At 45.3% G+C, this 71644-nt stretch overlaps 2 protein-coding genes, 1 long non-coding RNA gene and 1 pseudogene across 4 annotated transcripts; 2 read left to right on the plus strand and 2 right to left on the minus strand.

The window, feature by feature from the left end:
- Positions 1-202: 202 nt before the first annotated feature.
- Positions 203-1110, minus strand: LOC139349670 (uncharacterized). Its single transcript, XR_011603472.1, has 3 exons — positions 1015-1110; positions 490-792; positions 203-417 (listed from the first exon to the last, which is right to left on the minus strand). It is a non-coding gene; the product is annotated as an uncharacterized lncRNA (long non-coding RNA).
- A 15439-nt stretch (positions 1111-16549) lies between these two features.
- LOC139344982 (platelet-derived growth factor subunit A-like) lies at positions 16550-26955 on the plus strand. Its single transcript, XM_070983430.1, has 6 exons — positions 16550-17348; positions 17642-17738; positions 21303-21401; positions 21898-22091; positions 24620-24746; positions 26259-26955. The coding sequence occupies exons 1-6, from the start codon at positions 17286-17288 to the stop codon at positions 26267-26269; spliced, it is 591 nt and encodes a 196-aa protein (XP_070839531.1). The 5' UTR covers positions 16550-17285; the 3' UTR covers positions 26270-26955.
- Positions 26956-36281: 9326 nt separating this feature from the next.
- LOC139349105 (serine/threonine-protein kinase pim-2-like) lies at positions 36282-37528 on the minus strand (annotated as a pseudogene).
- A 13522-nt stretch (positions 37529-51050) lies between these two features.
- Positions 51051-57033, plus strand: LOC139341247 (dnaJ homolog subfamily A member 3, mitochondrial-like). Of its 2 annotated transcripts, none has more exons than XM_070977660.1 (12): positions 51051-51291; positions 52339-52475; positions 52564-52647; positions 53101-53310; positions 53520-53672; positions 53819-53966; positions 54172-54236; positions 54329-54457; positions 54801-54916; positions 55049-55143; positions 55266-55398; positions 55874-57033. In XM_070977660.1, exons 1-11 carry the CDS (start codon positions 51087-51089, stop codon positions 55382-55384), a joined length of 1461 nt encoding a protein of 486 aa, XP_070833761.1. In that variant the 5' UTR covers positions 51051-51086; the 3' UTR covers positions 55385-55398; positions 55874-57033. The 2 variants fall into 2 exon arrangements, with proteins under 2 accessions (XP_070833761.1, XP_070833770.1); XM_070977669.1 differs by having other exon boundaries at positions 51053-51291; positions 55269-55398.
- The last annotated feature ends 14611 nt before the right edge of the window (positions 57034-71644 follow it).

Here is a 71644-nt window from a genome sequence, read left to right on the forward strand (position 1 = left end):
GTGAAGCAGGCTGGTGCGACAGAATCTGGACAAGAAGAAATGTGATATATTACTTTGACTGGTGTTCACAGTCAGAGTGCTTCAAAAGCTTCTGCATTTAAGGCTCCAGTGCCTCATTAATACAATTCCTGAAAGTATGAAGAGGTTTCTTAACATGATAAGAGGCTAAACGTGGTCACTCACCCACTGAGACCTCAGGGGCTCTGAGATCCTCGTAGCCTTTGATAGCACAGGAGTATCTGACTGCTTCCTCACTGCTGACCAGATGTTGGTACCAGGGAGACCAGTCCTGATAGAGAAACTCTCTGTTCTTGTACCAGATGTAGGCTGCAGGGTTTTCAGTCAGAGGACAGCTGGTGCTACACATCAGTGTGACTGTGTGTCCCTCTGTGGAGGGAATCACCTTCACCTGCAGGTCTGAGAGGACCATCATGTGTCAGATAAGACTGATATACTGATGTCAGTATTAATAAATTACGTCCACTGTACCTGCAACATGGAGCTGAGTTCTTGAGTGCCAGCAGGGGTCCCGTTCAGCAGGATTTGTTCTGCAGCAGTAAACATTTTCATCACTCTCTCTCAGATCATTGATTGTTAGAGTTGGGTGATTCTCTTCTGACATGTTGTACGTTACACGATTTCCATCTGCAGAGAGCTCCTTCTGAACAAGTTTAGATCCTTCCCAGTGTTCAGTGAACCATTTTATGCTTGAAGTGGGCTCTTCAGCTGAGCAGGGCAGCTCCACTGACGAACCTTTCAAGGCACAGACGCTGTTTTGTCGTCCCTGAACCTCTTTAACAGAAGCACAGACTCATGAATCAGGCTTTCTATAAATTAAGGCCATCTGAAGAGCTCATTCTTTCACATGAAATAATCATCTTGAGAGCTGACATATAATAATGTCTTTTTTTGCAGCAGCAGTTTTCTACAGTTTCACCTATACTTTTTTCCCTCACAGTTTAAATGTATATAGTGCTTATCTTTATGTATGAAAGCGTTAATAATTATTCATACCTGAGATGTACAGGATAAAACCCATGAACACACATCCAGCTTCTGCCAGCAACATGCTGTCGTAGACTTTAAGTTCCTAATCAGAGGGTTTTCGTATCAGCCTCATTACACCTGCTGCATTCATTAAAATCATCCAGAAAGAAATGAAACATGAAAACTCAAGTATTTAAAATGGGGCCTTCCAACCTAAAGGCTGGAGAGGACTGTTGGTCAGTCTGAGGCTGTGGTTGGGGATTGTGTACAGCTCTGACGTCAGAGTTTCACTTCCTTCCACTTTTAAGTCTAAGAACAGGAAAGCACAAGTGAAAAATTTTTTAACTGCAAGTTTATGGTCTCACTTGCTATTCTTATCACCGTATCATACAGTTAATTATCTTTATAAGAAAGCATAAACAGTCACTGATAGCTGAGACATGCAGGATAAAGCCCATAAACACACTAATAACTAATAAACACAGCAGTACCACGGCTTTCAGTTTCTAATCAGAAAGTATTTATATGGCCGTTATCACAACGGCGGAAGTTATACAAGGGACAGAATGTACTGCTGATTAATGCTTGAGCAACAGGCAGCTCTGAAAATATAAGCAAACGTCCTTCCTGTTTTTACTTTATCAACTCTTCCTCGCCTCTCAGCCCACAGTTTAAACCAGCCAAAATGACTGGCCCTCATCAGGATGTCTCCACCAGCAAAGTGAAGTCTGCAGTTTTCTGTTTGCAGTACAATCAGAGCCTGAACACACACACATACAGAAAAAAGCATGTGTGCATGAGCTCATATAAAGTATGCAGTCGGAGTAGCCGCCTCCTCAGTTTGCCTTGAATCTCAGTTGGGAATCTGCTCTCTAGAGGGCGCCATCATCACAGCACATGATCTCAACAGTCAGCGAGACTAATTCAGAGTCCTGCTGCCGAGGCATTTGGTTATCTTTTCTCAACACCCCAGTGGTCAGCTGATGCTGTTCATGGGAAATGTGGCTGAGGATCTCTCCTCAGAAACCCAGTTGATCCCCCAGCTCCCAGTTTAAGAGGACAGTACACACACCTGTTATGGTGGGTACCCATAGGTGACAGGTACAATGTGTGTGTATGTGCATGTGTGTGTGTGAAAATATGCACGCATGAGCTGGTTGGTTAATCGTTAACAGCTGATCATGGTTACTGCCAGACCTGAACAGTTCCCAGTCACAACATCGTGAAGAAACAGGAAGCCTCTGCTAAGTGAGACAAGGCGGTGTGTGTGTGTGTGTGTGTGTGTGTGTGTGTGTGTGTGTGTGTGTGTGTGTGTGTGTGTGTGTGTGTGTGCGTGTGTGTGTGTGTGTGTGTGTGTGTGTGTGTGTAAAAGACAGACAAGTGTATTAATCACCTTCGTTTTACTGCTGTCATGTCAGTGATGTTTACGTGTAGAAAACAGTGCAGACGGTGTCTGAGAAGAGTACAGAAACAATGAGGCCATGGAAAATAGAGCAAAGCCCTTAATGCAGCCCAGCAGCTGAAAAGCTGAACCGTCATGTAGGACCAACGTGCCACTGCTACTGTTTTGACATGCTGAAGCGTTAGCGCTAGTAAAACCGGTTAGCACACTTAGGTGGGTTTAAGCACCTCATGGTACTCCGTGCTGTTAGCTTCATTTTGGTGTTTGAATCAGAATTTCATAAAAGAAAACATAATGCTTTCTGGATCAGGTGTTGTACCTGTGTTAGCATAATTAAAGCAATCAGAACTTTCATGTAGACTGCTACTTTCACATATTTCTTAACGGTTGCGAACAAAAAGTAGAGTTTATGACAGCAGCATTTGGATTTGATGAAATAATAATAATGCTAATTGTGGCTGTTCTCCGTTGAGGTGGGTCATTGCTGGCCATGTTGACCTCAGAGCCATGAGGCTACCAGCAGGCGAGCGCATTGAATAAGAACATGGAAATAAAGCGGCACACCTGCATCTGTTTATACAGTTTATCAGCAGAAGCTCTTATCGGTATTTCAAGGTGAACTTTTATAGTCAAGAGGCCACATGATAACTTCTCGAGATAAACTGGGGTTTGATAATGTCTCATAATAATTTCTCAGAAGCCTTTCCAGAAAGATCGACATGCATGTGATCGTATTGAAGCTGCCTGTGTTGATACCACATTGAACACAGTATGCAAAAAATGTAGACATCAACCTGATCTGTTCCACGAGTATTCATGGATTTTGTGTCTAGTTGGGAGAAGTGGAACAAGCTGGAAAAACAGCATGTTATCGCCTTATTAAGTTGATATGACCACCTGGTTAGCAAACAGTGGTTTATTTGCACACTGAGCAGACATGGAGCAACATTAGCATTCATGTGGAGCCATGTCAGGTCAGCATTCACTCGTCCTTTAGCCTTGTTTTGCTTTCCACCAACTCTTGAGGCAAATATCTGGCTCTTCGGCTGCTAAATGCTCCAGTATGTCCCCAGCTAGTTGTTAACGTTGTCTGCCGTTTGCTGCTGGGTTGGTGGTTTGCTGTGGGTCTTCAGAGCTTTACTGATGAAAAACAGCCGCCTGCTGTGGTTGAAAAGGACGCTGATGAGAGTGAATAGAGAGAGTGAAGTGGAACAGACGCTAAAGCTATCTGTACAGATCAACTGCAGTCTGGTGATAATTCCAGCCTCCTTCACATCACTCATGCTCATTTGATCTCTTAATATAAAGATATTGATCAGAAGTTCAGTTTCATTGGCTCATGTGTCGAAAAACAAAAGCAAAAACTCTGCTTTTTTTACGATTGCTACAAATGCTCTCAGCACCACCAGACAGATTAATAAGACAAACCAGTGTGTAGTGACTCTACCAAGCCTCATCAGCGTTTATAACTTTCCCTCTGCGGTTCACCCTCCACCCACTCACGTTCAGCCCCTCCAGCTCAGGCTTGTTGAGCACTTGTCTCTGTCTCAGCCAGGACTTTTAATGACTCCTCTGTAAAGATATGGAGGATAATAATGTGGGCTGATGAAAAGGAGAGCGCAGCCAGGCTACTTCATGTCTCAACACAGGTGAGAATCTCTTGTCTTGCCGCCATCACCTGCTGGCGAGTTGGAAAGCAGGTAATAACAACACAGTATAATTAACACATAAACACACAAAAGTATGCTTCAATTTTGTTCACTTCAGTAAGACCGTCCGGGGCACTGCATCCCAGTGTAAACTTTGGCATCAGATTTTTACATTTTGACATACCTGTGAGCTTTCAACTTGATTAAAAGCCATCAGTGGCAGCTCTGATCAGAGAGTTTGTTTGACTATGTATACACATACCTGTCTAACAGGCTGCGTCTCACTGCTGACAGGCCGTTTTCATCTTGCTTCATGTCTGTTTCCCTGTTTACTGAAGTGTATGAGACATGTCTGCGTCTCTCAGTGTTGGAGTCCAGTTACACAGCATGTAATTACCATCAGGAAGGTGCTGTTTTGGTCTGTTTTTATGCCTCTACGGCGGCAGCAGCCATGTGTGGAGGCATTATGTTTTTTCCAGTTGTTCATATGTCCGTCCCATTCTCGTGAATATCTGGATATGTAGGGAACTGGTACAAATGTTCATTTGGACTCGAGGATGAACTTTGATGAACTGAGATTTTGGTGGTCAAAGGTCACTGTGACCACAACACATTTCTGACCATAACTCAAGAATTCATACAATCATTATGACAGAATTTCACACAAATGTCTCACAGGATAAAATGAAGATGTGATTATATGTTGTATCCAAAAGGACAAGGGTCAGCCTCATTGTGACATCATAATGCTCTGCAGCAACACTCTTCTGGCCATTATTCAGCACCAGAACTCAGGACCAGACGGGCAGATGTGACCATACTTCACATTTGGGCTGATGCTGAATTGGTGACTCTAATCTTGGGTGTCCACCTTGAAACTTTGGTGATTGTATAGATCTTCTGTGCTGCTGGGTAGAAGATGTTTGTAAAGCATGAAAGTTTTACAATTTGAGCTTCTTTATGGTAACATCAGTGTCTCAAGCTCAAAAATAGTCTCTGAGTGAAGGCAGCTTGTTTCTCACTGGAAGTTTACTCACTGGAAGCAAACATGTCGATATAGTGATGACTTCTACTTCACAAAAAATACTCTCAATAACTTTTATCAAAGGCTCAAATTTGAGTGATCTTGTAAAATTTGCTGGCATTTGGTCTAAAGGAGGCGCTACAGCAACATGATAACCAGGGTGGGAAGTGAGCGCCAGCCATTTACATTTACATTGCATAGTTACATGGTTCCATGTTGGAGATATGAATGTAATGCAGTGAACAACGCTCTGGTAAAAGGTCATTTACCTTCCGTCCACTTTGCACTTACTCATAGTTTAGAAAACTCTCAGATCACAAATATAAATGTCGGTGACATCTGTGAACACTCACAGCGTCCACAGCTGCAGCAGGTGGACAGGGAAGGAGATAAATCCCATCCTGTTCTGCTGTCAGGAGCCCTGTGACAGATCAGACAGAACACACAGAGCACCTGCAGAACGGGAAACCAGCCTCCTTTCAGGAGCCTTAGTAGATTCTTCTTAGGCAGCAAACCGTTGATGTGAAATCTTACTGAAAACTGCAGGTTTTTTTTGGCCACTCTGTGGCAGCAAAGCAAGATGGAAACAGACACTTAACACATTTATCAGTTAAGGAGCAACATGAGCATTGATCTGGAGTTGTTTTTCTGTCCACCTGATGAATGTCAGTCCAGTAGTCACTCTCCTTTCAGTTCTGTTTTGTTCTCCACCATCTCCTGAGAGAAATATCTGTCTCCTGAGCTGTGAAGTGCCCCACAGCGCTCTCCAGGTATTTGCTAACATTGTCTGCCATTTGGTGCTGATCAGCTCGTGTACAATGGGTTTTCAGAGCTTTTCACTTGACCAGCTGTCTGCTGTGGGAACGCTGAAAAGAGCAGTGACGGTGAAACAAAGCAGCGAAGTCGTGAGCTGTGAAACCAGAACGATGTGTTGACAGATGCTAAAGGATCCATACTGAGGGATCCAGTGGAAGTTCTCTGTTCTCTGTGGGTTCTTATCTTTGAGTGGCATCTTTACACACAAGCAGTCAAGTGATCCATTGCTAATATACAAATATTGATTATAACTGCTTCAGAAATACACCTTCCTTCAAACGGGTTCATTTTTTATATGTATTATTGAACATTTTGTCCAGTAATGTATTTTATTAACATGACAGGCCATAATGGATATTTCAGCCCTGTAGCCTTTAAGGGCTGTGTAATTTAAACTATGATGGTTCAGGGCTAAAGGACACATTCAAATATTACAATTACTGAGCCTCACTATGGAAAATCTCGTTTTAAAAGTGTTTTGTCTCTTATTGTTAAACACATGCAAATCAAGGAAGCATCTTCAACAACCAACATTAGTTCTCTGATGACTCTGCTGTTGTCTGCCTCATCACAGATGGGGACGATAGGTCATACAGAGGACTCATCCAGGACATTGTGGACTGGTGTCAGCAGAACCACCTCCTGATTAATGCTGGAAAAACCAAGGAGCTGGTTGTGGCGCTCCGTCAGCGCCCGCACTCTCCCCCATCACCAGTGAACATCCAGGGAAGGGACATTGAGATGGTGACATCTTATAAGTACCTGGGTGTTCATCTGAACAACAAACTGGACTGGACTCATAACACCACTGCACTTTATAAAAAAGGACAGAGCAGACTCTACCTGCTCAGGAGGCTGAGGTCTTTTGGGGTGTGGGGGACACTCCTGAATACCTTCTATGACTCTGTTGTGGCCTCTGAATTGTTCTATGGTGTAGTCTGCTGGGGGAGCAGCATCACAGCAGCTGACAGGAAGAGGCGGGACTAACTCATCAGGAAGGCCAGCTCTGTCCTGGGATGTCCTCTGGAACAGGTGGAGGAGGTGGGGGAGAGGAGGATGACAGCCAAGCTGTCCTCCATGACAGACAATGACTCCCACCCCCTCCAACACACACTCACTGCACTGAGGAGCTCCATCAGTGACAGGATGCTGCATCCAAAGTGTGTGAAGGAGCGTCGCAGGTCTTTCCTTCCTGCGGCCGTCAGACTGCACAACAGAAACTGCTCCAAGTAATCAGTGCAATAATCTGTGCACAACAGTCTGTAAATACTATCTACAATTTTTAATTTGCATGCACTTGTTACACTACTCTATCTGCTTCATTATGCTGCTGTAAATTTTCCCTCGTGGGACTAATAAAGGAATATTGAATTGAATTGAATTGAATTGAATTGAATTGAATTGAATTGAATTGAATTGAACATGCACAGCATTTAGGCAAACCCAATCAGATACAGAACTGTTGCTGCCATGGTTTGTGACTCATGAAGTTACTGCATTTCTGTATTCGGCTGTGTTTTCTCTATTTGTCGAATTGGTGCTGATATTTTCCTGTGTTTTATCAACTTGCTTGTGTTTTCATTTGTTGCTGTAGCTGAGAGAAACCCCAGAAGTCCTTAATGCAGCGTAGCCTCCAAACAGGTTTCACACTGGATGTGACGTTCCCTTTTCATCATCTTTTCTCAAGGCAACAAAAACATGTCAGCAAAGAAGAAGAAGCAGAACATGGTCATCACAGAATAGCTGGTAGGGTAGACAGAGTATTGAGGGTTCACCTTCACACTGATTTAGACACACTAATGCAGGAACAGCCTCACTCTGTGTGTCCTGCTGCACACAAAGCGTCTGTGTCGCCGTCCTGATTTGGAGTTAATACGACGCTTCCTCCTTCATCTAGCGTGGACTTAAGACTGATGCCATGATGTCACCTCACTGTGTGTGTGTGCGCGCGCGCAGTGTGTATCACATTTGAACACACACACACACACACACACACACACACACACAGGGCAAACACTACCTCCGCTACTTCCCTGCATCACCCCTCTTTAGACAGCGTAGCATTGTTTCCGAGCCAAAATGACCACATCAGCAGCCCTCCAAATACACCCCACATCCTTCGCTCCCAACCAGCGACAATGAGGCAGAAATCCCTCTTTTGGAAGAGGAGTGAAGGGGATTTCTTCTCTCTCCAGTTCCCAGCGTGGTAATAACTGCCGTGAGAGCTTTACTAATTGGCCTCTTAATCTCTTGAAATACAGCGACGGAGAGGGCGAGAGAGGTTGAAAATGAGAACGATAGGAAGAGAGAGAGATTTACACACAGCGCTTATCTGTGTGTTACTGCACATTACAGTGTGTGTGAGCATGCATGCATGTGTACGCGTGGTCTCTGAGTGTGTATGTGTGGTCTACACTCTGTAAGTGAAGGTGTGTGTGTGTGTGTGTGTGTGTGTGTGTGTGTGTGTGTGTGTGTGTGTGTGTGTGTGTGTGTGTGTGTGTGTGTGTGTGTGTGTGTGTGTGTGTGTGTGTGTGTGTGTGTGTGTGCAAGCATTCGTGTGTAAGTGTGGTAGTGTAAAAAAGTGTACATGTATGCATGTTGGTATGTTGGTATGTAGGATGTGCATGTGTTTACAGTTAGTCTGTGTGTATTCCTCCGTGTGTGTGTGCTTGCAGGCATATCTTTGAGTGTGTGTGTGGTCAGCGGGGTTCACCAACGCTTCCTGATGATTCATCAATGGAAAACACAATTAACTCCCTCACTGCCTCCCAATTATTTCCGCGGAGGAGATTAAAGTCTCCCGACTGAAACGATGAACAATTGGGGACGGACGAACGTTTGAATCAGATGTTCCACTGGTCACATGATCCGCCGGCGCCTGTTTCCACACTAACAGCTGTCAGCTGGGCAGACCTTGTCAATCCAAACGAGTGGTTTTTGTTTTCTTTTTGGGTTTTTTTTGTCATTCATTCTGTCCCAGCTGTGTCGATCACAGTGATGTTGATCATCACCTTATCACATAAATCAACTGGCAAACACTGGAGGGAGAGGTGGTAGAATTGGAGGAAGAGGAAAAGGGAAGAGGTGTTAACCTTCTGCTGCAGCTGGCTGGAAGTGTCGGGACACACTGCAAGACAACTCCAATCCAAACAGATTTTACGAATGCTTTGGATGATCACATGCAGCTTCTTTTGTCCTTCAGATCTTCTCCTTAACTGGCTGAACTTTCAGACCTGGAACCTGCTCAGAACCAACTCTCATCCATTTGCTCAAGAGAACCTCAGCATTGATAGCAAGGATGGGGCAAAGGCATGTTTTACCACGTTACCGTCCAAATCCCACAGTGATGGAGTGAGATTTCTTATTTCAGATTCCGATTTCCTTTTCCGTTCTCCGTATCTTGAAGTCGATGTTCCACGTTGACATTGTGTATGACACAGAGACAAACATCCTGAGGAGTCTTGGTCAGGCAGATCTTTTCCTGTGTCTGATCTTGGCATCATGAAGGTCAGATTACAAACATGAGCACCATATAATCTGCTGTCGTCCTCTGCTCTTCACAGACGATCCTCCAGATAAACAGCTTACTTAGAGATCACGGCATGAAGTGACTTGGATCCAAACTAGTAAACACTGAACAGTTAATCAGTGAAAAACAAAGGAAATGTTTGATTGCTTTTGCATGTTAGACTATAGGTTAATTCACATGCACACACACTGTGTGGTGCTTGCTGGTCCGAGGCCATCACGCTGTTGGTGAGCTGAATGACTGACATCCATATGTGTGTAGTCAGTGTGGGAGAGGGCGAGGGACGCCAAGTGTTCCAGCGAGAGCTACCGTGACCAAACGCATTGAAAAACACTTTGAGGAGAAGAAGGATGAGCTCAAAGTCAAGCTAGCCAGAGATTGCTGGAAAGATGAACCGAGAACGTTTTGGTGAGCTTTGTTTTGTTTATGTAGAGTTTGAATGAAGTGTGTTTTACACTGATGATGTTTTACTGTTTCTGTGAATCGAGTCTGGCGGCTTTAACAAGAACAATATGGCTGCTGTTTCTGATTCAACCAAAAGAGATCGTCCTCGGTAACTGAAAGGTCTTTTAGGGATGCCCTCATATCGTTGTCAGACATTTAGAATAAGAACGTGAGCCTGTCAGTGGCAAAACAAACACTTTTAGTGGACGCTCATTGAGAGTGTGCAGACACCTGGAGGGCTTGCATGGCAGCCTGTTATACAGCTGCTGTGCTCAACACATGACCCTTTCCACAGGTTGTCGTCTCCATCAGTCACTTGACTAGATGTAGAGTCCGTAATCACAGATAATATTTGACCAGAATTCCTCCCGTTTGTCTGGGACACTGAAATCTTCCTGGACACATCGAATGGCATCACTTTTTCCACAGACCCTGACTGCAGTCCAGTGTGCAATCCAGAAACATGCCAGTGGGCCGTTCTGCTGCAGCAGGTCTCTTCTTCAATGATGGCGGTAGTTGTCCTTACTAACAAACCAGTTTTTATTTTGTTCATTCCTAAGAACCCAGTGTCACTGCTGCACGAAATGCATCATTTCCCAGCAAACTCCTGCTCAGCTGCATTTTGATCAGCACGGGTCCATTTGGCAACAGTCCTCAGTGGAATTAGACTCCTGAAGCAGCAAAATTCACCTTCACCACCTGAGCTTCACCTTGTTCCTCACCTGGAAGTCAGGAGTCTGGAAAGTTTTGCAGTGTTCCTGTGTCTTAATGGAGGTAAAGGCAGTCTTCTATTGTGCTCACGAATTTGAATCAGCTTTAGTGTTTGTTCACTCCCTCCATAACAATACAGAGGAGCTACAAATCCCTTTCAGTAATAGTTGTGGTTTGGCAGCGGCCTCCCCAGTGAAGTCTGATGTTTTGTTGACCCGTCCATCCACCTCGACCTCCTCCTGATGCTCTGATAACAACGTTTCCTGACTTCTTCCTTTGCTCCCGTCATAACGACCACAGCTGCCAGAGGGCTTTGTCACCTGAATGTAAACATGCCGTTTCAGAGCACTTGCTGAAATGGCTGATTATTCCGTCCTTCATGGGAGGACAGTGAAACATTAGTGGAGCGTTTAATCTGTTGTGGGAGTGTCATCGCTTGCCTTGTTGCCTTGTTGCCTTGTTGCCTTGTTGCCTTGCTGCTTTCACTTCCTTGTCTGCTGAATCAGACACGTGGAAGCAGCTCTTTGTCTTTACCATCTGAACACAGAGATGGACCAGATGTTAACAGCAGTACAGGAAGTACTCAGGCAGGATCAGTGCTGTGATGTTTTGTCTCTCGGTGCAGATAAGAAGGCAGAAACATGTCTGTTCTGAACATTCCTGTTAAGTTCATGTATTGAGGGTTTATTTGAATTTGAACTTTGATCTAATGCACTATGAGCAGCATTACCTGACAAAATAAATGTATTTTACTGTTACGTCTTGGAATGTATTTTCCCACACAGCCCGGCTTCACTTTCACACCTGTGATCAGCCCTGTAAAAGCAGCACCTTGCTCAAGGGCGCCTCAGTGGTTGTTGTTGAAGGCCTGAGTGCCACTGAGTTACTTTTCCCTCTAACGATTTCCAAGCAGGCTGAGAAACTCAAGCTCGTGCTCACGGCCTGGCTCCCTATCCTGGAGGATGAGATGCTGTGTCCAGCAAAGTGTTCAGGGATTCAGCATGCGGTCCAGGTGTGCTTCAGTGGGAGGTATTTACAAAGAGCTGTGCACAGAATAAAGGCCCATTTATACCCTCCGGATCCGGACGAAATCCGTCCGTCCGTCCCACACGTTGCCTCCGTAGGGGGCCTTCATACCTCCGTCTGTTTCCAGCGTTTTGTCAGTGTGTCCTCTAGGGGACAATGTCGAGTCATAAATTACAGAGCCGTTGAAAACTGAGGAGAGACTGAGACTGAGACTGAGGGATGAATCAGCCTCCGGATACGGACGAAAGCGTCCGTATCTGTTATTTACAGAGGGTATAAATGGGCCTTTAGTCAGCCCGCAGCCTCTGTTCGGCTCAGACACGCTGGAACCTAACTGGTCAACCATCCAGTCAGGAGGTGATGTCCTTTGGCCTGTTGCCCTCCCGTCTGTCACTGCAGGACTCAGTGATGTTGCAGAACCTCTTCTGCCTTCAGAGCTAATGGAATAACCTTTGATATCACATGGCAGACTGTGGATGGATGAAAATGTAAATGTGAAAATGTGTACGAAAGCAGTCTTTTGCCCTTTGTGGTAGGGAGACTAATTACCTCCACTAAGGAGGTCATTTGGTCATTTGACCCTGCACATTTTATGCTATGCTGTAAAACTTCAGCCGGTGGCGTATGCAGGATTTTTCAGAGAGTGGAATTAATGGAAACAGGGAACGGAAAATTCATTTCCAAGCTGTAATCCTCTGCTGCTGAGTTAAAAGTGTGCTAACTATGTGACACTTTTATCTTCCTTTAAACCGAAAAAAATGTTTTTGATGACTCATCTTGCACACGGGATTGGTTACATAAATCAAAAGTAATTTGGGATGACTAGCTAACCCCACCCATCACATGAAACCACACTCGACCGTCAGCGGGTGGGTCATTAGCAGAGCAGTGTCATAGAAGGAGGTGTGTGTTTGGATTTCAGATGGCAGAAGCTTTATTTACATGTGTTTGAGGTCTAATTTATTCATTATCTACCTCATCCTGATCTAACGACATACAGTATTTGCAGGAGTGTGTGTAGAAATCAGTGGAAGTATCCAATCACATTGAGGGATCTGATTTAAATCAACTCTAATAACTAAACCCATCCTCTTATTATTACATTTTGCCATTTATAAAACTTTTTCACAAACTGCTGCACTTATTTACATGGAAAACATGATTGTTGAGTCTCTATCACCAAATGTATTTCAGCAAAGATCCAGATATCACATCGAACATTTCTAAATATTTCTCTTTTATTTAGCAAAATTCAAGATTTGTGCAGCGCCTGTCACAGTATGTGCTCTCTGAGTGCTTTCCAGCTCAATCTTTAATGTATAGTAAATCGGATTCATATTGGTGGGAGGTCCAGCACTTACTGTATGCCCGTCCCGTTAAGCTGCCTCTCTGTCTTCATGACTACGAGTTCACACAGTACAAGGGCCCTGTGTTTCCACTTTCCCAAACAAACCTAAATAAAGCTTTCTCTCAGAGCCTTGTGGCCCGTGATGAACAGACGGGTGGGGTGGTTGGTGGTGAGGGTGGGGGGGTAGCATTACATGTAGGTAAATGCCGGCATATTTGAGATGGTAATCCAGGATAAGTCTCCAGTTGGCTGATGACCAAACATTCATGCGTGGCACAATAGGTTTTGGCAGGTGTCCCATGCTGGACTTACTCTGGGTTTAACGGTGAAATCCACTCTGACTTTTTTGGAAAGGCTTTAATAATTAATGTCGGGTGGATTGAAGAGAGAAGGGGAGGAAAATGTGTATAAAGGCTTTTTTTCCACCATGTCCTTGGTTTTGTGAATAAATTTGGGGATAGCCCTTAACCCCCACCCTGCTCATAAAAGTTTTTATCCCCTTCTGGATTAACTTTTACTGCCTCTCTCTCTTAAACACTCCTTTTCTTCTGTTGTTGCTCATATCTCCAACACCCTCCTCCCCAACTGCAGCTTTTATATTTTCATTTTACTCTATTTCCACTGCTGGCATTGTCCTTTCCCACAGGACAGCAGTTTGGGAGGGAGAGCTGTTTGGATTGAGTGTACCAAACACTGCTGACATGCTCCTGAGCAAGGTCAGCAAACCCCACTGTGGTGCATCAGTCTGCCTCTAGAGCAACAACTGGAAAAGTTAGACACAAGATAAAGTTTTCCTTGGTTTGGTATAAATAAACTCTATAAAATATTTACTCTGCTTGGAAGGACATGTGGAAGAAAAAGGAGAAGGGGGAGAATATATCAAGCACTTTGTCAGTTTTACGCGTTCGCTTTCCCCTGTTACATCATTTATTGGCTAAAATCAACAATGTCTGTAATGTCTAATACGTAAGTTAGTATCATGGATCACGTTAGCTGGTGAAATGATTTAGCAAGCTAGCCAGCTAACAGCCAGCTAAATATTTTGCTATTGATAACGTTAGCAAGCAAGCTAAGATTAGCCAGCTAGCTTTAATTTAGCAACGCTCGATGGATCTGACATTGGTTGCTTGGTAATGTTAGCTGATAAAGTCATTTGCAAATGGAAAGCTAGCCAATTTACCAGCCACACCAGGCCTGGAGTCTGTCTTGACTGTAGCTCTCGGCCTTGTTATAACTCCAAAGCAGTCAAACGTGCAGAAATGTACAAAAAGCAAAAGCATGATTTTCCAAGAAAATGTTCAGTGTTGAAATGTGCATTTTTAGAGTTGAACTTAAAGTTATTTCTCCTCTCTGTCCGTAACACTCACGCTTGAGCTTTTGACAGCAGTGAGCTCGACTGGCCCAGAGAAAGACAACAGCGACGGAAGAGACAAGAAAAGAAAGAAAGAAGACAGAACAGAATGAGTGGGATGCATCAGAGCTGCTGCCAGGAGGAAGTGACAGCGTCATGGCATGAGTGTGTCGCCATTCAAGATCCCAATCGGTTCTGACCCATTTCCCCTCCATCATTCCGGTTCTTTGTGTGTGTGTGTGTGTGTGTGTGTGTGTGTGTGTGTGTGTGTGTGTGTGTGTGTGAGAGTGTGTGTGTGTGTGTGTGTGAGTGTGTGTGTGTGTGTGTGTGTGTGTGTGTGTGTGTGTGTGCGTGTGTGTGCGTGTGTGTGTGTGTGTGTTGGGTGCACTGAAGCCATTCAAGGGGAGATGAAGAGAGAGGGACAGAGGTGGATTTCTGTTGTGATGGTATTAGCCTCTGTCAGGCTAAATGGGCTTTAATTGGTGGAGTGTTTGGTCCAACACAGCCTGGATTTTCTACACACACACACACACACACACACACACACACACACACACACACACACACACACACACACACACACACTCATACACACACAGTCACCCCACTGTCATCTTCTTTCATCCAAATAGGCTTCATCTTGGTATCAACAAGCTTCTTATCTCTGCCGTTCTTGCTCTCAACTTCTTCCAGTTTTTCCTCTTTCTTTCTGTACTTTTTTCTCCTCTCTTGGTCTCTTTCCTTTGTCCTCACAGGAACCTTTTAATGACTGTGTGTGTGCACATGGAAACGTGTGTGTGTGTGTGTGTGTGTGTGTGTGTGTGTGCGTGTGTGTGCGCGCGCACACGCAGTGGGATGAAGGATGTTGGGTAAAATGCTATGCATGTGTGTGTATATGTGCATGGGGGAGCGAGGCAGGCGGGAGGGCGAGTAAATGTGTACGTGTGTGTTTGAATGCTTGAGGCTGGATTTTCAGATTCCAGCACTGCTTTATGAAGCTTTAGCTCTGGAAATACTTTTACATTCCCTCAACGATTTCCTCCTCCGACCCAAAGAAATGGAGAAATGCAAATTGCTCGTCATGTCACTCATTAAAAGAAACAGTTAGTGCTATTGCATGTTTATGCTTATGGCACTTATTGCCAGCTGCTGGTCATCTATCCAGTGTGCCGTGCTTCTCGTCCAGTGTGTGCCGTGCTCCAGCCCCCTGCAACCCTGGTGCAGATGATGGATGGAGCAATGATTTGGCATTGCCTTCCTAAAGGAACCCAATTTATTGCATTTATTTATTGGCAGGAACTAAATTATATCATAGCAGTATTCATATTACGATTTTAAGGTTTGGCCACGCTGCTTCCACCTTTGCTTCTGAGAGAATGTAGTCATTATTTGCGTGCCCACCCCAAACGGTCAAATAAATGTCGTAACCTTAATGTTTGGCCAAACGACCCAAACCGTGACATCAGATTTTCAGGAGTCAGAGGGAGGACAAAGTAGAAGACAAAGCAAAGCAAACAGGATCCATCTGCTGACATTCTTGGAAGATAGGCCAGAAGAAGGAAGTGACAGCATCAAGACTGAACCACCTCAGCCTCCCCATCCTTTCTTTCTCTGTGTCCTCCAGAGTCCTGTCAGCACACCCCATGGGAAGCTCTTCCAAGTGTTGTTGACCCCTTGACCTCTCACACAGCTCCACCATCAGGCCAACATGCTCTCTTGTGCACAAAAAGGGATTGGTGCTCTCAGTCTCTGGTCTGGACACTCATTAATGAGCTTTATTACACAGCAATTAAACACCGACACAGTCACTGAGCTCACCAACACACACAGTGAGGTGGGGGGGTGGGGGGGGATCATTTATTGGAATTTATGGGACCACTGACTTTCAGAGCGACTTATTCACAGATGACTTTAGGTTAGATATTAGCCTCCATAAAGACAGTTAATTATCACAGAGCGGCTCAGTCGTTGGTGAGTTTCTCATCAGCGGTGGAACAAAATTTGATTAATCACAGAAAACAAAGTTGAAATGAAAATGGACGCATGCAGCCTGAATGTGTTTGAAGGTCATTCTAACAGGACATTGCTGGAAGAAGCTGTGTGAAGCTCTGATAGTCGTGATAACTGCACAGTTGTCCTCAGACATTTTACAGCCTCAGTGCTCATACACCGCTGAGTGGTCTATTATGCAAAGCGCGCGCGGGGTTCAGCGCCACGGGAACGCGCACGGCTATATCCTGTGACTGAAAGCATCCCGACTTCATTCACCCCGGAGATCACAGGACGGGAGGGAGCTGTCCTCAGACTCCTCTGGCCTGCAGAGTGGAGCGCTTTTTCCTGCTCCGTTGATGCTCCTCTCTCTCCTCCGCGCGCTCAGGACAGAACCGGTTATTTCATCGAGTTTCACTTTCAAAGGTTTGACCTATTTAAATGATTTGTCTCTTTGATGAAGTGCCATGATGCTCAGCCGCTGCAAGACGCACAAATGTGTGTTTCTGAACGGATTCTGCTGAGGATGGACTGATGGATACTGTTGGATGCGTGAATACTGAAGAAAGGTTTTCCCACTGGACACCTGTTCTCCTGACGCCAACACGCGCTGCTGAACATCAGCTTGACCTCAGTGAGGTTTGATTGTTTGATGCCTCTCACTACTGGAGAAAAGGCTGCGCAGCTGTGAGCTTTTCTCCAGCAGTTCGGACTTAAACACGGTTTGTGGTCGCTTTCATATTATTTTGGAAATCAACCACTCCCTCACCTAGAGCGACGTGCAGGAGCGGAACAAGCCCGGCTCCAGACCGCAACCGCGTTTCATTCAGGAGTTTAAACATCAGTTCAAGTATTAGACGCTCTCGGCTCGCTCTTTCATTGAGGTTCAAAGTTGTGGCCGGCTCTCCCGAGGGATGTTTCTGGGCTCCCGAGACCAGGGAGCGACAGCCCGGCTCCTGCAGTGGACCTTCGCCTCGTCCTGGTGCCGATGCAGCGGATCTGAGAGGAGATGAGAGCTGCGGTGTACCACCTCCTCGCCGGCTGCCTCTGCCTGTTACGCACCGCTGCTGAGGTAAGGCGCGTTGACTTCTGATGTGGTTGATATTCTGCTGCTTGCAGTGAGATCTGTTGCACACTTGTAACTCATACAGGATTTAACAGAGCAAAAGCAGCAAAAGCAACAGATACACTTAAGTCTGCGTAATTACGCACAAATGTTACTCTTTCTTTTGGCGCAGATGGCGCGAATATTGTCCTTTTTCAAGTAAATCACTGAGTTTGCAGATTGGTGGTGCTTGCATGCTTTTCCGCCCTTTACCCACCAAACAGGAGCAGCTTTGTGTCTCATCGACTCTCTTCCCACAGGAGTCTCCTCTCCCCCGGGAGCTGTTGGAGCGCCTTTCCCGCAGCGAGATCCGCAGCATCAGCGACCTCCAGCGGCTGCTAGAGATAGACTCCGTAGGTAAAGCGCTTCAGTATAATACAACTCTCTCACTCCCACAAGCTGGATTAGTGAGCCTTACAGCAGAAAGAGGCTATTCTGCAAAAAGTTCAGTTCATATGACGTTTGTGACACCGCAGTGCACAAATACCTGCTCAGCTGTTTTTCAGGGTAAAGGATTATTATGAGGATAAAATATATGTTACTTGTGAGATTAGGAGCACTGGCTCAATCTCTTTTTAGCATTTCGTTGACAGAGACCCTGAAGTACACACAATAATGTCCCTGTAGCCTTTAGAGATCCTTTGTGGGCCCTTCTGCTGACAGACGTAAGCCCACCAAAGGCTCCCATGTGGCAGTCAGGGCCACAGCTTCCCTCCCTGTCTGCGCAGTCAAAGCCTCTGAATTGAGGTATTAGTTGCATCTGGTTCAGTGCACAGTAAGAGGATGCTGTCTTCTTGTCTCATTACTTGAATACCTCACCAGATGTTGCTAGGAGACCGGCTGCGTGTCTTGGTCTTTACACCCTGCGTGAACTCTGAGTTAACTGTGCTGATCAGACGCTGCCAACGGCAAAGTGGGACGAGGTGTAAATTTGGCGACATGGGGGCATTCCACCGATTTTACACGCCAAAACCAGCTCAATTAAACACAGCTCAACCAAGTGAGAACAGTCGATGGTCTGCGGATGTTGGGCCTTAAGAAGTATTTAGAGAGTGTAGAGGCAGAGTTTAAAGATGTGAGCGTTCACCAGTCTCATGAAGAGACATGCATTATGGGACTTGCAGTATTTTTTGGAGCTCCATACCAGAGTTTAAAAGTTGGGATGGACTTCTGCTGCACAGTTTTGATGATTCTTTTTCAGCTGATTCTCACGAACCCCCTGGTACTATAGTGCAGTACCACCCTTTAGTTAGTGTATTTGCTCTTGTTTGTCCCTCTGATAGCGATCTTCCTGCAGATGTCTCCAATGAGTCAAAATACTTTGTGTGAGTTTTGTGAGTTCAGTGTACACGTTCCATTTTTCTTCTGCCTCCTGTCCGTCGCCTGCACTCATAAGAGGAAGTCTGCGTCCCCGACAGACAATAACTTCTTTCCTTTAAAAACTTTATTGTGACCTCTGTCTTTCTTTTTGTGGCATCTTTCTTCACTGGAAGAGCAGTTCAACTCAACAACTGCAGCTGTAATTTGTAAAATAAATAAATAAATGAATGAATAAAAAGCAAACATTATGTAAGTAAAGCAAGTTGGCTGCAAGTCATACACCAATATTCACCTTCAACAAACACAGCAGATGCCAGTCCTCATTATCCAGGTAATAAATCAGAGCTGACTGAATCAGTGAGGTGAGACAGGAGGAAATAACTGGCACAAACAGGCTTTATTGCACCGACGCCCCGAGTCAGACTCTGAATTCCTGCCACACCAACTTTCTCCTGCTCTGAACTTCTGGTTGCCTGTGAAAAAGACTCGATTCATTTTTTAATGTGCGCCGCTCCGAGCGGTGCCACCATTAATCCTGGCATCATTGAGATGCAAATGTCGAGTGTGACGGCTCCCCGGCTCGGCGGGGGTCAAGTGGCTCACTTCATTATGCTGTTGTCATGCTGCCCATTATTGTTTGGAGAGCAGGGCTGCTGGAAGGCTGCTGTGTTGTTATGTATAATTCATGCTCAAATTCCTGCATGTCAGGGCGAGAGAGGGAGAGGAGCGCTGAAGGTCGACTTTGTTGTGTTTCAGAAGCACTTTGTGTGTATACGCTGGCGCGTGTGCGTGACTGCTTACACACACACACACACACACACACACACACACACACACACACGGCAGGGAGCTCTACGTGCAGGCCAGAGTGACGGGTGCGCACACACACACACACACACACACACACACACACACACACACAAAGAAGTGTGAGCTTTGGTATTCAGAATCAAATTAAAACAGTCCTGCCCAGACATCATTTATGCTGATTTCCGGGAATCTTTCTTTCTTTTTTCCCCCCTCTCTTACACACACACACACACACACACACACACACACACACACACACACACACACACATTGAAGTTCACACTGCACACTAACTCACAGAAAATGATTGGCCATCAGCGAGTCTGTGGATATCCTGTGGTTTGGCAGTGCTGAGTGTTGAAATGGTTTGATGGATCTGCGAACACTTTAGAAACACTTGATTGACTTTTACAGCGTCTCATGATGAACACACACACGCACACACACACAGTACAGCTAGACTTTAAATCATCACTAAACATAAACATCAGCTGGGATTTTTCCGCCTGTCACGATTTCAGATTTATTTCTGTGTTTCTGCACAGTTGAATGAAAGCCTTCAGTCATAAAGGCATGAAGCAGACTGGAAGCTTCACCAGAAACTGCTCACATTCATTGTACACACAACGTTTTTTATGGTGCTCTCAAATACATGCATTCACTGCTTTAGATGAGTTCTGTAGTATTATGAGACCACCTACGGTCATGATGTTAAGGAAGAGTGTGAAACTTTTGAAACAGCCTTTATTCCTCAGCTCATGTTGAGTTTGAATAACGCCTGTGAGTTTTAGTTAACGTTTCTGCTAAATGCTCAGGGCGAGTCGTCTCATTATCAGTCTGTCATGTTTTATGTGAGCTTGTCTGCTGGTTTTCAGCACATTTTCATTTGTTTCATGTATTTTTTTGTGTTTTATGCTTTGTGTGTTTGGTGCTTCACTCGACTGCAGGACAGAGTTCTCCTTGGGGACAATAACGTTGAAGTTGACACTAGAGTGGAAAGCTGTTTTCTCCAGATCAGAGTGCTTTCAGCCGTTCTCTTGTTGAGTCTCACTGCAGCAGCCTCGCAGTCCTTGACCTCCACAAACAGTGTTTTGGGTACGGATGTCGATTAAATGTAGTCGAGCAGTACAAGTGTATGTGCTACAGAGTGGAGTATTAAAGGGCCTGTATATTTCATCTGAAGTATTCAGTGCATGACGCCTTTCCAAGGTTGAATTCCAACAATTTCTGTGATTTCGGTCACCAGTAATGTGACATTGGTGCTGTGATTGGCCAAGCAGGGTTTGAGACACAGCTCTGTGTCACTGCTTCAGCTCCGGCTGCATTTTCTCAGCTGCAGAGCTCTGACGACCCTCCAGTGAACTGCTAATGAATTAGATTTACAGCGTGTCTGACAGACTGTTTCTCACTGCCTGCGTCCACAGCCGGAGAACTCAGTGGCCTGCTGACAGATGCTAACATGATAACCTGGTTAAACTAACCGGATTCAGCTGTGCTGTGATCAGGAGAGCCGTGATAACGATGTGATAAACAGCATGTAAACATGGTCATGGATGTTCATGGTCCAGAGAGAAAGACGTCCACTGTTCTGACCTTTGGAAGACCGAAATCTCATTTTTACAAATGACGTGTTTTATCCTTCAAGGACGAGGCTCAGTCTGTGTGTGTGTGTGTGTGTGTGTGTGTGTGTGCATGCATGTGTGTGAGACAGGGACCTGGGAGTATTTATGGAAGGTGTTGTTAACAGTAACTGTGTGTGACGTCTGAATGTGCATGTGTTGTCTTCATCAGAGAACGAGGTGATCGAGGAGACCAAACACAGCGAGCACAAGGACTTCTCTCACAGCCTGAAGAGAGCACACACACACAGCAGACACAGGAGGAGCACCGGTGAGACACACACACACACACACACACACACACACACACACACACACAGCAGACACAGGAGGAGCACCGGTGAGACACACACACACACACACACACACACACACACACACACACACACACACACAGCAGACACAGGAGGAGCACCGGTGAGACACACACACACACACACACACACACACACACACACACGTAATAAGCTAGGTAAATGTTAGCCCTTCAACACTCGACCTCATGGAGACGACATACATTTTGAACAGTGGAAGAGGTTTTCAGATACTTTGCTCAGGTATAAGTATCAGTACAACAGTATAAAATACTCCATTATGAGTATAAGTCCCGCATTTGAAATCCTACTGTAGTAAAAGTATGAAAGTATCAACACGTAAATATACCTATCAAAGTAGAAGTATTCAATCTGCAGAAAAAAGTGTATGTAAATATTGTATATTATGGGATGCTCGGTTTGTGTAACCTTTGACCTCCTTTGTTCCCTCAGTGGTGGAAGAAGCCTTGCCGGCGGTGTGTAAGGTGCGGACAGCGATCTATGAGATCCCCAGGAGCCAGGTGGATCCCACGTCAGCCAACTTCATCATCTGGCCGCCGTGCGTGGAGGTGAAGCGCTGCACCGGCTGCTGCAACACCAGCAACATGAGGTGCCAGGCGGCTCGCAAGCACCACCGCACGGTCAAGGTACGCAGCAAAACACCCTTCTGCAGTGGAAGAAGAGTACAGATACATGCTTTGGATGTGAGCAGGTTTTGTGCTCTGACTCTCTGTCACAGATCCTGAAGTTTCACAATCATAACAGTCAAATCTGAACACGCAGACCAAATACAAACTGTTAGCTGCTGCTCTCTGAGCTCTCACCATCCAACACGCTGGCACATTGTCGTAAACACCGGTAATCACCCTGCAAACAGTTTGTGAGGGGCTTCTGTTATTTGCCTTTTAGTGGCACTGACACACACACACACACACACACACACACACACACACACACACACACACACACACACACACAACTAATGATGGCACGGAGCATGTAAACACACTACTACTTAACCATTTACTGCAGGTACACACTGTACACCTGCCAAAAACATTTACTCTCCCCAGTTTGACCGGAGCGTGTGTGTGTGTGTGTGTGTGTGTGTGTGTGTGTGTGTGTGTGTGTGTGTGTGTGTGTGTGTGTGTGTGTGTGTGTGTGTGTGTGTGTGTGTGTGTGTGTGTGTGTGTGTGTGTGTGTGTGTGTGTGTGTGTGTGTGTGTGTGTGTGTTAAGAGTCTGGCAGTGAGTTCTTTCAAGAACATAATAGCTTCCTTTTGATCTCTGCCAGAGCTGGAAATAAGACTCAGTAAACCCTGATTGATTCACAACCTCTGCCAACTGGGAGCTGACCCAAGGTGTGTGTGTGTGTGTGTGTGTGTGTGTGTGTGTGTTCTGCACACAGGAAATGGATCTAAGATGCATTTTTAAATCATGAGAACAGCATTCTTATCTTGATATTGACATTCACTGTGTAGATTCGAGCCTGTGTGCACAGCGTGTTGCGTATTAAACGCACAGATTGATTGATTGATTGATGAATGGACTGATGTGATCATGTCACTCCTGATATTTCCAATTGCTGCTTATCTAAAGGAAGGTTTGAGTTACCACGTTAAATGTGTGTCACGTTAGACACAAAAGCCTACATGCAGAGGTACAATCCTAAAAAACGAAAGATTAGAAAGTGGGAAATAAGAAGAGTGAAAGATGAAGAAATAAGAAAAGGCATTTGTGTGTGTTGCCAGAGGTCGAGAGGGAAAAGTCAGGGAAGAAAAAGAGAAGGCGAGTTTGATTCTCTGTGCTTTAGCCTGCTGATACCCAGTCTGAGATGAAAGGAGCCGTCCTTTGTCTGCTGACAGGAAATCAAAAGTAAAGTCACCCGCATGTGCTGAGATCCAGCGTTCAGAGGGGAAGCAGTCACGAGTGCAAGGCGCACTCGCACACGGCCGGAGGGGAACTGGCAGGGCTGAGGTCGAGGTGGTGTGTCCATGTGTGAGACGAGGACACACAAAGGACGATGACATTAGCGTTAGCATCTGAACTAGCATCACAAGTAGCTCTTGGTCTGGTTGAGAGAGAGAGGGCAGGCTGGACCATGTGATCAGCAGGGGAACTGGCGTGGTGTTGGACTGGACTGTCGTGCAGGTCGTGGACCGAAGGCTTTGCTGACAGGAACTCATTCAGATTTTTAGGAATGCGTTAAAACTGTGTTTTTCTTCCAAATCGACAACATGTTTTGCAGGAGACAGGGTTGGATTTTGATCTCGGTCACAAGCAGCCCCTCACAGGGTGCCACGGCTCCCCCTCTTAGCGCCCTGTCATCAAAGGTAAACCCTGGCCTCCTCACCTGAGCTGAACCACCTGAGTCTGACTCTGAGCTCGGCGGTTTGTGCGTCTGTTCAGACTTGAAGCAGAGATGCTTGTGCAAACAGACCTGGAGCTCCATGACTTGGCTCCTCGTCCGGGATGTGGCCATCAGTATGCAGTGTGTGTGTGTGTGTGTGTGTGTGTGTGTGTGTGTGTGTGTGTGTGTGTGTGTGTGTGTGTGTGTGTGTGTGTTTCATTGTTTTTCTATGGTTACAGTGTGCATATGCTCAGAGGTCTCTGTTCGTATTTCTGTGTGTGTGACACCAGTTGCTGTCAGTAACAAGGTTCAGACGCTCAGCGTTAGCATGTGTGACCAAACTGACTCTCCTGGCAGCGTCAACGCTCTTTTCATTCATCCAAACAAGAGCAGACACACCTGTGTGTGCAGCTACAGCAGAGACATGGCTGCCATCTGAGAATAAGAGGCTCAACGAAGGTGTTTTGTCTGTAGTCCACCTGACATGTTGCTCTTCTTTAGCGCCTCCCTTCGTCATTTTCTTGCTGTTTTTCACAATTAACAAATTCATGCTGTACACCCAAACTCTCTTTGAACCTATCGATGAATTTAAAGGTCTTCTAAATACATGTGAGGAAATCCAAAGCTAGACAGGCCGGCTGTGGCTGCTTAAGGTTGTTAAGCTGTGATTGGACAATTGCTGTTTGGGGGAGGGTGTAGCTTTTACCATTTCAAGCTTAAACAATAGTTTAGAAAATGTTTTCCCAGTGGAATCGTTTGGAAAAACTCTGTTTTCTGTCCTCCACATGACTCAGTCTGTCCCTCTGTCTCTCTCTCTCAATCTCCAGGTGGCGAAGGTGGAGTACGTGCGGAGGCGTCCCAAGCTGAGGGAGGTGCAGGTGAGGCTGGAGGATCACCTGGAGTGCATGTGCACCAACAAACGCCACATCAACCCAAACTCTGACACAGACAACGGTGAGCATCTAGCTGTGTGTGTGTGTGTGTGTGTGTGTGTGTGTGTGTGTGTGTGTGTGTGTGTGTGTGTGTGTGCGTGTTTGTGTGTGTGTGTGCATGTGTGTGTGCATGTGTGTGTGTGCGTGTGTGTGTGTGCCTGTGTGTGTGTGCGCCTGTGTGTGTGTGCGTGCGTGTGTGCGTGCGTGCATGTGTGTGTGTTTGTGCATTGGCTCGTTTCTTATGTGACGGCTGCTCCTGTCTGAATGTGTCTGCTGACACCAGAAGGTGCTGATAAGAGATCTGAGGTATTTACTGTGTTTTTCCTCTCTGCTTCAATTAGCCCCCCCCAGGGCAACCCCCCCCCCCCCCACACACACATACAGTACATACTCCCAAACCCTGCTTGCTATTATCCAAATGTCTCCTGAACGACAGCCAACAGACAGACAGCAGAATTGCTAAAAGTGCTTTTGTTCCCACTTCCAACATGCATTGAAACCGTCGTCAGTGATACTGTGTGTGTGTGTGTGTGTGTGTGTGTGTGTGTGTGTGTGTGTGTGTGTGTGTGTGTGTGTCCACACTGGAATGAATCTGCAGCTGTGACATTAAATACAAACATGCTGAATCTGGAAGTCACTCTGAGCAGTAAAATCATCAACAGGATAATTTGACATGAGTGTTTCTGTAAATGATGATTGAATGTCGGTGGACCAGCGTCACTGGGGGGCCCGCAGCCGGAGTGTCCACAGGTCACAGGGTCAGTCCCTGCCGCAGCCAGGTGACTTCCTGCTGACACACCTACCTGCAGGTCACATTGCCATCAGCTGAATGCAAAACTGTGTATCTAGGCCCCTTCGAAGGAGCACCTGGTTACGTAAATGTGAAGGCGGTCTCTATACGTCCGTCTCATGTCTCAAAGTTACTTTTACATAAAAGACACAGCTGCAGTGTTACTGGGTCGCACTAACACGAGCCTGAGTGGAGCTGCCTCAGATTTCTGAGGATTTCAGAGCTCTGTAATAAAGTCATCAGTTTGTTACTAACACATAGGCACAAAGACGATAAAATCTGTCTATTAGCCTCCATGCTGCCTGAGCCAGAGTGAGCTCAGACACACAGTAATAATCACACCGACACTTCCTCCTTTCAGCCATGCCAGCTCCACGAAACGACGACTGTGCAGAGCGATGCATTACATGCAGCATCAACCACTGAACGTTATGAATGTGAAGCAGAATATGCTCTCATCTTTCTTTGTCTTTTCTTTTGGTGTGACTGTTTCTTCAGTGACTCTGTGCAGGAACCAAAGATGAAAAATAGCCTTTGAGCTAACGGGCACATTGACAGCAGTGTTTATCAGTGTGGACCGTCTGTGCACTGTTAAACAAACCAACAGATAAATAAATAGATAAGACTTCAGTAACACAGTCAGTGTTTCTGTATGAAGCAGCATAAATATTTAGTTTTGGGTGTGAAAAGGAAATATGTGAAAGGACACACGTCCTCATCTTCGCTCAATTCTTCTGCCAACAGGCATCAGGTGAAGAGAGACGGACGGACGGATGGAGGAGTGGAGGACAGGAAGAGGAGGACGACCTGGAGCAGAAGCCTGGGACGAGCCCGTCAGCCTGTCCACTGTCTCCTGCCGTCATGTGACTGTGGAAGCTCTGGTACTCTGAGCAGCGGGCCGTTTAACGGAGGACTCCTGTGGAGCCCGGCTGGACTGTTTGTAGAAACCAGAGAGCCACAAACCGCCAGACAAGAAGCAAGCTGACGGCTTCCTCACCGCCTTCCTCGACAGAGAAGGGAAGCGATCAGATGATGATGAATGCAGAACACCAGCGGAGGTGAGGTGGATTGTGGGACATCAAAGGACTTATTGTCTGCGTCTTGTTCCTCCTGCAGAGTATTAACCGCTCAGAGACTTGGATTATACTCTGGGTGGATCCTTTGTAGAAGCAGTGACTGGGATTAGGTTTTTGTACTCTTCCTCAGCAGAACGCTCACACACACACACACACGCACACACACACACACGCACACACACACACACACACACACGCACACACACACACACACACACACACACACATGTATATCCTCTTATTTTTATAACCTCTCATTTTCTATGGCTGTCTGTTTCTACTTCTGCTATGTTATCCGCATAAAGACGGAAGGTCACATTCCTCCTGACATTTTACTGATACTAATAAACTATTTATATGAAAGCAAAGCGAGTGTGGTGATCAGGAAACGGCTTCTCAGCGTGACTGCAGGCCTGAAAGTCCAAAGAGGAACCGAACAGCCTTCTGTGTGTGTGTGTGTGTGTGTGTGTGTGTGTGTGTGTGTGTGTGTGTGTGTGTGTGTGTGTGTGTGTGAGAGAGAGAGATTATCTGGAGGATCATAATACTGAAGCTAAAACCCCTGTGAATTTGTAACGGAGAGTAACACACACACTTAAAACCCCTCTAATGGAGAGAATGGATGCTGTTAGCATGGTGGGAGCGCTAACAGCTAACAGGTGACTTTTCAGTGTTGTTTCAGGGCGACTGCTGTTATTTCAAGTCAAACTGCGGAAATGACAATGAACTCCGTAAAGAGGAAGGTAAATGTTTTCGGGTGACCTCATCCCTTGACTCGCGGGCGCTGGACGACATGGAGGAGAAGGTGACCTCATATCAAAACACAAATGTACGCCAGCTGCTCACCCACCGTCCGTTATCATTAGCGTGTGATGAGGAGCTCGCTCTCTGGTTCTTCTTCACCTTCCACTCACAGACACTCACACTCAGCCTCGTCACTGTGGGCAAAGCCAGCCCGTCATCTCACCTGTGATGAACAAGTAGACATGATTTTTTTAACAGCTGAGATCACATGAATCACTGACAGGAAAAAGGAAACTGTTTCAGCCCCGTTAGCTTAGCATATCATCACAGCAGCAGTGTAACTGTGTCCAGGCTCTTTGATTGGCATGACGTTTTGTGCAGACATTCCTGTTCCCCAGAGGATGAATCTTAATGACTTCAGCGAGCCTCTGGCCCTCAGGAAGAATTGATGATGATCCTCTGACCTTTCATCTAGCGCCATCATCAGGTCAAATCTGAATATGCACAGTAATTCACACTCCCTTCAGCCTCAGCTGTACTTTGTGTTTAGTGCTAATTAGAAATTGTTTGCATGCTAACATGCTGAACTACAACGGTAAACATCCTCGTGTTAGCATTGTCACTGTACATGTTAACGTGCAGAGGTGCACAGCTGTGCCAACAGTCTTATGGAGTTGCTGACATGGCTGTTTGGTGAAGGTGGCGACAGAAGAAAACATTAATATTTACTACAACGTCTTGAATAAAGTGCTTTAAACGTTAGTAACCTCTCTGACAAATGTAAGCAGGAGGATTTTTCCTTCAGACCAGATGAAGGATAATAAACGTTAGTTATTCCACTGAGCTGTCCATTTTCTGAGACATTTAATTGACCTGAAACACATTCACAGCAAATTTAACTATTCCATTCTTATAAATGTAACATGATGAGGCCACAGCCTTCAAGTCATGCAGCATATTGCATCCTAAAAATAAACTTTTTGCTGTAATTTGGTAGAATCCTGTGCCAAGTCAACTGTACAGTTTGTTAAAAATGACACTGCATTGTAAAAACACATCTAAGAGGTGGAATTTCGGTATCTGACTTGGCAAAAGCTGCTTCATCTTGCATCACTGGTTATTTCTTAGCCACCAGGCGCCTAATGCTGACTGAATAGAAGCGCCTGAGTTTCTGTTCTAGGCTGTTAAAGAGGGTCTGCTGCTACACAGAGACACATCTGCAACACGACAGCAGAAACAGATTCAGTGGCTTTCTCCTGAGCTTTCAACCAGAACCCCTCGTCTTCCTCAGCAGATGGAACTGTTACTGCTTTGTTTCATTCTGCAACACTAAACTCATTTTTATGTACATAACAACTACTCTGGTTTGGGAAAAGCAGCCAATTAGTAAACTGCAAAATAAAGAGAAGATTGTAGGGTTTGTTTTCTCGGTGGTGAAGACGTGATGTTTTTTCTTCCCTCGTCCAAACCTGAAGCCATGGAGCCGAACCTCGTACCCACCAGGCCGTTCCAGCCGCTGCTGGCACGCCACAAACCTGCCGCCTGGCCCGGTCCGCTGCGGTGCAGCGCAGCCTCAAACAGCTCTTTATGTTTCAGACGTTAAACACTTTCTAGGACATGCTTCAACAGCTGACTGCATTTACAACAAGCAGAGGACAAAACAAATGTTTGTTGGTCGTGGCGGTGAGAAGCAGACGAGGCAGACAGTCGGGTGACTTGATGCCAGCTTGAGGTTGCTTTGCGTAACTCACTTTGCTGGCGTATTGCTCTTGGAGAAGCTGGTGTAAACCATGTGTAGACATTGGCCAACAGTGTAACCAGAGTGGGTAGTTAGTGTAAATACATAAAATTCATAATTGAGTGGTTCTATTTGAGCTGCACAAAGACAACACTGTGCATGAGGACGTAATAAAAAAAAAGCTGTGGTTTTTGTTGCCAGTTTGTCAAATGCACAGCAGCGAGACACATGAGCTACATAACCGACGTGCACAGACATAAAGGAGAGACCACTGTGATCTAAAGCCCTGAAGAGCAGTCGTTTGTGTCAGAGGAAACAAAGAGAAAGAAGAGACAGATGGGGATAAGACTGTGTAACAGGGTCTGAAAGGTGAGAGGGAGGAAATGAAAACAGACAGGATGGAGCACAGTGTGTGTGTGTGTGTGTGTGTGTGTGTGTGTGTGTGTGTGTGTGTGTGTGTGTGTGTGTGTGTGTGTGTGTGTGTGTGTGTGTGTGTGTGTGTGTGTGTGTGTGTGTGTGGCTGACAGTGAAAGTGTGTCTTTGTGTGTGAGAAAGGATGAAAGTGGGCTTGTGTGTGTGAAACCCAGAGAAACTCCATCTCTCTAAAGCTCAGTTAAGCAGATTAGCAACATGCTAGCTAAAATGCTGAACGCTCCGCAGGTCAAGTACAACCTGATGGAAGTTGAACTCACTCCCTTCAGCGGCAGATCTCAGATCAGATTACCAAACCTCTGTATTCCTGCACCCGGCCACTCACAAGCTGAAAGTGTATCTGCTTCCGGTCAGCAGGTCTCTCTGGATAAACACCTCCAGGTAGCATTCTTGCTGCACATTAGCAGCGTCTCAGTTTGCCTCCACTAGGCTGAAAGTTCTGTTCAGAGAAACGTCGTAACGACTGTTTAACTGCCATGAAATGAACTGCGCACACACCTCAGAATGAATTACAATAACTTCCACGATGAACTGTTCTTCTAACATCATCATCTGGTCTCACTTTCAATCTGTCCACTGCTTTGGTTTACCAGCAAATACGAGCTAGTTAGCAATGGTTAGCATGCTAACACAATAAACTAAGATGGCAAACATGGAAGACATAATGTATTTAATTCAGCACGCCAACATTATTGTGAGAAGGGCTGAATGAAGCATGTTGCTTCGTGTTATCGTGATACATATCGTGATTATGTATGTAAAAATTCACCACCTGTGCAATCATCAATAATGAGGAAATTAGCGTTAGAGACCAAAACTGTTTTCTTGTACCAAGCTGTGCACATGTTTATTTCTGCTGTAAATTTGGACTTTTTGATATGGGGGTCTATGGGGATTGACTTGCTTTTGGAACCAGCCTCCAGTAGCCGTTTGAGGAGCTGCAGTTTTTGGTACTTTTGCGCTGACTTCTTAGTTCAGCCCTGCCGGCTGCTGCTTGCGTGGCCGCACACTCAGTGTTGCTGGAGGTGACAGAATACCAATGGCAGCTCCCCGTCCCTTTGTTGCTTTCTTTCTGCGTCTTTGCTAGCTTCTGAAGATGTGTGCAAGCCCCAAGTGTTGTCCCATTCACACCACGACTGCTCTGTTTTTGGAAGTCCACTGAAATCCAGGGTGACCCCTAAACCAGGGCGAGCAGAACTCGAACAAAGTCTGACTGTGACTGTGGTCGGGCAGGACTCTTCGCCATATTGGCAGTGGATGACAGGAATGGCGAGCAGCCAATACTTGAATTCACGGTCAGCGTTGCTGTAACACATTATTATACATAAATAAAACCACAGCAGGGCTCAAAGGAGTATCAACTCATTGTCCTCTTATCTTCCTCCTGTCTGTCTTCACTGCACTGATGTCAAACTCAGTCTTGATTAAAAGCAAACAGTCTTTTTATCGCCTCTCCTCCCTGATCTCCTCCTTTCCATGTGTCACACAGAGCTGCTTTATGAACTCTCGTCTTACCAGATAAACATGTCCACCTCCCACCATCAGGCTTGTTCCCACCACTGGATACAGCCGGGATGGGGAACGCTGAGGTTTGGCATCGCTGGGTCAAGATTTACTGCTGTGTGGTTGAGGCTGATGTTTTGGTGCTGGATCCCGTGTAGAGGTTAGATTTATTCCACTGAATGTGAATGATTCCTGTCCACGATTGAAAACTGCAGATTCAGAGAGAGAGAGGAAGAGGAAAGAGAGGGCAAAGTAGAAAAACATCTCCGAAGCGTCATGATATTACCTGCTATCCCATGATGCTAATTTTCAGTCATTATGCAGAATGGCTGATTTTAAGATGATTTAACTAAATTACAGGATTATAATCACTGATGCAGTTATGTGTTTGTCACTCGGACACTTGGTGGAGCTAATTTTAGCTTCTTTATATAAAGCTGGGCAGCTATAATAATACAACCCCGTTTCGAAAATGGTTGGGAGACTGCGTGAAACCTAAATAGAAACAGAATGTGATGATTTGCTAAACAGTGAAAACCCACATTTAACTGGAAATAGCACAGAGACAACATATATGTCAAATGTTGAAACTGAGAAATTTCATTGTTTTTCTAAATTATATCCTCATTTAGAGTTTGATGCAGCAACTTGTTTAAAAACGGCTGGGACAGGCTCATGTTTAGCCTCCTCCTCTAACAGCACTCTGAAAGCTTCTGGGAGCTGAGGAGAACAAGCTTCATGTACGATTTCAACAGAGTCCCCTTCATCGCATTTTACATTTCAGAACGTGCCAAACAGTTTCAACGGGTGACAAGTCCGGCCTGCAGGAAGGCCTTTGTGGCTGCAGTGATGAACTGTGATGATGGTTTTTGGAAGTGTTCCTGAGCTCATGCAGTGATGTTCATGACAGGATCGACTCTGTTTTCAGTGCAGTACCGTCTGAGAGCCTGAAGATCACAGCTTGTCTTTCTCTGAATCTGAATCGTGACATTATGTTCTGTAGACAGTGAAACTCCTGAATTCTTTGCAATTTTACACTGAGAAACATTATTCTTGAATTGTTTGAGTGTTGAACCCTCCACGTCTTTACTGTTAACACTAAATCATGTCACTCACCTGTTGCCAGTTAACCTAGTTAACTCTGAGATGTTCCACCGTTTTCACAACAAAAACAATAAAATCTATCAGTTTCATCATTTGATATGTTTTCTTTGTGCTATTTTCAATTAAATATGAAGTGTCCATGTTTTGAAAATCATCGTCATCATTCAGTTTCAGTGAGTTACTACATCACTGGAGTGAATAATAAAAGTAAGTGTACTCAGTTACTTTCCACCCCTGCAGCCGGTGCCCACGTGTTTCTAATGAAGGTCTCTGAGAGTCGCTTCAGTTAACAGTGCTGTTATAGTGTCTTGTCACCCTCCAGGTTTAAACTGGGCCTCTTTGTGCAGCTGGCTATTACAGCGCGCTCTTGCTGTAATGGAGCAGAACAAATCCATTTCTACATGTTGGTCAAAGCCATTTCCTCTCTTTGTGTATCTCCTCCTTCCTGTTTTCCTCCTCAAGGGCCTTCAGGTAAACCAGCTGCCATCAGTGCCAGACTCTTCCCAGAATACCCACACAAAGGTCAGAGTACCCACACTAAGGTCAGAATATGCACAGAGGTCCACATGAGCGCTCACGCCTTCAAATGCTGTGCTGTACAGATGATACTCAGATATTTATCAAACCCCAATGAAAAATGAGTCTGAGAGGTTGCAACTTTTGGGATTTCCAGCCTAAAATGGATTTGTGAAGATATGTGTGTTGACTTTGTCGACAGACTAGTTGCACTTGTTAATGTGGAAGAAGCTGTGGAGCGTGGCGAGCTCTCCAGTCTGTGAACGTGCTGTCGGAGTTTGTTTACTGTGCACACGGCAGCTCTCGTTGCTTAGGTGGGAATTCTTAAGGAAGCACAGAGCAACGTTAGCTGAAGGGACTCGATCCTGTGTCTGTTCCTACATGAGGTGACCAGGTCCAGCTGCAGGTCTGGTCCCGGCGCAGCCTGAGGGGAAGCAGCTGCTTGATCGCTATCAAGTGTTCTTTAAAACACCCTTCACCTCTGAACACCTCCCGCCTTCTGCACAGCTTTTTAAAGTCACAATCCTCTTCCACACACACACAAACACAACAAAAAAGCCATCCTGCTGCCAGCCTCTCCAAATCACTCAGCCCCCTCCTCCTCCTCCTCGGACCCCTCGTCGTCGTCTCCATCTCCTGCAGCTCCGCCATTGTCTTTGGCCGGGTTGAGCTAAAGGCTGCTGCTGCCGCTGAGTGTTTGTGGGGACAAAAGCAGCAGAACAGGGAAATAAAAACACAGAGTGGGAATGAGCTCGGGAGGGGTTAAGTGCTTTTTGATGGACTCACTGGGGGGGAGTTGGATTGTTAAAGGATAAAGGTGTGTGTCGGCTCACTACGCCTGTGTCAGAGCCGCTGATATAATGTCACAGTCATATTAACATGAAGTCACAGATCTTGGCTTCCACTGAGCCACCGAGCCGTCCAGAGCTGCGACTTCCCTCTAACCTATTTTACAGGAGGAGATTAAGCCTGATGTCACATGCCGCTGTGAGCGAAGTCTGTCTGTTGTAGTTATTTTTATGTCTAACATGTTCTCTCTCTTTAATCCCTCTGTGGCTGCATACTCATTTACTGCAAAGCCATTAAGAGCCACTGTGATACCAGCAGAGCCAGAGCATGCAGGAAAGATAATGTTCAGGTCCTTTGGAATATTTATACATTATATATGTGGATGAATATTAATGTACGTGTGTGGTCTGCAACTTTGGCGCTTTCATATGTCGTAAGTTTATACATACATATACACATAATTACATACTCTTTTAAGAGGGAATGAAATATACATATATATACTTTTTATTATGTTTTTGTAAAACAGAAAAAAGAAATAGACGATAAACATTTTAAAGCCTCCCAAAATAAATAAATCATTGGAATAAAAATTGCTGCCAGTGAAGATTTAACATTTCTGCACTTCTTTACATCTGTTTGTACCACAACAGCTGTTGAAGAAGAAAAACAAAGGATAATTAAACTATTAAACTTAATTTTTTCACTGTATATTCTTGAGTGGAAGCAAAGGGAGGAATGACTTTAAAATAAAAAAAACACTCCCAGAATCATGAAATCCATTTGCTGCTGTGACGGGAGGATTAGCTGGAGTTTGCACGCAGGAGCGAGGTCAGTTTATGAAGTCCGCGAGGCTCGAGAGATGATAATCTTGGGAATTATGATGAGTGGCAGACGCAAAGTTGACAGGAAGTTTAAAGAATGGAAGTCCAAACAGAAAGCGGTGCGTTCGCCTGAGCAGCATTAGTTGGTGCTCTGTCATGTAGGTGCAGTGACAACCTGTCAAGGTTTCTATGTGTTTATTTCTGCACGTTTTGCAGGCGTGATGCGTCTTAAAATGAACGCTGCTCAGGATGTTTTGCATGTGTAAACACTGTTTGTTAAAATGTTTGCCAGATTAACTTCACAAGCTGATAAGAGGTCATTTGATGTTGAAAAGCCAATATGCAGTTGTGCATGTGTGCACATGCTGTTTATCTTTTTCTCTTACACACACACACACACACACACACACACACACACACACACACACACACACACACACACACACACACACACACACACAAATGGCTGAACTATGCAGACCTGTACTTCGCTCATGTATTTGCTAAAACAGGATTTGTATGGTACAAATTTTTCTTTGATTTAAACTTTAACCTAACATTGCATTAAGTGATATTCTAATATTTTGTTAATGCTAAAGACCCCCCCCCCCCCCCCCAGTGTCCTCTGAGGTGAAGCTGTGGCTCGGTGTGGCCTTCAGTGCTTCTTCACTCCTGAATCGAGCTCGTTTGAATTATGGAGCTCTCAGAGTAGATACTAAAACTCAGTGGTGAGAAAAGAGAAAGACATCAATAGGCTGAAAGAGGAGAAAGGGGGCTCTCTGCGAGGTGGGTGTAGAGGCAGGGGTAGATGGGGGCCGCTGGGCCAACAGTAAATCTGGTTTTACTATTGAATGAACATAAGAGAACAGGCACATGCTTCAGTGAAGTGACCAGCAGAGAGGCCTGAAAACATTCTGTGCTCTGACAGCTTGATGATGTGTCTCACCACTAACAGGCGAGTTGATCTGTTTTCTTCTTATTTAACCTGGTTAGTCCCACTGGACACACATCTGTACAGGAGGAAGGGCGAGATGTCCAGCAGCTGCAGCAGCTTGTGTTTTGTTGACTCCAGAAGACCAACGTGAAAGAAACGAGTAACCATCACACGACTGAAGCGCCTAAATGTGCTTCATTCAAGTCTGCATGAAGGGGGTCTCACTTCAGAGAGGAGGCCACGCAGGGACCCATCAAAGGCCACAATGACTCCTCTCTTTATTACCCATAAACCATCCTTTTCAGCTCTGCGGAAGTGGAGCGCAAAGGACTCTTCCTGCACGAGTGAAGTCACGTGTTGCTTTCAGGGTCTGGAGCGTTTGTGCTGCTGTTGTAACAGAAAATATGAATAACTGCACTGTTAATGTTCACATTCACTCTGTTGAATAATGACACAAGCTGCTGTCTCAGAATAGAAAAACTGATGTGGCTTCGAGTTCACATTCCTCTCTGCGTTTCATGTTTATGTTTCCTCCCATGTCTGGGTATTTAAAGCACAAGACATATTCTTATTATTCAAAAAAAAAAAGTCTGTAACCAACATTTCATTGTTCAGAGTCGACGTTTGTTTGAGTGAATGAAACGCTGCATTTTATGGAGATTTTATGGAGAGTCGCAGCGAGGGGGTCGGGTGGATGGTGGGGGTGCAAAGTGCAGGACTGTGACCAGGATCCAGGGTTTGGATCCAGACTGTGGTTTGGTTTAGCAACAAAAGCACTTTGGTTGAGGTGAAGGAAAGATCCTGATTGCTGCTGACTTTCCTGTTTTAAAACAAAGCACGATGTTTCCCGCTTTTTCTTTCTGTAAATGCTAGACCGACTCCCAATATAAAGGTGCAGTCTTTTTTTTTTAAAGGAATTATTATTTATTTATTATTTCTTTCTTTTATTATTTGCACAGTATACTATCAGATTTAGTGTTGTTCCAACGGCAGCATTGGTTCCTGACCCAGCCGAGCTCTGAGCTCAGAGAGAGATCCCCTCTACAGGGACGGCCGGGGGTTTGAAGGATCCAAAGGAGGGAAAAGCTGCAGTGTCCATACTGTACATCATCAGGGGCTGGTGGGAGGAGCCTCTCTGAGTGTCTTTCTTATTGGTTGTTGGGCGGAATGCAGGCAAGGGCGGAGATATCTGAGGGCGGAGTTAGACTGTAGATCCTGCAGAGTTGCTCGCAATGTAGGTTCTCTGGTCAGACACCTGTACAGCAAAATCTTTACATCAGTAGACAGCGCCCTGTTGATGTGAATGCATTTACTAAATAAGTGCCGGGTGGTAAAATATGGGTGTCCTTTCAGCAACAGATAGAAGAGCGCGCCCAGCTGATAAACAGTGGTGGGATGCGCCTTGTATGCCTTAGAATCAAACCACTCTGGAGGGAAGAATGCACGGGTACCACAGAAGGAAGTGAAGGTCGTCTCTGATGAGAAGGTGGCACAGCCGAAGTCGATTATCCTCACTCTTGGTAGACCGGAGTCCAACTGAACCAGGACATTTTGTAACTTGATGTCCCGGTGGAAGACGCCCTTAGAGTGCATGTCGATGGCTGCGTCCACAAGCTGTCTCAGGATGATCTTTGCTTCCTTTTCATTCAGGGATCCACCGCGGTATTTAAGGTAGCTGTCAAGGTCCACGGAGCACTTTGGTCTTTCCATTACCAGGATTAATTTCTGACCCCGAATGTACCAGTCCAGCAGGGACACAGCAGCAGATTGTCCAACTGATCCTGGTAGACCTGCAGCTTTCAGCATTAAGGCCACCTCGAGAATGATGTGAAACTCCTTCCCATTGCAGTTCACAGTTTTTCACTTCTCACAGCATGACAGGGAATGTACTTGAGTGCCACTGGTAATTTGTCTGATTTTCGGAAACCAGTAAACACTGAGCCGAAGCCTCCTGCGCCCAACCAAGCGAGCTGATAGTACTTGTCTTTAAAATCACCTCTGCTGATGTTTTCCACGGAGGACATCTCAAAGATTCTCTCCTCCTCGGTTAAGGTGCTGTTAGTGTTCTGGCTGATGCTGGTGCTGGGCTGATGGATGAAGGACTCAGAGCTGCACCTCTTCTTCTTTTTAGGTGCCTCATCATCCACACTGGCCTTTCTCTTGCCGTGCTGGATCCTTGTGTCCTCCACTGACACCTGACTGCGTTCAGTGGGCTTGCTGAGGTTACTGCACCTCATCCTTTTGTGGGGCACCTCTCCATCATCACCAGTCCTCTTTCTCACGCTGACATCCTCCTGACCACCGTTGCTCCGGCGGTCAGTGGTGTGGGCGGTGTTGCCTCTACGCTGAGACGACATCTTTAAATCTCTCAGCTTGTCGTTGTCTACAAACGCTCTCAAACTTTGAAACAAGTGTTTCTAAAAATTCAACATGCACAGATACCTGAAGAGTGTGTACCGATACTGAGTGAGTGTCCTGCGCTTTATAGTCTGTTGCATTCGGAATGTGATGATGTCATATGTGTGACATATTAAAGCCCAGAATTTGCAAATTTGCATTCTAAAGTTTCACCCAAATTGTTATTTTTTGAATATTAGATTTTTTTTTGTTGCTCTAAGTGAGATCATGTGATTCTGTTCATCCTGTGGATCTTTTGCCTCCTTCCACATCGTGTCATTTGCCTACTGCCCCCCCCCCCCCCCCCCACACACACACACACACTCCTGAATGTCCTCCCATGACAGATATTTCATATCTCTGTGTTTTTGCACTTGAAGAGCTGCACAAACAAAAAGTCATTCTGAGGGCAAAATCCTACAAATATGCTGAAGTAGGTCATATCTTATTTAGCATGTTTAGCAACATATTTTCTATGTAGTTTGTGTGTATTTTACACTATCAACAGCCTCACAAGTTATGTTTGCATTAAACTGTAAGCAAATTTCTAAATTTTTCTGGTTAAATAGGAAATGTTGCAGCATGTTAGCATTATCGTTATGAGCATGTTGCCATGCAGATGTTAGCATTTAGGTCAAAGCTACGGCCTCATGGAGCTGCTAGCATGGCTGTAGACTCATGGTCAAAAAAGAGACAGAAACCAGAGGAACGAGCAAAGAGAGGAAGTCTGCCACTGAATTCTTTCAGCGCACGAGCGGCTGCATCAATCAGCCAAACCTTTTCCCAGACAGAAAGAAACAGCTGCTCTGCTGCCTCCCAAGGAGCCAGACAGCCACTAAGAAGGAGACAGAGTGTTGGAAGGTGATGCACTGCTCTTTCTTCCACATCAGGCCTCTGCTCCCGACCTTTGACTCACAACCCCTCGACCTCGGCTTTGTCCAGCCGTCAGGTGCCAGCTTGCCTTCCACGGGGGCCGGGATTCCTTCAAGATGCTCTCTCCCGAGGGGGTTCAGCATTGTCTCTCCTGGACAAAGACAGAAGAATCAGCAGTGACTGTGCGCGCAGAGCTGCATGCACACAGTTCTTCCTGCCTGCTCTTCATCGTGACTCCGTCCTTTCCCTTCTCCTGTCATATTTCACATCTCTCCCGGCATGACGAGCCGAACGCCAGGGAATTTCAAACATGCTTCAGACAAAGACATCAAAACATTTGGAGGAAAATATGAACTCTTTCCGCCTCCCTCTTTGATTCAGAACATCTTGTGGGCATCATGTCAGCCCCTCCCGGCTGAGATCAAAGTGCTAGCTCTCTCATGCAGAGATATCATTCTTTATGAACATTTTGCAGGTTCCACCACAAATCACATTTGCCCACTGGCTTTGATATGGCTGTCCTCCCCAACAGGAATTCATATCATGCATCCCTCCTCCTCCTCTCCTTCTGTTCTTCATCCCTCTCTCATCGCGATACATAATAACAGCATCAAAACTTCAATCCGGGGATTGAGTCGAATCATCCCCGACTTCAAAAACAAAAGATATCCATCTTGGCAAAGGTGAGTTTGTGTCTTGTTTTCATATTGGCACAGTGCACGCTCCCTCTCTCCTCTTTCTTTGTACTCCGTCCCCTCCACCCTGCATCTCCTGCTTTCTCCACCTTGCTCCCTCACCCAGCCCTGCCCTTTTCTTCCCTGCCGACCAGAAGAGCACAATATGTGGGATCAAACGGCGGGGAAGCGAGGAGCAAAGTGTCTCTCTGTCTCCTAAGCCCGGGGAGGATTAAGGCCAGGAGACTTCTGAGGAATGGTCATAAAGTGTGTTCATGCCTGCCGGGTGCAAAGAGGGGGAGAGCAGGAGGAGAGAGGGACAGTGAAGACAGGAGGAAGAAGAGGAGGAGAGTTGTTGATCATTAGTTTTTATCAACTGGTGGAAATGATGTAGCTTCAGGGCAGCCAGTCAACGCTTAATTAAAGCCATTACCTCTGATGTGTGAGGACTTTTAAAGTGGAAATGAAACTGTTCATGCAGTAAACAACAAACCTTATAACTGCATTTCAGTGCCAGGATCCCGAGAATTAACAGTTCTGAGCCTCATGATTCATGTTGCAAAGCAGAAAATGAGGATTTACTGTTTGTCGTGTTCATCAGTCGTAACTACGATCTTTTCCTAACTTCAGCCATCTTAACTGCCGTTCATTCACCACAAACATGATTTTTCTATGATACAGAAGAAGTAAACAGTTTAAAAGTTCAGCATTTGGACTGAAGCTCATGAATGTTTTTGTTTAGAAGACGCACGAATGGAAAAAAGACTGGAAAAAGACAAAGTACATTTACTCGAGTACATGAGTATTTCCATTGTATGTAACTTCTCTCACATCTCAGAGGCAGACTTGGTACTTTTTACTCCTCTGCATGTCAGACAACTTTAGTCACTACTTACTTTTCAGATCACCATTTTTCATACCCTTCCTGTCCAGTGAAAACCTCGTAACTTCACATTTGTGAAGATAAGTGCTCCTGCACGGCTTGAGGAACTCCTCCTCCTCCTCTTGCATCAGGTGGAGAATGCATCGTCACTGGAGATACGTGGTTCTCATATGATGAAACATAAGATGCTCTTATATAATATATAATATAATATGGTGCATTGCTGTAGATTAAACTAGCCAACAGTATATAAAGTAGTTCAAATGAGTTCGACCTTAAACAGCATAATATTAACCCACTAACATCAGATACAACAGTAAAACGCTGACAGGCAGCATTTTACTGCTCAATGAGTACTTTCAGTAGTTTCACAGTGTGGTCTTGGTACTTTTGGTACTTGGTACTTACATCAAGAAACTCATCTCCGCCTCTGATCTTCACACCTGTCATCAGCGTCAGAATCAGTTTAAATTCGACAAATGACAAACTGATCTGCTCTGATGCCTCGACTGGCAGCACAGCGTCATGTGACGTGGCCTTGGCTGCCTCTCATGTCAAAGGCAGATGTTTTGTTCAGTCGTCAGTGCAGCCCTGCCTCCTCCCTCGGTGGACTTACAGTGGCTGTATAAGAACGTCAGCTGACTCTCTGAACCCGGGATCAGGGCCGTGGTAGAGACTCCTCTCTGCTCCACAGTCTTCCTCCTCCTCTGCACATGAAGGTGCAGGTTGGCCTACAGGTGCAAGGTTATATCACTAAGTGTCGAGTCACGGACAGGAAGTTTTATTCCAGCTGTGAGCAGGAGGGCAGCTACTGTCACATCTATCACGATGGCCCACGAAGCTAACTGCAGGGGCCGGCTGATACCGCCGATCCTGAGCCCTGACCTCTGTGACGAGAAGCATGTGGAGGGTGGGTGATGTCTGGAGCCGTCATTTGGCTGCTGGATAAAAATCAGAGGAAAGCAGAAGTTTTTTTTGTTGGTTCATTTGTGATTGTTCTGAAATGAAGGCTCTTACAACGGAAACATGCTCTCCTCGTCTTCAGGTTTGAATGTTGGCAGATTGTAAGTGGATTACTGTCCTCTTCATCGTCATCGGCCTCACCCCTCTGTCATGTTGTCTTCCCATTCCTCACATTCATTCGGCTCATGATCCTCGTATCTGCTCCTTCTTTCAAAACGACTCTTTATCTTTTTATCTTCCCCCTAATTCCTCTCTCATATCCTCTCGACCTCCTCTCTTTCCCACATCTGTTACCATTTTCAGGGTGCCACGACAATTTGAATTTATTGAGGCTATTTTTCTTTACATTAGAGGAAACCTTCTTCTCCATTCCTCAGGTAAGCTGATTTAGACCAGGGCCTCGATAGTTCACCTGCTGACAGAACAGTAGCTGAAGTGTGTTTGCATGTAGTCACGTCCGCTGGCTTCCACAGCTGAGAGAAAACATCCTGAAGAAAAACCTTTAAAATGTAAAAAGGCTGTATTCTTACTGCGGTAGGAAAGTAGATCAATAAGAAACGAATGGTAGAGATTCCTCTGCAACAGGATATATAAGTTATATTGTCTTTGTTATGCGCACTGTCCCTGAATCTCATTCAATGCTCTGAAGTCCAGCTGGAAGGATTTCACTAAAACAATTAGGAACTTAGTCAAAAACCTCTTAGAGACACATAAACAGCTGAAGGGAGATGGAGAACGTGGGAGGCTGTGATCTAATATCCTGTGAGAAGCTGACAGAAAGCTCTTCTGATCAATATTTTTTATATGAAAAACTCCCTGAATGACTTGAATGGAGGCCAAAGCAGAGCAAAAAGGAGAGAGGTCATCAGTGAAGTGTCAGCTGGATGTGTGCAGCAATATGCAACCGTTTGTTCAACCAGCAGCTCTATAGGATGATAAGCATTTAATGTAATGTTTGAGGCTTGTTGCACTGCCCCAAGTGTCCAACAAATCAATGAATGCACGTTTAAAAACAGCAGACATTGGTCAAAAATCGTCCCTGTTCCAGTTCACTTACTTATGAGTTCTTTTAAAGAGTGAAAAAGGCCCATTTACAGGATCTAAAAGCTGTGTCTGCTCTTAATGTTCCTTCAAAGTGGCTTCAGTGCCGTCAGAGAGGAGGAAGACGAACAGTTTGAATGCAGAATCTGTCTCAAGTGAAACTACTAAATGAAGGTGGTGTTAAACAGATTTCTAATTGCTTTAAAGAACGCTTGCTTTGCTCTGTCACCCTGATATAAAGACTGGAAATAAGGGGCCGTCTCTCCTCATTTTCACCCTTGGTCAAACAGGAGGAATCAGGGTTTGTTTGAACCGTGTCACCTAAACAATTCAAGCTGACAGGGCAAGTGTTGTCACATCAGCACACAATCGGCCGCCTCGACAGCCTCCTGTTCCTGCTCCTTTAAATTTCCGTTCTTCACGGTGGCTGGGGAGCAGTGAGAAGAACAACACAAGTCAAGTGTGCAATCACATCTTCACCTGTTGACAAAACAGCTCAGAGAAAGTAACATCCTGCCAAGTCTTGTGTTTTCAGCCGCCCACCTTCCTCCCCTCGCCACACATCTTTCATCCCTCGCTAATGGAGCCTCCCTTGATTCGCTATGAGGCTTAACTGAACTTGTCATACACCTTTCTCAAAGATAAAAAGGAGCTCTGGTGGTCCCTCCTGAGAGCCGAGGGGGAAGAGGAGGACAGAAAAGAGGAGGAGGCAAAGACAGAAGACTAATTCCCAGAGAACACTTGCATACCTCAACCTTGCTGCAATTTGTCTCTTTGTTTTTCACTTGTGAGCAGTTTTTCAGCTCTGTTCTTGTCTGACATAACCTGCGTAACCTCTTGCTGTCAACGATGAGGCGGTCATTGACCTATAGCCAGGGGCTGCACTCAGGTGGGCCGCTGCCCTGCACGGTTCAACCGTCACCTGAGGGGAGGGGGGGGTCAGAAACGACAGGCTGGGCCAGGCTGAGGTGATGAAGCGCCACAGAGCCCCAGGCTGCAGCCTTTGGTGTGACTCCACGTTACAGATGGAGCAGATAGAGACTTCCTGGGAAATGGATGGTCGGAGATATGGGAGTGGTCTCACACGTGCACGTGCACAGTTTTACAAATTTGAGAGGGCAATAGCAGCCGACCCTCAGGTAAGACTAATGGCAGCAGTGGCTCAGAAGGAAGAGCCAACAGAACTCTACTACAACCATAAAGCTTCCAAAAAACAGAACATCACTTCATAAAGCTTTCACATCTCTCAGTGGTGTGAGAGAATCGTGCTCGGGGCCTTTACAGCTCCTTCCATTGAAAAGATGCAGAGATAGGTGAGATCTTCCACTTCTGCCAACATTAGACTGACATGTGGAATATGGATATCAAAGCTGTTGGATCGTGCACGAGTGGAAGTATCATGAGCGTCATCGGGGGTTATGAAAGACACCTGCAGTCAGAGACATGAAGACATGTCGCTGGTCACCTTTCACGTCTTGCGTACGTGATTGGTCAGATGGCAGGGACTGACCTTACTGCTCCACCCGACAGCACCACAACAGGTGTTTAACTGCAGGGACACAGTTTGACAGGAAATGCTTGATTACTTTGGTGTAGAGCTTCTGACCGGCAGGTGATGCTCAAATGGTCCCAGCTTCACTGAAGTGAAATAAAACATCATCTCCGTCCTTGGATGAGACATTAAACTGAGGTCACTAAAGGTCACATCGCACTTACTGCAAAGAGGAGGGGGTTCTGCTCACCTAATCATGGCCCTGTGTGATCGCCTCAGTGTGTGGTGAGTCAGGCAGGTTGCAAAACATAATGATACTGAATGAATATTTAATTTGTTTTTCATCCAAACAGGCAGTCCTGCAATGTCCTCTCCACGAGTAGTGATGACAGCGTTATTCAACCTGTGGTTATGTTTCAGCACTCGGTTAGAGATCGTGCTCTGGTTTAGTGCAGAAAGAGTCAGCAGCAGTCACGATCTTTCACTAACCGTCGCCAAAGTGCTTTTGTTGCCGAAACCTGACCACAGTTTGGACATGAAGCCTGGACTCTGGTGTCACAGCCCCCACACCGTGAGTCCAGCGTGATGCATAAACATTGAGTTTCATTCACTCAAAACTCAAAACCAGGCAGTGATTATGTTTGTCAGCACAATTCACTCATGAATTAATGTTAGTTGTGTGGAAATGTGATTTCTAGGGCACAGGGCTGTTTTTTTTTTTTATAAAAAAGGCTGATATGCTCATTTTTCCTGTGTAACTATAACACACTACACAGAATTAAACCACCGACTTTAACACCGAATGTCCATTTTGTCCCAGACGCTCACTGGGCACAGACCGTTACTGGGCTGGTACAGTGTAGTCTGCTGTAGGACTGATGCTTGTATTACTTTCAGTCACTTTTCAGTGATTCTGCTTGATTCTTAAGCTTTTCAAAAGGGAGAAAGGTCGTTAAACTCTTAATGTACGGCATCCCCGGTTAGCATTTATCCACCACAGAAAATGTGTTTGAGTATCTGCATTAGTCTAGAAGCTGTTTGTAACGTTTCTTTCTAACCATTTTTGAGCTAATGGAATACAGTTTACGATGCCTATCTGTCGCTGTGATTGCTGCTTTTTAATCTGCATATTATGCTTGCATTTCTCTGCCCCATGCATTGCTGCTCACACGTGGCTGATCTTATATTCTGACTGCAGTTTTAGTAAAATGTGTTGTGTGAGGCTGAAGTTTACACGCAGAAGCAGGGAGACGGACAGAAACCCCTGCAGGGCTGTGTGGAGTGTCTGTGCTGCAGCGCCAATGCATGAAAATGCATGAATATGAAGCAGGCTGGTGCTGAAAACAAACGTGGTGCCAACATGATTTTTCTGAACATAGCATTTTAAAAGTATTTGATGAAGTCCATAACTAACTGCTCTTGGGAGCCCTTACAAAAACAGCTTGAGAAAGCACATTAGTGTTCATTAGTGCAGGTACAGCATGTTCCCAGGACCAGGATGGAGCCGTCCAAATTGGCCGGGATAAGTTTGGCCTGGGTAAGAGTCCTGGGAACGGCCCAGTCCCCAGTTTCTGAGTGGGTGGCCTGTTCCAGATCTGCACATGGTCTCACATGGCGTGCATCTGCTTTACGCATGAACATACACTGACAGGCAACACACACGTATGCAAAGAATACAAAAAATACAGTGTGTTCCACTTATTGAGAGCTTTTATCAGTTAATATGAAAATGTTTTCCCTGTGGAAACCACCAATTGGCTAACCACAAAATATTCTCCTCAAACTGGAAGCCCAACTGGCAAACGCTTTGAACAACCAACCACAAGACGTCACAGCGCCGCTTAAAGGGCTCGAGGGCTGAGATTGAGGGAGGGATAAGGTTTAGTGCAGCGATAGAGGGATAAAAACAGAAACAAAGAAGAAGGGAGCTGGGCTGCAGTTCAGCAAAGACATAATGATTTTCCATAAAACCCCCACAAATGTGCATTCACTGAAGTCTATGAGCTGGATATATTGAAGGGAAAATCATATTGAACACGATGCATAAATGCACGCCTTGAATGCAGCAGGTTATATCCAGAGATGACTTTTTTATGTTATGAAAAACAAGAAAATGGTCATTGCAAACAAAGAGAGACTAAAGCTGTCCTAATCAAGCGTTTTGCATTAACAGTGGAACACAGGAGACTTGTGAATGAAAGGTGTCCCTCGTATGAGCTCACAGAGCATTAACACAGCTCACCTCCGCAGAGGTTTACAGCGTCTTTCAGCTCACTGTTCTTCGCTGTTTCGCTCATTCTCTCCGCTCTCATCAGTCGTTTTCATCTGCAGCTGGTTTCAGTGAAAAAGCAAAACTGCTTCAGTGTATTGGTGGCAATAATTTGCTTTGGGCCAAAACCCCAAAGTACTACCACGCTGAGACCCTCTCATTTGAAGAAGCAGATATCCATCAGTTACACACACACACACACACACACACACACACACACACACACACACACACACACACACACACACACACACACACACACACACACACACTCAGGCTTGGGAAGAAGAGAATTAGAGGAAACCACAAAGACATTTACGAGCAGCCCCATGGCAGCCATCACCCAAACAGGGCTGCTGCCACAGAACCGCAGGGGCAGAGAAACCCTCTGTCTGTTGACTCTGCAGATTAGTGACTTAATATAACCACACAAAGGCGGCCTTTCTCTCCGCTGCGCTCTGTGAATATGCTGAGGAAGGAGCAGACGAGTAGCCGCGCTGGTTATATAATCTATTTTCTTTTAGTGCTGCTCTCAATGAGGAAGCTATGCTGCAGCTTTAACAATGGACATGAAGGAGACAGCAGAGCAAACATGTCGCTGTAGAGAGGACCTGTTCAGAGCCTGCGTGAAGGTCTGAAACAGTCCTGATTTGATGCCAGAAACGATGCCAGCCTGCTTTCCCACATAGTGAAGTGGTGCTGCTATTACCTCAGACGTCATCGCTGAACCCGTCCAGATAACTGAGTGTTAAAAGAGCACGTGGTGCAGTGGAAACCTGCCAAGCTGATCAGGGCGGGTCCTTTTACACACTTTGTATCCTCACGGCAAAGACTTGTTGTGTGGTTTAAAAATCCATCAAAGGAAAGTACGTGGCACAACTTTCCTCCAGCACACCATGTTCACCGAACGTTTTCATGCCTTCATAACCGACACTGATGAGGTCACGATAACCTAAAACATGTGGTCTGCTGCAGAGGAGCTGTGACATACTTTAATTTTAATGTTGGTGGAAAATGTACACACTCCAAAGCAGGGGCAGACACACTTGAAGAAGCTTTAGGGACCAGTGTGTAGGATTTAGTGGCACCAAGTGGTGAGGATGCGAATTGCAGCCGACTGAATACACCTCACCTCACCTCACCTCACCTCACCTCACCTCACCTCACCTCACCCTGACCTGCACAGGTCAGTCACATGTGTAAGCATCCATTGTGTGTTTTCAGACTACTATACTGCACACTTACCATCTGAAGCCTTCAGTCTGTGGCAGCCATTGTCCTGCAACCTCAAAGCTTCAAATCCTGAGTGAAAAACAGGGACGACAGCCAACAGCTAACAACACCATCACTTGCTGTTGTTGAGAAACTGCTGGAGCAGCTCCATCATTCATAGCAACCATATCAACGCAGGACAAAATATCAACCCCTGGCATGTATATAAGCCCCAATTTTTCACAGCGTGTTTGCTTTCTCATGCTTGAGGTCCACCCATCCTGCAACTTGATGTTCTGATTCAACACATGAGGTCATCGCTGGTTGATTGGCATTTTACGCTTTGGCTTAGGCAGCCAGATGAGAATGATGTGATTAAGGCAAAGACAGAGGGCTGGAACAGGGCAGTGTAATGCAAGCACTCCCAGAGGGAACTGCACTCATATTAGTGAACAAGTTATCTAATGAAGGAGGGACCACCTACGTGCAGTGTCTCATCCAGCACTTAATGCACAACATGTTGACAGAAAATGATGAGACAGGAGGAAAAAAGCAGTGCATCAGACTCTTATCTCCTGTTGGCTTGAAGTGACAGAGTTTGATACCAACAAGAGAAGAAGGAGAAAAAGTACCAACAGCATGCAGACAAACTGCCAGGAGGACAGAAAGTCCACGATTGCTCCATGTTTGCTTGATGTCTGTCTACCAGCACACTTGCTGTATCAGCTTTATTAGGTGGTGACATGTGAAGGCCCCATGAGGCCAGAAAATCAGTTGATGTGGGTTTAAATGAAGCAGTGTGTACGAGGATATTCCCATAAAAGAGAGGAGAAGGAACAACACAGCAAAAGGCTGAGTGTTACACTGAAAAAGGCTTTTAATGCCTCTATTTCTAAAGGAAAAGGGAAACAAAAAGGAGAAGACTGAGTTTTGAAATGTGTCAAACTATGAAGACCTTTTAAATGGTTTGCTCCAGTTGTCTCCAGTCTGATGCTTCTGTCGGAGGTCATTTTTCTGACCGTAAGTGTTCAAGTCGACGCCTCTTATTGGCTGTAGAGGAGCAGACGCACACACAAACACAAACACAGAGACACTGTGAGACCAATCAGTTATTCAGACACAGTCTGTAACCACAACAGCTGCATCATCTCCACAACAGAGCTGGACGTGGTTTCACTCCCGCTGATGCACGCTCTGCCCTCCAGTGATAACGGCGGCTAAGCGTGTTTCTGAAAAGTGAATGTGAGATGTTCAGCCTCTCCTCTGGCTGCATCCATCTCATGTTAACTCGTGACGTGATGATGGGACGGCAGCGACTGTCCGGGAGAGGCTGGGACATCACAGACTCCCACCGCTCTCACCAAAACCACCAGCAGGAGAAAGGACTGGTGCAGGGTGGGAGTGATGGAGGGACATTTAGGTGACAGGGTATACTTTTTGTTTATTGTCATATGAACACATTTTCAAAATGTAACAGCCAAATATGTTTCTTTGACAGTACAGTGTGCAGCATAATGTTTCCTGAACAGGCGTTATTGTCTGGCTTCATTAGCTAACAGCTCAGATACAGACAGGAAGAGAAAGAGGGAAACATGCAACAAAGGAGTCAGTCACATTCACTGTATATGTACGCATTGAGACCACCAGCCCACCAGATGCCTCATATAGGACATCTCACAACGGTGGCATTGTTAGGATTGCATTTCATAAAACTGTGGGACTCAATGACAGATTAATAACAATTAATCAACATAAATGCAGCAGAGATATCCTTACGTCTATTCCTTTGCATTCAAAAACAATGGATCCAAACTTACTACTTGTGAGCATCGTTCATTAGCTCACCTGCTTGGTAAAAGTCCATGACCTTTTAACCCTCCTTATGTCTCCAGTTATTACTGAAAAAAAGACTGAATGTCTCCAAGCTCAACCTGAGAAAACCCAGATGACATAATTATCGTCTCAGACTTGATGAACCTCATGGACGTACTCGTGTGCTCTCATGCAGCGTGAATATGGGAGAGTAATCAATAATCTCATTGGCTACACAGCTCAGTTTAACACTGAGTCATAGGTGTCCGGTTGTACTGTATGGTTACTTAACGCACATGGATGCAGTGCAGTGTAACTGTAATGCACAGCTGACATCAGATTTTTGTTCTCATGCTACAAAAAGGTGAAACTTTCTCCCACATCTCTGCATGTTTGAGCTGCTCAGGAGCCATCTGGGTCAGTCGTGTTGTTTTCCTCCATGTGTCTGCGTTTCAGCCCGAGGTATGAGGCGGCCGAGCCGGTTGCCTGACAGCGAGGCTGATATATGGAGCTCTACTACCATCCTTCATAAAGCCAACATGCTGATTACAACCACAGGCTTGCACTGAGCGCTGCCGCTTTGAACCCGGCGCTTCATGACAACACGATGGGGCCTTGTGTGCGTGGGGTAGGAGCAGAAGTGAAGATTGACGCCGCTGCCCCGCCTCCCACTGCTCAGATGACTTGACCTCAGACCCTCCATCTCCATAGCTGGAGGGATTAAAAAGCCAAGAATGACCAGAGGATAAGAAGAAGTGGCTCAAAGCATCCAGTCACGAGATGAATCAAATGAAGCTCATCATTCAGCACTCACACACACACACACACACACACACACACACACACACACACACACACACACACACACACACACACACACATATTTTTCTATATCTGAGTGTCCACCTGCGTGTCGGCGCTCAGATGCTGGAAGTCAGAGCGTCTTTACTGAGACAGGAGTCGCTGCTCACAGTGATTTGTACATCACTGAGTGGCAAATGTCAGCCTCCTCTGGTAATGCATTCCTCACTGCCACGCACAGCTGGGATGCTGTTTGCAGGTCGCCTTGGACACAGCGGAGAATGGGAGCGAGATGGCGGGGAAACTGAAAGGGAGCGTGAGCCTCTCTTTCTTCAGGTCACACACACTGACAACCATTCAACATGTTCGCCTCATAGAAAAACCCTGACATCATGCTGGACATGAAATCCTGATCTCTCTCCTCACTTCTTGTCTCTTTTACCATCCGCCTGTCGTGTATCATTGCTTGGTGTTGTCAGGTAAATTTGAGACAAGGTGTGATGGATTTCTGATGTTATATAGTTGCATAACTTTTAGAAGTCATACGTAACCCTGCACTTATGTGAAGCTCTTTCTTACTTATTGTGTGTTCAGTAAAGCTTATGAATACAGACTCGTCGAGTCAGACTGAGATCCGATGTGATGAAAGAAATCACTTTTGTGGACAGAAAAAGTGACGTTCTGTCATTTTATTTGAAGATTTTAATCACTAAGCTGTAAAAAAACATGTCCGACTCGGTCTTGACACCTGACTGATGTAGAGGGTCATTGTTCTTGCCCCCCGGCCTCTCAGTGACCTTTGAACCCTCACCCTGGGACACAAAAGTTAAAGTCCCGTCAGAGTTTTCAGACTAGACAAGAGTCTGACTGCTGCTGTGCCTGGGAACCGTGTGATCTCTGGAGGATGGTGTTATTATTTTTGTGATTATTTTATCATCATCTAGTTTCAGAACTAGATCCAGTCAGTGGAACAAAGTGTTTGTCACTCACAGCTCTGTGACGCCATCTGCTGTTTACTTTTATTACATCTGTCTTTATGGCAGCAGCAAGGCTTCACTGAAGTCTGGAAAGTATGAAAACCTTTCAGTGAAATCATTCTCCAAACACATTTTTAGAAAGATTAGAGGGAATCTATCATTCACAGGATAACACTATATTAGCTCCGTCTTTACCAGCTGCAACATTAGAGTAATGTAGTGATGGTCAGTAATTAAAACCCTGTTTTAAAGTACACATTGTTCTGAAACGGATCTTTCTGAAGTACTTTTACTTTTGGTATTTAAAGTATATTTTAATGTATATTTTCAAACAAACACTTTTTTACTTTATATGTTAAATGCATGACTTTCACATCAGTAAAAGATTAGAGTACTAGTCTTTAAATTAAGTGTACATGTTGTTATTTACTTTCCACCACTGCCTTCTGACGTAGTCAATGTTCACAACCCGCGCATGCGCAGAGCGTCGCCGACCCGCTGACACCGGTAGTGATGCAAAAATGGCGTCCTCAGCTGCCAGGTTTACCACACGCTGGCTAACAGCATCTGTGTCTTCTGGACGTCGTAGCGGTCGTTTTCTGAATGTCTCCGCCAGACCTGCTGGAGACGTTTCAGCGACAATACCGCCGACGCACCGGGGAGGGATAGCATTTAGCATTAGCTCCTGGACGCACCGAAATGTCGTGACATTGAGGGGACTGACAGGTGAGACAGCTAGCTAAAGTTAGCCGAACAGCCCGAGAGTTTCTGAGATGAGCAGTCTTCAGACACTTTCCATCACGCCGACAGTGTCTTTAAGAGCAAAAGCCTCGTCGTCCAGACTTTGTGGTGTGCAGCGTTAGTGTACAAGCTAAAGGCTAAAGGCTCCAGAGTCCTCCATGGCTGTTAGCCCGGATCTGTGTGTGATGTAACCGCTCTGTGGTACCTTCTCTGCGGGCAGGATTACATCAGCCTCGGCATGTACACACACCGCCTCAGGGGTGACAGCATTTGGTTTTCCATGGTCATGTTGTTACTGCTGGGACAGCAAACACACCATATTCATCTGACAATGAAGTTTTTAATGTATTACAGGCAGAAGTACTCAGGTCTTGTACTTGTACTAGCAGTACACTCGTGTAGGGATGCTCAGCTGCAAGTAAAGGTCATAGGTTCATGTTCATTTTATAGAGGTGCAGTTCAGCTTGTACTTCAGTAAAACTGCAAAAGTATTAGCATCACTTAAGTACCTAAAGTAAAAGTAATCATTGTGCAGAATGTCTCATTTCAGAGTACTGCACATGATACTGCTGGATTATGATTATTTATGTATTAATGTGTGCATCACTGTAAGTTTGAAGCTAGTAAAGATGGATTTCATTTTACCAGTTATATACACTTTATCTGCTGGGTTGCTTGTGAGTTTCGTCTCAGGGTGTCTGTTTTATAAGTTTTATTTTAGTTTATAACATTACTTTGCAATTTATTTGCAAATTATATTTTGTAGTATTCGTCTGGACTTGTAAAGTAAGCAGTAGCTTGGGATATTAAAGTAATGCACTGGAGTAAAAAGTTCAATACTAGCCTCTGAAATATATGAGTTGAAACATAAAGCAGCAGATAATAGGAATACTCAAGTACAAGTACCTCAGAATTGTACTTTTTCTTGGGGCTGTGCACAGAAATAAGCTCGTCTTCATGAAATACTGCAGACGCCTCAGCAGCGTTTGAATGAAGAGTCGTACTTCTTGTTAAAAAGTCTTTTCTCTGCAGGCGCAGGATGTCCCCGTGGCACCGCCTGCCACTCCTTTCACACCAGCAGCAGGTCTGCAAACAAACAGGACTTCTATGAAGTGTTGGGTGTCTCCCGCACCGCCTCGCAGAGGGACATCAAGAAAGCGTACTACCAGGTCAGAGAGTCGCTTTGCTGTCACACTGTGGTGAAACTGTCTGTTTGTTTGGACACCGTTAAGTCTGATGCTTTTTGTCTTTCTCCAGCTGGCAAAGAAGTTCCACCCAGACACCAACCCAGATGACCCAGAGGCCAAAGAGAAATTTGCCAAGCTGGCTGAAGCCTATGAGGTACAAACCAATTACATGAGAGCAGTGGTCGACCGATGGGGGTGATCAATAAACAAAATGATAAAAAAGCCTTATGAGTGAAAGATAAAGTGCACTAACAGCAGCGTTTATTAGCAGACAGCAGCATCTCTGTTTCTGATAAAACTAAAATTTGTGAACTTATTAAGCTTAATAATGTTAGTGCATCCAGCTACCGATGTATTATTCACCTGAGCACTGAAGAATGTTGGAAATTAAAAATATGCATCGTCTCAGACGTGTGTGCAGACCTCTTCTGATTGATCAAACCTCGTGACCTCAGGCATCGGCCAGTGCCGGTTCTCTCAAAATGCAGGAAATCAGCCTGATTAAACACAGAAGAACAAGGATAATTTAGTTCCCCCTGCAGTCAGGTAAAGGTGCAGGAGGAGCAGTGAAGCCTGAATGTCGCCGCTCTGCTGTTTGTGTGTGAAGGTGCTGAGTGACGAGGTGAAGAGGAAGCAGTACGACACATACGGAGCGGCAGGCTTCGACCCCAACCGCACCAGAGCCGGCCAGCAGCAGTACTACAGGGCCGGGGGCACCACCTTAGACCCCGAGGAGCTCTTCAGGAAGATCTTTGGAGAGTTTACTGGAGGAATGGGCTTCAGAGACGTCCACAGCATGTTTGAACAAAGGCCTGAGGTCAGAACTCCCGTCGCTGTCGCAGCAGGTTTTCATATTACACGCTGAAGCGCTCTTGAATATGTCGGTTTTAATTTGTAGTTCACCCCTTTTAATTGATATTTACATTCAGAGTTAGTCAAACGTACATGCATTAAGTGTAAAAGGTCGCTGAGGCGTGATTGTCATGTCAGTACATGTGCCAAGATCTGTCGTCTGTCTCTCCACAGTTTGTGATGGAGCTCACGTTTTCTGAGGCAGCGAAGGGCACGAATAAGCAGCTGAGTGTGAACATTGACGACGCCTGCCCGAGGTGTGATGGGAAGGGCAGCGAGCCGGGCACCAAGGTGTCTCACTGCCACTACTGCAATGGCACTGGCATGGTGAGTTTCAGGCGTGAGCACGGCGTTCAGCTGGTGCAGCTGTCTTCAAGCTCCGCAGGCTTTCATTCATCCTCTTATCTCTGACTCTGTCGATGTACCACTGAGCTGCTGGTCAGCCACATCACTGACAGTGTCGCCCCCTGCAGGAGTCGGTCAACACTGGTCCTTTCATGATGCGCACCACCTGTCGACGCTGCGGCGGGAAGGGCTCGATCATAATCACGCCCTGCACGCTGTGCCGAGGTTCAGGGACGAGCAAGAAGAGGCAGACGGTCACTGTACCGATACCAGCCGGTGCGTCCTGACGCAGAGGAAACACTCACACTCTGTTTGAAGGGAACAGAAGATTCTCTGTATCCTTCATCCAGTCATGTGTTCAAAGTGGTGAACTCGCTCGTCCTCGCTTGTCTTGACTGAAACTTTCCAGGATGCCTTTCATACCCAAACACGACAAACGCAGCTCGGCAAAAACCGTCTTTTTTGTGACGTTTTCACACAGGAGTGGAGGACGGTCAGACGGTGAGCACGTCAGTCGGGAAAAATGAAATCCTCATTACATTCAGGGTGAGTTTTGCTTGTGTTTTCAGCATTTCTGTAGTTATTGTTACCGCAGTAGTGTTTGAGTTTGAAGTGTTATGTCTGAAACGTCCGCACAGGTCCAGAGAAGCCCAGTGTTCAGGCGCAATGGAATAAACATCCACTCAGACGTGTTCATCTCCATAGCGCAGGCCATCCTGGGGGGCACAGCCAAAGCGCAGGGCCTCTATGAAACCATCAGCATAGTGGTGAGTCAGAGGAAAGGCTGCACACGTGGACGATGCATGATTCTACTGAGGATGTTCTTCCCACTCAAAATACACTCCGGCTGGTGCTTGCTTATTTAGAGTCAAAGCTAAAAGCTAAGTGAGAGTTTAATGAATCTTTTTCTGTAACAAATCAGCAGTCATGAATAAAAGTGAGGTGTTAAGCAACACGTTCAGCACTTAACTGCAGTTTTCAGTACTGATGCTTAATTAGATTATTTCTGGATGCATCTACAGGACACGTCTTTGTCTCCAAACACGGTTCCCCGCACAGAGTTTCAGTGCAGGACACTTCTGTTTGTTGTAAAGTCACCTGTGTTTTCAGATTCCTTCCGGCTGCCAGGCTGACCAGGTGATCCGGCTGCAGGGGAAAGGCATTCGCAAGATGAACAGCTACAGCTATGGAGACCACTACGTTCACATCAAGATCAGAGTGCCAAAGTCAGACCCATATAGATATGACGTTCTTTTCTCTTCCTTGAATTTGAGAAAAGTAGTCTGATTCTAATCTTATTACACCATGAAGCATGAACAGTTGCACATCATTAAGTTTCTGGTCTCTTGTTCCTGCAGGAAGTTGACCCGCCGGCAGCGCTCTCTGTTGCTGACGTATGCTGAGGAGGAGACGGACGTTCAGGGGAGTGTCAACGGTGTCAGTCCTTCTGCAGGTCATCCACCATTCAGTTAAAACATCACTGCACTCTGGCATGCAGAGAGACACGCAGGCGTCCATCAGTCCCTCTGCACCGCAGTTAGCAGTTGAGCTCATGCAGTGTGTGTTTGTGTCCAGCAGGGGGCAGCAGCACTTCAGGCTCTGGTTCGAAGCCCAGCGGCTCAGAGGAGGGACAGGAGAAGCAGCAGGAAGAGGAAGGAGGCTTCTTCTCCAAGCTGAAGAAGTTGTTTAGCTGACACTCAGGCAGCAGGTGGGAGCTTCAAACAGCCTCTGCCTCTGACTGCATCTCTGATATGTTAAAACATGAACATTACATTCAGCCATGATGAAGCTCACTTTATTTCTAAAAACATGTAACAACAGCAGATGTAACAGTGGAGGTCCTCACAGGACTGTGGAGCTGCCACTGATTACACCAAGGTCATGTCCTCGATGCTGTTTAAGGGAATTTTGGTGTTTTATGATGTGAGGAAGACTTTATGTTACATTTTGAAGTTTTTAGCCCAGTTTGTTTTTTTTTTAAGTCACAATCCTTGAATTGGACTGTTTTAATCCTGACTGTGTAAGGGGGTAGAATTTACCAGACATACATCAGAACTGTTGTAAGCGTGATAGGATAGTCACTGTGTACGCCTGACCTCCGTCTTTTTTAATCCTGGCTGTGGCCGTGTCTCCCCAGCTCCACTTACATGTCAAACACTTAACTCGCTCTCTTCTCTCTCCAGGTGGAAAACCGCGGTAAACATGCTGAAGGAAGAGAAGGAGTCCACTGACGGGGCCTCCACGCTGTCTCCTGCTGCTCCTGAGAGAGGGAGAGTGGTATTCATGTTGACACAGTCGCACACTGATGAATCTGAGGTTGGCAAACAGGTCAGGTCGACGCCGGGTCCACCCACATGCCCGCCGGCCCGTCACCACAGACGGTGCTGAGCTGAGAAACTCGAGCTGCTGGAAGAGGAGCAAGAGTGCGACTACAGAGGACTATTGTGGCCTGACTCTCCTCCCTGCCTGAGTTTGAAACCGCACTTCTCACTTACATTAACTCTGTTAAAGAAAACCAGGAAAGATGAGCCAGAAAAATGGCAGACAAGAATTTGACATCAGCTTAACAGATCATCCTGGATGACCAGACACTGAACTACGATTTTATTGTACCAGCCACATTTCGCCTGCACTTCCTGTGCAGTCACACTCATCTGAATAGGACGCTGCTATGACCAGTACCTCATTTTTAGTGCGCACTGTTTGCAACTCATCCAGAGTTTAGTTTTTTAATTCGACCCTTAGAGTCACTGGATGTTAAAACTTCCAAAGAACTCAGAAATGTGTGTGAGTATGATGTAAAAACGGGTAGAGAGAGGGAGTTTGTCTGAGTCAGACGTACTTATTCTTGGGTGAGTTGTTGTAACTCTATGTGGCAACAAAACTGTGCAATGAAATAAAATGGAAAAACCTTGAGAATCACTTTTATTCATCTCAGATAATTTCGAAACTTCAGCTTTAACATTTGTGTTGCAATACTAAAAGTCAACAGTAGATGGTGGCGTGAGTCAGAAATGATTTGCAATCGTTTAGTTTTATTCTGAGACTTTCTTCATCACTCCAGCCCTCTGACGTTGGGTGTTTCAGTCACACTCTTCATCACGGCGTGCAGCGTCTGAACAGAAGCTTTGTGAGGGTCATGGAGAACGCGGCGTCAGATCGGGGATTTTCGACTGCGCTCACACTCAAAGTGGTCATTTCTCCTCAGACAGGACGTGGTTTGGAAATGCTGTTATAAATGCTGTTTCTCTGGTGCTAAAGGACGAGTTTGTCTGTTTTACAGGAATCCTTCACTCTGCATTCATTATTTGGGAATCAGGTGGAAGAAGTTTGTTGATTGATTAAAAAAAGTTAAAAAAAAAAACTTTTTTTGGGATGTGTTTCTCAAAGCACTCTGTAAATCTTTCTGACAGGCTGCAGATATTATAGAAAGGAAGATGATGTTTCAGATTAAACTGAGCTGAGAGACGTTGGTGTGAACACACGCTCATGCAAATGTACATGAATGAAAACTTGATGACAGGAGCAGCTGAGGACAGTTAGACCAGAACAGAAACGACTAATCCCTCTTGGTTTATGATCATCTTGATAAAAGGATAATCATTTAATCTCCAAACAAAGCTGATTTCTGCTGGATGGCATCAGTGCAGGACAGACAGATTTCACAGCCCGGTGCTGTTGATTTCATGGATAACGGATCACAAACTTTATGCTACTTCACACAAAAAAATGAAATGCCGGTAAAAGATTTGCTGAATTTTCCCATTTATTATGTCCAATCCACTCCTCACACATTGACCTGTACTGAGCAATTTGCATTTATTTTTTGGCATTTTCTAGGCTCAACAATATGACATCTACTTGTACCTTTAAAGTATTTGGATGTGTTGCACAACATTTTGTGGCTCTTACATTTCTGAAGGAACTTAACCATGAAACTGAGCCTCAGACGTTTTTTCTTCCGTGCAGTTTGGCAAAAATATTTGACACAGTTTAGTTTTGATGTCAAATAGCATATACATGAAAAAAAGCTGATTTGATTGGGAATGACCCAGCAGGAAGCACAAATCTCAGGTCCTTCTTACTCTGATCAGCAGAGAAGATTAAACCCGGTTGTAACAGCTCAGACTGATGTTTGCTCTCTGCTTTGCCCTCTGCTGAAATGGAAACTGTGAACAGCAGAAAACATGCAGTCGAATCAGTGTCACACACCAGATGAACTGTCGATGGTAAACAGGTTATCTGCGGTGTGTGGAGGGTCAGAAGCCATGCTGGGACTGAAATGTCCAACATATGTCCAAATGTGTCCAAATAAGAACAGTATCTTGAGTCTTGAACACATCAGTAGCAAAATCCTAAATATAAATAATGAAGTTTGCACGTTCAGCTTCCCTCTCTAGGATTTAGGATGCTACAGATTACCGCCGTTCCCCATCATTTTGATGTCGTCACAACCATAAATCTCTCTCGCTCACTCATTACAGGATGCCATGATGAGTAGGTTGCCGTTCTCCGTCTTACTCACCCTTCTGAACCCTGTGAGGGTTGAAAACTGTGTTGTTTTCAGGACCAAACCGAGGTCCCCTTCATGCTCCTTGCCTCTCTGGTTTGGAGGGAAAGACAGAAGAGCGATTTCATGTGTGAAAGGATGCTGGTGGTGAACGTAAAACGGATGTTGCATCAGCGAGCGAGGGGATACTTTTATTCACATGAGGACAGAAGGAACAGAACAGAAGGAAATGAAAAAGCAGACGCCAGCACGTCATCAGAGCTCATTCACAGTCTGTGGGTGACATGTTGCTTTGGATGCTAAATGTGCTTAATAAGACTTTACTCTCACAAGTTAGGTTCAAATTTATGTTTCTCCTTTTAAATTCCCCTGACCCAGAAACTATTGAAACACGTGGCAGCCATCCATTATCGCCCTGTACTGCACTGTGTTAAGACAGAGCTGTAAAGATTCTACGTTTGCTTTTTCCAGGATGCCCAGAAGGTGGATCGTCAAATAAATTAATCATTAAAATAAAAATAAATAAATAAAATAAAAAATAATAAATAAAATCTATAAAATTATACACACACACACACACACACACACACACACACAAACACACACATATATATATATATATATATATATATATATATATATATATATATATATATATATATATATATATATATAACAGCAGAGTTGCCATCCAATCGCATCATCACTCACTCATGTGATTGGAGCTGCTATCCAATCACATGAGGTTTCCTTTTAAAAAGCCTGTGGAATCATCCAATGGTTGGTTGCCAGCAGGCCAGCCTGAGTACATCAACGTCGGTAGCATTCATGTGCTAACGAGCGCTGTTCGCGCCTTCGCGAAGGCGTGAATAACCACGCCCCCCGCCGACAGATGGTAAGTTCCGACGATTTTCGGAGCGGGCGAACTTCCCGTAAATGGCTGATAATCACCGAACGTCGCGGGGGTTTACTGGACGTAAATGTGGTTTTTCATGCAGTGACAGGACGCCCTTCCTACCAGACAAACCTGTTCACAACCATTGAACACATATAAATAACATTTTTATGTACATACGATAAAAAGTAGGATTATCTTTATTCTAACTGCCCCAGCAGAAATAGTTAGACTTGAAAAACCTCCCTCTGTGCTGAAACCAACATGGTACAGTCTGGGCTCCTCCACTATAAAGCCCATTGGACGCTCATTCTTTCCGTTTGGCAGTTTGGACCGTGAAGCAGCAGGTAACGTGGGAGCTCATGTAAATGAACATTTCCATGCTTAAAGTTGAATATGAGCAATAAATTCATCAGGTTTTAATGTGTTAATAGTTGAATGTATGTGAGTGTATGACAAACACAAGTGAAGTTATTCTGTTAACAATGACAAAATGTGTGCAGAAATGAAGAGAAATCACTATCAGCAGGTTAGCATGCATGTGTTCACTAAGCTAACTTAGGCCGGTGTGATGATGGTTAGCCTCACTGACCAATGAGAACTGCTTTTAAACACCCTTAAAACTACGAGTTAGCACTGTGACAGTTTCACAAGCCTTCGGTTATCTGAAAACAGTATTTTCATTCTCCTTCTTATTTAAGGTGCAGCCATGTGACTGCACAGTTTTTAAAGATTTCCACGTTTTCTGCTTCATCTTAATTTAATTGAAGACATTTTCCTCTGAGGTTACAAATAACGTCTGACCTTTCGGGCCGATGAAACCCTTCAAAACAAAGACTGGCACCAAGCTCGAGACAAGTTCCTGAAAAGCTTTCGCTCAATAGCTTTGGCGCTGGCGTACAGAGCTACGTGATGTATACGGCTGAATGCGACCAGACACACAACAAAAGCCTTTACAGCACGATTAAGTGACTTTACCGGAGTCACTAAAAGGCAATTAAATGTTGGACAGGACGACCGACTTAAAGACATTATTCTGACCTTGTCTTGCCGTGAAGGCGGAAACCCATGTAGACCCTCAGCTATACAAACAGAGAAAGGCTTTCGCCTGTCAATCACGCGTGACTGACAGCTGGTTGCTGGGAGTAACTGGGAAAAGTCAGTCGGCATCATGGGGAGTGATAATGGACTTTTCTCTTTCGCATCGCGGCACAAACGGCCTCTCATCTTCTCACGGGGCAGCACAAAAAGGTTAAAGCAGAGTGTGGCGGGTAATTGGACCTCTTGTGTTACTGTTGCGGCCTGATGGATAATTATATTTTGGGCTCGGGAACGCTGTCTGTGTGGGCCAAAAGGCAGTGATTGACTGAAAGCTTCAGAGCACATTAAGAGAGGATGAATGCATGGACGTCCCAGAGCTGGTGACAGACAGAGTGTGAGATTTAGGAGCCTCCGTGCCTGGAAGCCACCCATCCTAAGCCTGGTTTACCAGGATTTCTCACTCGTCCTGTTGGTCTGTCCACTGGGAGCAGGGCTTTGTTTTATGTGGAGAGCACTAAGCCTGGGATTTGTCCGCTACGTTCCCACTGGGTTGGCTGACTCTTGAAGAGGACACTTGAGGTTATAGATGGGCGCCGAAAGCTTCTCGTCTCAGGAGGGAAGCGAAGCGGGGGCTGAGACCTGGCGAATAAGCCTTTTAACGAGTGAATCGGGCACAATCCAGAAGCTCTGCGTGTACACAAATCACAGGGATTTGATCTCCCAGTGCGCTGACGTGGTCCTCAGTGGGGTGGTTTCATCACTATTCATGGTCGGGGCTGGCGGCCTGACTCCTGCTGGGCCACCCATATTTCCAAAGTTGTCTTGGTTGTTATCAGATGATGATATTTATTGGATGTTTATCGGTGCTACAGGTGAATAAGATAAAAGTTTAAACTAAGAGGTTTTTACCATGAAACTTCCTCAGCTGATTACTTACACTGAGACCATTATTGTATTTGTACTGCAAGTTTTCTGAAATGTTATGATTAAATATGCAAATGTGGCATTATCTCATTAATTCTGTACACGTTTGCATAATTTTCCAGTAAGGAAATCTGAACCCTGAATGTGCATTTTGGACATTTTCGTCCACTGGTCTGCAAGAGTCAAATATTATTTATTATATTCTGTTTAATTATATATTATGGAAACAAAACATCCTGAAACCATCTTGCTGTCTTCTGTTTAGTCGTTAGTGACGCTGATCGTGGTGTTATAGTTATGGTTTGTGCTTTATGCTTTGGTGAACTGAAGGTCTGTTCTTTCCAGGCTGGCTGCAGGACAGCGTGCCTGCTGGCAGGACTCCTGAGGGACGCCTCAGCAGGACGGATGCTTCCCTTGACGGATCCTGAACCTGGTTCTGCTCATCAACCGACCCACAAGGCCCGACTGCTGCCAGCGCGTCCTCGCAGACAGCCTCACTTTCAGGTCTGACCTCCTCCTCCTTATTTGTTGGACATGTAATTTCTCCTGCTACGACTGTCAGCTCCTGAGAAAAGGTTTAGGATCTGGCTGATTAAACTAGTCATCAGAGCGCTTTGAGGCTGCACAGCACAGAAAGAGAAAGAGTGAGTAATCCACATCAGATTAACCAGTGATTCATTCTGCAGTCACAGCCTCCAAACTCACATTTTTTCGGACCAATGGATATTGGCATCCAGGGACAGAAGGTCCTAATCACAGGGGATAGATCTGCGCCAAGCAGTGGGCCAACTTGGAGATATTTCACCACTGATCCAGTAACCATCATTCATGTGGAGCTGGTGTGTGTGTGCGTGCGTGTGTGTGTGTAAGGCTAAAGGGTAACATTGGTTCCAGCCTGTTTCCCATTTCCCCTCAATCAGAGGAACCTCTGGTCCAATTTCACCCTCCCCTTCCTTCCACCACCCCCATCCTCCGCTAATTAGGCTTCCAGATCACTGCCACATGCATGTGGGCCGACAGCAGTGTGTGTGTGAGTGTGCGTATCCATGTATATTTACGTCCATCTCAAGGGGTCAAGGAGATGTTCCTTGCCTCGCCAACTATTAAAAGGCTGACCCCAGATTTAGTATCAGATTACCAGATCGCCAAATGTTTTCCATATGGTCTTTGCATATCAATCCAGATCTGAGTGGCTGATGTTCTGGCCCCAGTCCTCCCAGTCTCACCCAGCCACAGAAACACTCTGACATATAGCACGCAGGCGGATGAGATCATGCCTGCTAATGTTTTTCAGACTTTTTCCTCCGATTAGCAACGCTGACGGAGTAGCCTGTTCGCTGTCAGCCCAGCTACCAATTTGCCTGCCTGAAAAAACATATATTTAGAGGTTTGTGATTGATTTATCGTCCTGCTGTGAGAGAAGAAATATCAGGGTGAAATCACGGGTTCCCGCGGTCAGATGATTAAACCAGCGGCCGCTGAAGCCCCTGGGAGAGCATCAGTTCAGCCAGCCTGTGTGTGTGTGTGTGTGTGTGTGTGTGTGTGTGTGTGTGTGTGTGTGTGTGTGTGTGTGTGTGTGTGTTCTACCTGTAATTAAGCCTCTGCACCAGCAGCAGTCGAGGCCGTAGGTCGTCCGTCTGTCCCGTTCTCGTGAGGCCGATATCTCGGGAACGTCTTGAGGGAATTTCTTCAAATTTGGCCCAAACGTTCAGCTGGACTCGAGGATGAGCTGATGAGATTTTGGTGGTCAAAGGTCACTGTGACCACACAAAAGACATTTTTGAGCACAACTCAAGAATTCATATAATAATTATGTCAACATTTCAGAAAAATGTCTCAGGATTAAGTGATGTGATGACATTTCACATCCAAAAGGTCAAAGGTCAGCTTCACTGTGACATCATAATGTTCTGCAGAATAACTTTTCTTTCCATTATTCATCACCATGACTCAGGAACAGACGGACAGTGTGACACTAATCTTGGTGTGCACTTTGAAACTGTGCTGATTGTTTAGATCGTCTGTGCTGTCGGGTTGAACATGTGTGTGAAGCGTCCACGTTTTACAGTTTGCAGCTTCTTTGCAGCAGCAGCCATATTTGAAGCATCAGTCCGCCACAAGCTGATTGGCTCTGCTGATACTAAGCTTCAGGTGATTGTTGTTGCCCCGTCTCTATCAGTCCTCTGTTCTCCTGTGAAAACAGTCAGACTGCATGTTTCTCACTGGAAATTAGTCACAGGAAGCAGACATTCAGTGTCAATATAGTGCTAACCTCTATTTTACCACTAAGCCTGTCTTCACTTCATATATTATACAGGTCTGGACAGACATGATGGAAATTACAGTTTGACTGGTTGGTGGAAGCAAACAACCACGAGGTGGTAATTCTAGTTTATTCTAAATACAAAAACAAGACGCAGTTGTTTTTGGTCCCGGCGTCAGAGCAAGTCTGAGCTTTACTACAGAGTCTGATCAGTGGCCAGTTTTATCTCCAGGCTGCACAGTTTTAGACTTTGGATGTATTTTTCCTGCTGCAGTTATCCTTTGGTTTCCATTTACTTTTTACTACAGCTGTCAGAGTACAAAACTACGTCACAACAATAATGTGTCTTTCATGATAAATGAGTCCTGTATTAAATAATACTTCTTGAGTTGAATGGAGAAACTCAGATTTCTTCCGCTGTACCTGTGCGTTGTACAGACGGTGTTCTGGAGTCCGTGCAGACACTTGCATGCTGTGCTGCAGCTGCGTGCATGCAGTCATGTTGCATTTATTAGCTGCATGCTTTCTTAAATGCACACGTTTGTTTCGACATGCACGTCCGGACCTGAACATCTCACAGTCCCTGAGAGAAGCCGACCAGACTGCACGGCACACACTAATCATTCAGTTAAGGAAAAATGTCCCCTGCTGTCTCCCACCCACTCGCTCCTCTGGCCGGTCTCCTCTGGTGGGTTTTGTCAGCCTCACGGCAAACAACCCGCTCCATAAATCACAGTGTTAGCAGCACGGTCAGCTGCAACACAGCATGGATTATTATTACTAACTACAGCCACTTATGGTACATCTAACTGCTGTTTCAAGCTGGGATGGCGGTATTTAGGAGGACGGAGTGTGTGTGAGCAGTTCAGGTTTCAGTCCCATGAAGAGCAGCCGCTGAGCGGATCTTAAAGTCAGAGTTGGGTATTTTTGTAAATACAGTAATGCGCTTTCTGGCCCAGAGCTGATTGATACCACACTCACATCTGCTCAGTAATATGAAGCCACAGCCAGCAGCTGCTTAGCTTAGCTTAGCTTAGCTTAGCTTACCACAACGCCTGGCTCTGTCAAAAGGCAACAAACCTCCCGACCAGCACCTCCAAAGTTCATTAACAGAACAAAAAACATACCCTGTGGCTGATTTTCACCCTTCTGCAGGGCCATGCTAGCTGTTTCCCTGTTTCCAGTGTTCATGCTAAGCTAAGCCTCTTCTGGCTCCAGCTCCTTATCAAAAAAGTTAATTATATTCCTCACTGGCGATTCCTAAGACTGTTCAGTTTTTGCCAAACACTTCCTGTGCGTTCATTTTTGAGGGAATCCCCTTTTTAAATGAAGACTGTGCGCAGCCCTCCAGCTGTGCGTAATGATTTAAAACAGTGATGATGCAGCTTTTGTCAACCGTGTGCTTATTCACGAATAACGTGGGCTCCAACCAATCAAAGCTGAGGATTCCCCACGGCCACAGTGTAACTGTATTTATGCTTTGTGAAATTCTAAACTGTCAGTAAGCCTCAACAAGAATACAGGATAATCTTGTTTATTGCTCTTGCTATTCTTGATATACACTGTAATCACACATTTCCAAAACTGAGCGGCCGAGACGTCGTCTCTGTGCCAGAGAAAGGAAGACAGACTGCAGAGAAATGAGGCAGAGCAGAGGGAGCGAGCGAGGCCTCGGCCTGATTTATCATGGCTGCATCGAGCCAGGACTGCTCTGATGGGTCAGGAACGCAGCCCAACCCCGTCTGATTGTTCCCAAGCTGCAGGTGTGGTTTTGGACGATTTTTGAAAGATTTATTTAACCTTTATTTCACCAAGATACTCGATTAAGAGCCTATTATTTATAATGACAGTCTGGCAAGAAGCGATCGCTGGAGTGCTCGGAGGAAGATGACAAGGAAAATAGACAAAAGGGTAAAAGCTGGCAGAGACCAATAGAGGAAAATCTGAGTCAAGCTGCAGGGACACACTTTGGGATTTCGAGACGGAAAATATAAAAGTAACACGATCAACAAATATGAAGCCAAAAGCAATGAAAGACATGCAGAGAGGGAGACGTTAGTGGTCATTTTAGTGACCGACAGACCGACAGACTGCCTTCCTTTAAATGTCAGCTTTGAGGGAAATGAGAAATGAAATTGGCCGCTTAGATTTTTCCCTCTTGACTTCTTTGAAAGTCGTTGCATTTAGTGGCAGCAGTGAACCGAAAGAACGAGATGAACGGAGGGAGTTTTAACACAGGAAAGCCTTTTACAACGTCGTCTTCTTTTCTTCTGAGCGCTCAGATGTAGACGCTCATGATTTGTCTCTTCTCCTCAGGGCTCTGTGGAAATCAATTCCCACAAGATTCCCAATTCTAAAAGGAGACTTTTGACCATCATAAGCAGCACCATGCTGGCGAAACAACCAGGACATGACTCGCACTGCAGTTCATTTGCTTGCGTTTGCTTGCATTTGGATTAATAACCTTATAATTAGCCCAGCAAGATGAAAGTAACGTACCTGCTTAATACTGACACGAAGTGCAGCACTCATGAGTCACAAGCCCCAAGATGAAGATCAGTTAGCTTCAGTCGTGTTTATTGTATAATCCAGAGGTCTAAATCATGAGTCAGAGTAAGAGCCCGAAACCAACGTCCCCTTTCTGTTTGTTAAATCAAGAATCACAGAGAATTCAAATCAAATCAAAATCACTGCAAAAACTCAACTCAAAAACACACAAAAACAATAAAAATGTTACTTTATCTGCTGACAGAGCCAGAAAATGTCACTTAAAACTAAAATTTCACTCAAACCGTTATCTCAAAAGCAAGTAGAAATTTCAGCTTCGATAAAGCAGGTTTGTACTTTTCAATGTCTCAGTTACAAATTCTAATATTTTATTGAGATATTTAAGGACAAGCATACATTACTTTATTCATGATACAAAGATAAGATCAGAGCCAAAAGTGGGATTTGATTGCTGGTTTTTGGACACCTTGGACGAGGAAATGATCGATTAACCTGATCAGATATTGAGGACTTCAGCTTGGCTTTGGATATTAATGTGAAGTTCTCACAGGCGGAGCTGTAGTGCTCTAAAGCAACACTCTCTGGATAAATTAAGGCCGCAAAAAGACGCTTTTCAAGAAAAGAAAGTCGTTTCTATCTATTCTGGTAACTCCTTCATTCAGCTTTGGGCTTCCCCTCCAGCTTCTAGTGATAATTACTGGACTCCGAATGAAGAAACGTGCCAGTGTAACCCACGCTCCGCGGCCTCGCGCTCAGAATGGATGGGAATCTGCCCACGCTTTGTCTTTAATTACAGGAACACGCGAGCGCAAAGGCACGAGGGTCTGTAATTACTTGTAATGGAAATAGAGTGACTTTGTGTTATTCTGAATAGATTATTTAAGACAAAGGTGTCAGATGCCCAGTGAAAATACAGTCCTGTTGCTTTCTCATTTTGGGATCTGAACTCTGTCATTTGGTGGTCGGCATGTATAAATGTTTAAGCTGCTGACGGGTTAACGTGTCACCACAGTTCAGGAAGTGTCCGTCTCCCATCGCCCATGTTCGCATGTTTCTTAAATTAAGCTCCCATAGATTCATGTGATATGGAACCATATAGAGGCATTTTTCTGTGACCAAATGGGAGGTCAGAGGTCACGATCACCTACAGTCTGCAGTGCAGATGACTCACAGAGGCTTTAGAGTGGTTGTCGAGCTGCTCCTTCATGTAGAAGAAGGTCGTGCTGATGTTTTGAATTTGTTTTTCTTCACATTTTTGGGTCATTTTGAGTAAACGCTGCATCCCTGGGTGTGGGAGCCAGACCAGGCAGTGAGGCCTTGACCAACCTAGTAACCCTCAAAACGACCTTTGACCCGTGGCTTGTTGTGTCCTGAGGAGTCGTGCATCATGGGGTTTGTAGTAACTTGGAAAAACGAAGCTCACCAGCGCTCATCAGTCACTTTCAAAGACGCCAGCATGTACAGTTTTATCATTCAGTGAACTTTAAGGCAATATTTTAACTGAACTCACACACATCAGCTGACACTCACACACACACACACACACACACACACACACACACACACACACACACACACACACACACACACACACACACACACACACACACACAGCAGTGACTTTAATGCTGCAGCAGTAAACCTGCAGCGATGGTCGAGGTGGAGTTACAGGATACAACCTGAAGACCTCGCTGTCACCAACAGTATTTATATTCAAGACTAACGGTCAGATGAATCACTCAGAGATGACTAAAGTTTAATTTAGTCCTTTAAATGGTGTGTGTGATTCATATTTCCTACAACATGGCTGGCAGTGAACATCGCATCATTATAATCTTGATCATCTCCATTATTGCTGCTGTCTGAGACTGTGGGATGTGTTTGGATGGATTGATACGCCATTACTCTCAAGCTGTTTATCAGCTGCATTGATTTTGGTTCCAAAATTCTCCGTGATCAAATAATCCATTTTAGGACATAATATTGCTTTCTTTTATCAGCTGTCTCTGTCTTAAACCACTCGTAACTGCATTGAAAATGCATTGCAGTGCAGCCGTCCCTGAAAGCACCGTTCATCCTTTCTAAAGAGCTGAAACAGGTTTTTCAAACTTTGTGGCCGTTCCCAGATTCACGTTTGGCGCTCTGTTGTTCTGTGTCATTGACATCTTAAACTAAAGAGAAGAACAACATGAACATGCAAACCAGCTGAACTATCCAGACTCATGACGTGTCGATTGCCTTTTTCTTCCTTCTCACTTTGGTAATAAGACTAAGAGCCGAGCACGGTGAGACTTTTGTGTCTGTCGCCAACATGCAAAATGTAGTTCAATATCAATAAAACCTTCAGTACACACATGGAAATGTTTTTACATGAAACAATTTCATCCTTTTATATCAAACATAATGTTCATGATACAGTTTAGTATAATTGCTTTTAATAATTCAGGTGGTTGTGTGCAGACATGCCAATCACAGGTCAAAACAAAGCTACATTTGGATGAATTATAAAAACCATAAGTGGTACTAAATGAAGAGACGTTTGGGAGCTGAAAGCAAATGGTCTGTCTCAATAAAAGCAGCTAGAACTCCCATCACGAGTCTTAAGGAGATATGGAGCTGAAGCATATTTGTTATTCACTGATGTTTGCATGTGGACGCATCTGTTTCTGTCTAAGTTTCATACATTAAAAAGAACATATATTTTAAGAGCATGCACAGATACCACTCTCATATAGAGTGCACTCACTGTGTGTATCGGGAAGCTGCTTGTCTCTGCTGGAAACACACTGCACAGCTCCAGCCACAGCTACAACAAAGTCAGATTCTCGGACTCTTGGAGGCAGTAATGAGTGTGCATCCTCCTCTGCCTTCCACGGCCATGATGTTTAGACTGTGGTGTACCAGTCCGCGATGGCCTCTTCAGTCACTATGGCACAGAAAACACAAACAATCCAAGCACTCGTGGCTTTATTGTTTAGCCTTCAGTGTGTACATGATTGTGTGCTTCTTCCTGAGGACCACTCTAAATGTCAGCGGTGTAAATGGAGGGTGTGAGTGTTTCAAGCTTGCGGGCGTCTCATTGCAGCCTTGATCAAAGTGTGTGTTTGTGTGTGTGTGTTTGTGTGTAGAGGCAGTGCGAGGGGTTAAGAGGGTCCTGCTCTCGCTCTCCTCTGCTGTCACTTCTGCAGCAGACGCCTGCCTTCATCTCGGCTCTGCAGAGCACTCGCGCAACGCTCGTTTGCTTGAAATGTACACAGATGTTGAAACCGCAGTGTAAACACGTCGGGAATGGAGGTCCGGAGGGGGTCCCGTCAGGGAGGTGCGATGTGCGAGGCTGCAGCCGTCGCAGTTCGAGCTGGAACACAGAGCCTTTCTTTCCTACTTCACAGTTAGAGTCGCACTCATTGACGGCTGGGAGCTGCTGCAGGTCCCTGAGCTGCTCCGGACCACATGGGGGCTGAGTGCCTTGCTCAAAGGCCACCTGAGAGAAGCTGTGTGGGAATGTGGGCTGACAGAGGCAAACTCATCCCCCCAGCCACTGTTTACCAGGATAAGAGGTCAAACTGTCCTCCAAAGCTTCATTATTAAAGCTTTAAGCATTATTTCTTACAGAGGTTTGCTGCCCGCTGCAGCAGAGGCACAAACACAGCGACACTCTGTCCTCTTCACGTGAGCTCCGCTCGGACTTTCAGGACTTTGTGAAGATTTCTCTGTTTGCCACTTATTCCTGTTACACCACACTGTATTATTACTCTCCTCCTACATCTGTTTTATTCTTTTCCATCTTATTTTTATCCTCTATTTGACTCTTAAATCCTATTTAAACACGTAGTTTTATGTCCCCTTGTGTTTCTTTTCTTAATGCCTTTTATGTCCTATGCAAAGCACTGTGAATAGCCTTGTTGTTGAAAGCGCTGCTGTACACATAAACTCGCCTCGCTTTGCCTTACGGCTGCTTTACAGTTGTGGAAAGTCGACCAAAAATACTAAAAACCCAGAGAATAATGACTGTGGTACTGATGATGTGGAAACAGGCGACCAAACGCCTGCAGTCTGTCCAAGAGGATAAAATAAGACATGGCTTACAGAGCACCTTCCTCTGAGTGTTTCTGTATGGCTGAAACACTTCATCTGTTGTCCACATGAGACATTCATGAACTCTTATTGTTTATGGCAGAATTGTTGATTTTTTAATTCCCTGTCTTTTATAGCTAAATGCCTTTTGGTGGTGAACAGTATAAACAAGCTATTGTGTTGTTATTATTACCACATCACACAGATTTACTTTCTCCTCTTCCTTCTTGATGACGTTACCTCGACATGTGACGGATGAAGATGTTCCAACATCTCACAGTTCTGTCCATCAGTTATAATAACTAGACAAACACACAGGTTTTAAACTAAATGATTCTGAAGAGAAAAGGTGACTGACTTCCTGTTCACCTTTGACCTTCCACATTTATCGCGGTTGTTTCTGCACCTCATTCTGTACAATGAGGAATTATTACTGACTTTTCAAATGCACACTCTTACCTCTAATTAACGTGGTTTTGATAGCTGTTGGCTTGTTCAGAACCTGTCTCTGTGTGTCGAGTACAATTCTGCCATAACCAGATAAAATTAAGACTCAAGTTGTAAGAAGAGAGCGCAGACCTCCACCAAGACCTCCACCAAGACCTCCACCAAGGCGACCAAATCTGCCAGCACAGCCAAAACATGTCCGGATATATTTCCAAAACCTTTTGAGTTTCACATTTCAAAGTTACATGACACTCATTTATTTAAGTTTCCATGGCCTTAAACCTTGAAACCGCTGTCCCTGAGTGCTCCATGAACTGCTTTCTGTGTGAAGTCTGAGCATCTACATGTGTCGCCAGGCTTTTCTTTCTTTTCTTCCATGCAAACAGTTCATGAACTGATTCATTAATTACCTCCCTGTCAAAATGTTCCCTAATGAGTGAAATTAGCTGCAGAGTTTTGCTGGAGACCTGTGAACTCCTCTACCTCAGCATCATGTGTTTGAGGAGCATTTACAGTGTATTTTCTGGTTCTCCACTGGACGCCCACGGTCAGCGCTCTCTCTCCCCAGGCTTCGCTCAGTCCTGTTGGCCGGGAGGTTCCAGACGTGCAGCCGGTCTTGACCGGAAAAGGTGAACTCAGAGCAGCGCTCTTTCAGCAGGGGGAGGATGAAGGCTCGCGTCTGTCGTGTGTGTGCTTTATATGAGCCCGTGTGTGCTTATGTGCGTGCTGTCAACACAAGAAGTGGCCACAAATGACCCTTTACATGCGTGCCCGTATCATCGACAGCCTAATTAGCTTCAGTGTGCGTGTGTTTAAATTACACAGGATCTGGCTGGAAACAGCGGTGTCACTCCATGCTGGCAGGACAGACGAGGTCCGCGGTGAAGGACACAGGGTGGGAGGAGGGAGGCGGCCGGGGAACGAGCTCTGAAACCCGGCCCGGCATTTCCACATTTCTTCACCGCCTCTGCTGCTCTGCTTTGGGGCTTGTTAAGTGAAACAGAAGAAGGTGGAGCTGGGGCTCAGAGAGGAGAAAGAGGCAGGAGGAGTGAGTGGGAGTGCATGAGTGACCGGTTGAGTAACTGAGTGAGTGAGAGAGCAGGCAAGCGTTCGAGCGCTGGGCTGATTACAACATCGCTCTCCATTTCCTTCACAGAGCCAACATCAGAGCACGAGTTCACGTTGCAGACGTGTGTGTGTGTGTGTGTGTGTGTGTGTGTGTGTGTGTGTGTGTGTGTGTGTGTGTGTACATGCGTGCAGGCAGTTTGCATGGAACAGAAAACAGAACACGC

This window comes from Chaetodon trifascialis, chromosome 2, assembly GCF_039877785.1.
Source record: "Chaetodon trifascialis isolate fChaTrf1 chromosome 2, fChaTrf1.hap1, whole genome shotgun sequence".
NCBI classification, from domain to species: Eukaryota; Metazoa; Chordata; class Actinopteri; order Chaetodontiformes; family Chaetodontidae; genus Chaetodon; species Chaetodon trifascialis.

Excerpts from the sequence above, each read along its gene's own strand:
- LOC139344982 (XM_070983430.1), top strand. The coding sequence starts at position 17,286 with ATGAGAGCTGCGGTGTACCACCTCCTCGCCGGCTGCCTCTGCCTGTTA. Across the intron at positions 17,349-17,641 it reads TGTTACGCACCGCTGCTGAG|GAGTCTCCTCTCCCCCGGGA; the intron begins GTAAGGCGCGTT and ends CTCTTCCCACAG. Across the intron at positions 22,092-24,619 it reads AGCACCACCGCACGGTCAAG|GTGGCGAAGGTGGAGTACGT; the intron begins GTACGCAGCAAA and ends CTCAATCTCCAG.
- LOC139341247 (XM_070977660.1), top strand. The coding sequence starts at position 51,087 with ATGGCGTCCTCAGCTGCCAGGTTTACCACACGCTGGCTAACAGCATCT. Across the intron at positions 53,311-53,519 it reads TGTTTGAACAAAGGCCTGAG|TTTGTGATGGAGCTCACGTT; the intron begins GTCAGAACTCCC and ends GTCTCTCCACAG. Across the intron at positions 55,144-55,265 it reads CGGTGTCAGTCCTTCTGCAG|CAGGGGGCAGCAGCACTTCA; the intron begins GTCATCCACCAT and ends GTTTGTGTCCAG.